At 41.4% G+C, this 72,089-nt stretch overlaps 3 non-coding genes across 3 annotated transcripts; all 3 read left to right on the plus strand.

The window, feature by feature from the left end:
* Nucleotides 1–28,687: 28,687 nt before the first annotated feature.
* On the plus strand, nt 28,688–28,761 carry TRNAS-ACU (transfer RNA serine (anticodon ACU)). The gene has a single exon. It is a non-coding gene; the product is annotated as a tRNA-Ser (tRNA).
* Nucleotides 28,762–29,852: 1,091 nt separating this feature from the next.
* TRNAS-ACU (transfer RNA serine (anticodon ACU)) lies at nt 29,853–29,926 on the plus strand. The gene has a single exon. It is a non-coding gene; the product is annotated as a tRNA-Ser (tRNA).
* Nucleotides 29,927–31,023: 1,097 nt separating this feature from the next.
* TRNAS-ACU (transfer RNA serine (anticodon ACU)) lies at nt 31,024–31,097 on the plus strand. Its single transcript has one exon. It is a non-coding gene; the product is annotated as a tRNA-Ser (tRNA).
* The last annotated feature ends 40,992 nt before the right edge of the window (nt 31,098–72,089 follow it).

Genomic DNA, 72,089 nt, shown 5'->3' on the forward strand with positions numbered 1-72,089 from the left:
TTTTCCATTGCGCAGCTCTTTGCAAAAGAGAGATATTGGCAAGGAAAAGCTGTCTTGTACCTTTGCATTTTTCTCCCAAACGAAGGACACTAGAAAGAAAATTTTAAAGCCTCCTGTTAGGCCATCATCTACACGGCATAGCCCTGAATTTTCCAATGCGCAGCTCTTTGCAAAAGAGAGATATTGGCAAGGAAAAGCTGTCTTGTACCTTTGCATTTTTCTCCCAAACGAAGGACACTAGAAAGAAAATTTTAAAGCCTCCTGTTAGGCCATCATCTACACGGCATAGCCCTGAATTTTCCAATACGCAGCTCTTTGCAAAAGAGAGATATTGGCAAGGAAAAGCTGTCTTGTACCTTTGCATTTTTCTCCCAAACGAAGGACACTAGAAAGAAAATTTTAAAGCCTCCTGTTAGGCCATCATCTACACGGCATAGCCCTGAATTTTCCAATGCGCAGCTCTTTGCAAAAGAGAGATATTGGCAAGGAAAAGCTGTCTTGTACCTTTGCATTTTTCTCGCAAACGAAGGACACTAGAAAGAAAATTTTAAAGCCTCCTGTTAGGCCATCATCTACACGGCATAGCCCTGAATTTTCCAATGCGCAGCTCTTTGCAAAAGAGAGATATTGGCAAGGAAAAGCTGTCTTGTACCTTTGCATTTTTCTCCCAAACGAAGGACACTAGAAAGAAAATTTTAAAGCCTCCTGTTAGGCCATCATCTACACGGCATAGCCCTGAATTTTCCAATGCGCAGCTCTTTGCAAAAGAGAGATATTGGCAAGGAAAAGCTGTCTTGTACCTTTGCAATTTTCTCGCAAACGAAGGACACTAGAAAGAAAATTTTAAAGCCTCCTTTTAGGCCATCATCTACACGGCATAGCCCTGAATTTTCCAATGCGCAGCTCTTTGCAAAAGAGAGATATTGGCAAGGAAAAGCTGTCTTGTACCTTTGCATTTTTCTCCCAAACGAAGGACACTAGAAAGAAAATTTTAAAGCCTCCTGTTAGGCCATCATCTACACGGCATAGCCCTGAATTTTCCAATGCGCAGCTCTTTGCAAAAGAGAGATATTGGCAAGGAAAAGCTGTCTTGTACCTTTGCATTTTTCTCGCAAAAGAAGGACACTAGAAAGAAAATTTTAAAGCCTCCTGTTAGGCCATCATCTACACGGCATAGCTCTGAATTTTCCAATGCGCAGCTCTTTGCAAAAGAGAGATATTGGCAAGGAAAAGCTGTCTTGTACCTTTGCATTTTTCTCCCAAACGAAGGACACTAGAAAGAAAATTTTAAAGCCTCCTGTTAGGCCATCATCTACACGGCATAGCCCTGAATTTTCCAATGCGCAGCTCTTTGCAAAAGAGAGATATTGGCAAGGAAAAGCTGTCTTGTACATTTGCATTTTTCTCCCAAACGAAGGACACTAGAAAGAAAATTTTAAAGCCTCCTGTTAGGCCATCATCTACACGGCATAGCCCTGCATTTTCCAATGCGCAGCTCTTTGCAAAAGAGAGATATTGGCAAGGAAAAGCTGTCTTGTACCTTTGCATTTTTCTCCCAAACGAAGGACACTAGAAAGAAAATTTTAAAGCCTCCTGTTAGGCCATCATCTACACGGCATAGCCCTGAATTTTCCAATGCGCAGCTCTTTGCAAAAGAGAGATATTGGCAAGGAAAAGCTGTCTTGTACCTTTGCATTTTTCTCCCAAACGAAGGACACTAGAAAGAAAATTTTAAAGCCTCCTGTTAGGCCATCATCTACACGGCATAGCCCTGAATTTTGCAATGCGCAGCTCTTTGCAAAAGAGAGATATTGGCAAGGAAAAGCTGTCTTGTACCTTTGCATTTTTCTCCCAAACGAAGGACACTAGAAAGAAAATTTTAAAGCCTCCTGTTAGGCCATCATCTACACGGCATAGCCCTGAATTTTCCAATGCGCAGCTCTTTGCAAAAGAGAGATATTGGCAAGGAAAAGCTGTCTTGTACCTTTGCATTTTTCTCCCAAACGAAGGACACTAGAAAGAAAATTTTAAAGCCTCCTGTTAGGCCATCATCTACACGGTATAGCCCTGAATTTTCCAATGCGCAGCTCTTTGCAAAAGAGAGATATTGGCAAGGAAAAGCTGTCTTGTACCTTTGCATTTTTCTCCCAAACGAAGGACACTAGAAAGAAAATTTTAAAGCCTCCTGTTAGGCCATCATCTACACGGCATAGCCCTGAATTTTCCAATGCGCAGCTCTTTGCAAAAGAGAGATATTGGCAAGGAAAAGCTGTCTTGTACCTTTGCATTTTTCTCGCAAACAAAGGACACTAGAAAGAAAATTTTAAAGCCTCCTGTTAGGCCATCATCTACACGGCATAGCCCTGAATTTTCCAATGCGCAGCTCTTTGCAAAAGAGAGATATTGGCAAGGAAAAGCTGTCTTGTACCTTTGCATTTTTCTCTCAAACGAAGGACACTAGAAAGAAAATTTTAAAGCCTCCTGTTAGGCCATCATCTACACGGCATAGCCCTGAATTTTCCAATGCGCAGCTCTTTGCAAAAGAGAGATATTGGCAAGGAAAAGCTGTCTTGTACCTTTGCATTTTTCTCGCAAACAAAGGACACTAGAAAGAAAATTTTAAAGCCTCCTGTTAGGCCATCATCTACACGGCATAGCCCTGAATTTTGCAATGCGCAGCTCTTTGCAAAAGAGAGATATTGGCAAGGAAAAGCTGTCTTGTACCTTTGCATTTTTCTCTCAAACGAAGGACACTAGAAAGAAAATTTTAAAGCCTCCTGTTAGGCCATCATCTACACGGCATAGCCCTGAATTTTCCAATGCGCAGCTCTTTGCAAAAGAGAGATATTGGCAAGGAAAAGCTGTCTTGTACCTTTGCATTTTTCTCGCAAACAAAGGACACTAGAAAGAAAATTTTAAAGCCTCCTGTTAGGCCATCATCTACACGGCATAGCCCTGAATTTTCCAATGCGCAGCTCTTTGCAAAAGAGAGATATTGGCAAGGAAAAGCTGTCTTGTACCTTTGCATTTTTCTCTCAAACGAAGGACACTAGAAAGAAAATTTTAAAGCCTCCTGTTAGGCCATCATCTACACGGCATAGCCCTGAATTTTCCAATGCGCAGCTCTTTGCAAAAGAGAGATATTGGCAAGGAAAAGCTGTCTTGTACCTTTGCATTTTTCTCCCAAACGAAGGACACTAGAAAGAAAATTTTAAAGCCTCCTGTTAGGCCATCATCTACACGGCATAGCCCTGAATTTTCCAATACGCAGCTCTTTGCAAAAGAGAGATATTGGCAAGGAAAAGCTGTCTTGTACCTTTGCATTTTTCTCCCAAACGAAGGACACTAGAAAGAAAATTTTAAAGCCTCCTGTTAGGCCATCATCTACACGGCATAGCCCTGAATTTTCCAATGCGCAGCTCTTTGCAAAAGAGAGATATTGGCAAGGAAAAGCTGTCTTGTACCTTTGCATTTTTCTCGCAAACGAAGGACACTAGAAAGAAAATTTTAAAGCCTCCTGTTAGGCCATCATCTACACGGCATAGCCCTGAATTTTCCAATGCGCAGCTCTTTGCAAAAGAGAGATATTGGCAAGGAAAAGCTGTCTTGTACCTTTGCATTTTTCTCCCAAACGAAGGACACTAGAAAGAAAATTTTAAAGCCTCCTGTTAGGCCATCATCTACACGGCATAGCCCTGAATTTTCCAATGCGCAGCTCTTTGCAAAAGAGAGATATTGGCAAGGAAAAGCTGTCTTGTACCTTTGCAATTTTCTCGCAAACGAAGGACACTAGAAAGAAAATTTTAAAGCCTCCTTTTAGGCCATCATCTACACGGCATAGCCCTGAATTTTCCAATGCGCAGCTCTTTGCAAAAGAGAGATATTGGCAAGGAAAAGCTGTCTTGTACCTTTGCATTTTTCTCCCAAACGAAGGACACTAGAAAGAAAATTTTAAAGCCTCCTGTTAGGCCATCATCTACACGGCATAGCCCTGAATTTTCCAATGCGCAGCTCTTTGCAAAAGAGAGATATTGGCAAGGAAAAGCTGTCTTGTACCTTTGCATTTTTCTCGCAAACGAAGGACACTAGAAAGAAAATTTTAAAGCCTCCTGTTAGGCCATCATCTACACGGCATAGCTCTGAATTTTCCAATGCGCAGCTCTTTGCAAAAGAGAGATATTGGCAAGGAAAAGCTGTCTTGTACCTTTGCATTTTTCTCCCAAACGAAGGACACTAGAAAGAAAATTTTAAAGCCTCCTGTTAGGCCATCATCTACACGGCATAGCCCTGAATTTTCCAATGCGCAGCTCTTTGCAAAAGAGAGATATTGGCAAGGAAAAGCTGTCTTGTACATTTGCATTTTTCTCCCAAACGAAGGACACTAGAAAGAAAATTTTAAAGCCTCCTGTTAGGCCATCATCTACACGGCATAGCCCTGCATTTTCCAATGCGCAGCTCTTTGCAAAAGAGAGATATTGGCAAGGAAAAGCTGTCTTGTACCTTTGCATTTTTCTCCCAAACGAAGGACACTAGAAAGAAAATTTTAAAGCCTCCTGTTAGGCCATCATCTACACGGCATAGCCCTGAATTTTCCAATGCGCAGCTCTTTGCAAAAGAGAGATATTGGCAAGGAAAAGCTGTCTTGTACCTTTGCATTTTTCTCCCAAACGAAGGACACTAGAAAGAAAATTTTAAAGCCTCCTGTTAGGCCATCATCTACACGGCATAGCCCTGAATTTTGCAATGCGCAGCTCTTTGCAAAAGAGAGATATTGGCAAGGAAAAGCTGTCTTGTACCTTTGCATTTTTCTCCCAAACGAAGGACACTAGAAAGAAAATTTTAAAGCCTCCTGTTAGGCCATCATCTACACGGCATAGCCCTGAATTTTCCAATGCGCAGCTCTTTGCAAAAGAGAGATATTGGCAAGGAAAAGCTGTCTTGTACCTTTGCATTTTTCTCCCAAACGAAGGACACTAGAAAGAAAATTTTAAAGCCTCCTGTTAGGCCATCATCTACACGGTATAGCCCTGAATTTTCCAATGCGCAGCTCTTTGCAAAAGAGAGATATTGGCAAGGAAAAGCTGTCTTGTACCTTTGCATTTTTCTCCCAAACGAAGGACACTAGAAAGAAAATTTTAAAGCCTCCTGTTAGGCCATCATCTACACGGCATAGCCCTGAATTTTCCAATGCGCAGCTCTTTGCAAAAGAGAGATATTGGCAAGGAAAAGCTGTCTTGTACCTTTGCATTTTTCTCGCAAACAAAGGACACTAGAAAGAAAATTTTAAAGCCTCCTGTTAGGCCATCATCTACACGGCATAGCCCTGAATTTTCCAATGCGCAGCTCTTTGCAAAAGAGAGATATTGGCAAGGAAAAGCTGTCTTGTACCTTTGCATTTTTCTCTCAAACGAAGGACACTAGAAAGAAAATTTTAAAGCCTCCTGTTAGGCCATCATCTACACGGCATAGCCCTGAATTTTCCAATGCGCAGCTCTTTGCAAAAGAGAGATATTGGCAAGGAAAAGCTGTCTTGTACCTTTGCATTTTTCTCGCAAACAAAGGACACTAGAAAGAAAATTTTAAAGCCTCCTGTTAGGCCATCATCTACACGGCGTAGCCCTGAATTTTGCAATGCGCAGCTCTTTGCAAAAGAGAGATATTGGCAAGGAAAAGCTGTCTTGTACCTTTGCATTTTTCTCTCAAACGAAGGACACTAGAAAGAAAATTTTAAAGCCTCCTGTTAGGCCATCATCTACACGGCATAGCCCTGAATTTTCCAATGCGCAGCTCTTTGCAAAAGAGAGATATTGGCAAGGAAAAGCTGTCTTGTACCTTTGCATTTTTCTCGCAAACAAAGGACACTAGAAAGAAAATTTTAAAGCCTCCTGTTAGGCCATCATCTACACGGCATAGCCCTGAATTTTCCAATGCGCAGCTCTTTGCAAAAGAGAGATATTGGCAAGGAAAAGCTGTCTTGTACCTTTGCATTTTTCTCTCAAACGAAGGACACTAGAAAGAAAATTTTAAAGCCTCCTGTTAGGCCATCATCTACACGGCATAGCCCTGAATTTTCCAATGCGCAGCTCTTTGCAAAAGAGAGATATTGGCAAGGAAAAGCTGTCTTGTACCTTTGCATTTTTCTCCCAAACGAAGGACACTAGAAAGAAAATTTTAAAGCCTCCTGTTAGGCCATCATCTACACGGCATAGCCCTGAATTTTGCAATGCGCAGCTCTTTGCAAAAGAGAGATATTGGCAAGGAAAAGCTGTCTTGTACCTTTGCATTTTTCTCTCAAACGAAGGACACTAGAAAGAAAATTTTAAAGCCTCCTGTTAGGCCATCATCTACACGGCATAGCCCTGAATTTTCCAATGCGCAGCTCTTTGCAAAAGAGAGATATTGGCAAGGAAAAGCTGTCTTGTACCTTTGCATTTTTCTCCCAAACGAAGGACACTAGAAAGAAAATTTTAAAGCCTCCTGTTAGGCCATCATCTACACGGCATAGCCCTGAATTTTCCAATGCGCAGCTCTTTGCAAAAGAGAGATATTGGCAAGGAAAAGCTGTCTTGTACCTTTGCATTTTTCTCCCAAACGAAGGACACTAGAAAGAAAATTTTAAAGCCTCCTGTTAGGCCATCATCTACACGGCATAGCCCTGAATTTTGCAATGCGCAGCTCTTTGCAAAAGAGAGATATTGGCAAGGAAAAGCTGTCTTGTACCTTTGCATTTTTCTCCCAAACGAAGGACACTAGAAAGAAAATTTTAAAGCCTCCTGTTAGGCCATCATCTACACGGCATAGCCCTGAATTTTCCAATGCGCAGCTCTTTGCAAAAGAGAGATATTGGCAAGGAAAAGCTGTCTTGTACCTTTGCATTTTTCTCCCAAACGAAGGACACTAGAAAGAAAATTTTAAAGCCTCCTGTTAGGCCATCATCTACACGGTATAGCCCTGAATTTTCCAATGCGCAGCTCTTTGCAAAAGAGAGATATTGGCAAGGAAAAGCTGTCTTGTACCTTTGCATTTTTCTCCCAAACGAAGGACACTAGAAAGAAAATTTTAAAGCCTCCTGTTAGGCCATCATCTACACGGCATAGCCCTGAATTTTCCAATGCGCAGCTCTTTGCAAAAGAGAGATATTGGCAAGGAAAAGCTGTCTTGTACCTTTGCATTTTTCTCCCAAACGAAGGACACTAGAAAGAAAATTTTAAAGCCTCCTGTTAAGCCATCATCTACACGGCATAGCCCTGAATTTTCCAATGCGCAGCTCTTTGCAAAAGAGAGATATTGGCAAGGAAAAGCTGTCTTGTACCATTGGATTTTTCTTCCAAACGAAGGACACTAGAATGAAAATTTTAAAGCCTCCTGTTAGTGCTATATCTACACGGTATAGCCCTGAATTTTCCAATGCGTAGCTCTTTGCAAAAGAGAGATATTGGCAAGGAAAAGCTGTCTTGTACCTTTGCATTTTTCTCGCAAACGAAGGACACTAGAAAGAAAATTTTAAAGCCTCCTGTTAGGCCATCATCTACACGGCATAGCCCTGAATTTTCCAATGCGCAGCTCTTTGCAAAAGAGAGATATTGGCAAGGAAAAGCTGTCTTGTACCTTTGCATTTTTCTCCCAAACGAAGGACACTAGAAAGAAAATTTTAAAGCCTCCTGTTAGGCCATCATCTACACGGCATAGCCCTGAATTTTCCAATGCTCAGCTCTTTGCAAAAGAGAGATATTGGCAAGGAAAAGCTGTCTTGTACCTTTGCATTTTTCTCCCAAACGAAGGACACTAGAAAGAAAATTTTATAGCCTCCTGTTAGGCCATCATCTACACGGCATAGCCCTGAATTTTCCAATGCGCAGCTCTTTGCAAAAGAGAGATATTGGCAAGAAAAAGCTGTCTTGTACCTTTGCATTTTTCTCGCAAACGAAGGACACTAGAAAGAAAATTTTAAAGCCTCCTGTTAGGCCACCATCTACACGGCATAGCCCTGAATTTTCCATTGCGCAGCTCTTTGCAAAAGAGAGATATTGGCAAGGAAAAGCTGTCTTGTACCTTTGCATTTTTCTCCCAAACGAAGGACACTAGAAAGAAAATTTTAAAGCCTCCTGTTAGGCCATCATCTACACGGCATAGCCCTGAATTTTCCAATGCGCAGCTCTTTGCAAAAGAGAGATATTGGCAAGGAAAAGCTGTCTTGTACCTTTGCATTTTTCTCCCAAACGAAGGACACTAGAAAGAAAATTTTAAAGCCTCCTGTTAGGCCATCATCTACACGGCATAGCCCTGAATTTTCCAATACGCAGCTCTTTGCAAAAGAGAGATATTGGCAAGGAAAAGCTGTCTTGTAGCTTTGCATTTTTCTCCCAAACGAAGGACACTAGAAAGAAAATTTTAAAGCCTCCTGTTAGGCCATCATCTACACGGCATAGCCCTGAATTTTCCAATGCGCAGCTCTTTGCAAAAGAGAGATATTGGCAAGGAAAAGCTGTCTTGTACCTTTGCATTTTTCTCCCAAACGAAGGACACTAGAAAGAAAATTTTAAAGCCTCCTGTTAGGCCATCATCTACACGGCATAGCCCTGAATTTTCCAATGCGCAGCTCTTTGCAAAAGAGAGATATTGGCAAGGAAAAGCTGTCTTGTACCTTTGCATTTTTCTCCCAAACGAAGGACACTAGAAAGAAAATTTTAAAGCCTCCTGTTAGGCCATCATCTACACGGCATAGCCCTGAATTTTCCAATGCGCAGCTCTTTGCAAAAGAGAGATATTGGCAAGGAAAAGCTGTCTTGTACCTTTGCAATTTTCTCGCAAACGAAGGACACTAGAAAGAAAATTTTAAAGCCTCCTTTTAGGCCATCATCTACACGGCATAGCCCTGAATTTTCCAATGCGCAGCTCTTTGCAAAAGAGAGATATTGGCAAGGAAAAGCTGTCTTGTACCTTTGCATTTTTCTCCCAAACGAAGGACACTAGAAAGAAAATTTTAAAGCCTCCTGTTAGGCCATCATCTACACGGCATAGCCCTGAATTTTCCAATGCGCAGCTCTTTGCAAAAGAGAGATATTGGCAAGGAAAAGCTGTCTTGTACCTTTGCATTTTTCTCTCAAACGAAGGACACTAGAAAGAAAATTTTAAAGCCTCCTGTTAGGCCATCATCTACACGGCATAGCCCTGAATTTTCCAATGCGCAGCTCTTTGCAAAAGAGAGATATTGGCAAGGAAAAGCTGTCTTGTACCTTTGCATTTTTCTCCCAAACGAAGGACACTAGAAAGAAAATTTTAAAGCCTCCTGTTAGGCCATCATCTACACGGCATAGCCCTGAATTTTCCAATGCGCAGCTCTTTGCAAAAGAGAGATATTGGCAAGGAAAAGCTGTCTTGTACCTTTGCATTTTTCTCCCAAACGAAGGACACTAGAAAGAAAATTTTAAAGCCTCCTGTTAGGCCATCATCTACACGGCATAGCCCTGAATTTTCCAATGCGCAGCTCTTTGCAAAAGAGAGATATTGGCAAGGAAAAGCTGTCTTGTACCTTTGCATTTTTCTCCCAAACGAAGGACACTAGAAAGAAAATTTTAAAGCCTCCTGTTAGGCCATCATCTACACGGCATAGCCCTGAATTTTGCAATGCGCAGCTCTTTGCAAATGAGAGATATTGGCAAGGAAAAGCTGTCTTGTACCTTTGCATTTTTCTCCCAAACGAAGGACACTAGAAAGAAAATTTTAAAGCCTCCTGTTAGGCCATCATCTACACGGCATAGCCCTGAATTTTCCAATGCGCAGCTCTTTGCAAAAGAGAGATATTGGCAAGGAAAAGCTGTCTTGTACCTTTGCATTTTTCTCCCAAACGAAGGACACTAGAAAGAAAATTTTAAAGCCTCCTGTTAGGCCATCATCTACACGGCATAGCCCTGAATTTTCCAATGCGCAGCTCTTTGCAAAAGAGAGATATTGGCAAGGAAAAGCTGTCTTGTACCATTGGATTTTTCTTCCAAACGAAGGACACTAGAATGAAAATTTTAAAGCCTCCTGTTAGTGCTATATCTACACGGTATAGCCCTGAATTTTCCAATGCGTAGCTCTTTGCAAAAGAGAGATATTGGCAAGGAAAAGCTGTCTTGTACCTTTGCATTTTTCTCGCAAACGAAGGACACTAGAAAGAAAATTTTAAAGCCTCCTGTTAGGCCATCATCTACACGGCATAGCCCTGAATTTTCCAATGCGCAGCTCTTTGCAAAAGAGAGATATTGGCAAGGAAAAGCTGTCTTGTACCTTTGCATTTTTCTCCCAAACGAAGGACACTAGAAAGAAAATTTTAAAGCCTCCTGTTAGGCCATCATCTACACGGCATAGCCCTGAATTTTCCAATGCGCAGCTCTTTGCAAAAGAGAGATATTGGCAAGGAAAAGCTGTCTTGTACCTTTGCATTTTTCTCCCAAACGAAGGACACTAGAAAGAAAATTTTAAAGCCTCCTGTTAGGCCATCATCTACACGGCATAGCCCTGAATTTTCCAATGCGCAGCTCTTTGCAAAAGAGAGATATTGGCAAGGAAAAGCTGTCTTGTACCTTTGCATTTTTCTCCCAAACGAAGGACACTAGAAAGAAAATTTTAAAGCCTCCTGTTAGGCCATCATCTACACGGCATAGCCCTGAATTTTCCAATGCGCAGCTCTTTGCAAAAGAGAGATATTGGCAAGGAAAAGCTGTCTTGTACCTTTGCATTTTTCTCCCAAACGAAGGACACTAGAAAGAAAATTTTAAAGCCTCCTGTTAGGCCATCATCTACACGGCATAGCCCTGAATTTTGCAATGCGCAGCTCTTTGCAAAAGAGAGATATTGGCAAGGAAAAGCTGACTTGTACCTTTGCATTTTTCTCCCAAACGAAGGACACTAGAAAGAAAATTTTAAAGCCTCCTGTTAGGCCATCATCTACACGGCATAGCCCTGAATTTTCCAATGCGCAGCTCTTTGCAAAAGAGAGATATTGGCAAGGAAAAGCTGTCTTGTACCATTGGATTTTTCTCCCAAACGAAGGACACTAGAATGAAAATTTTAAAGCCTCCTGTTAGTGCTATATCTACACGGTATAGCCCTGAATTTTCCAATGCGTAGCTCTTTGCAAAAGAGAGATATTGGCAAGGAAAAGCTGTCTTGTACCTTTGCATTTTTCTCGCAAACGAAGGACACTAGAAAGAAAATTTTAAAGCCTCCTGTTAGGCCATCATCTACACGGCATAGCCCTGAATTTTCCAATGCGCAGCTCTTTGCAAAAGAGAGATATTGGCAAGGAAAACCTGTCTTGTACCTTTGCATTTTTCTCCCAAACGAAGGACACTAGAAAGAAAATTTTAAAGCCTCCTGTTAGGCCATCATCTACACGGCATAGCCCTGAATTTTCCAATGCGCAGCTCTTTGCAAAAGAGAGATATTGGCAAGGAAAAGCTGTCTTGTACCTTTGCATTTTTCTCCCAAACGAAGGACACTAGAAAGAAAATTTTAAAGCCTCCTGTTAGGCCATCATCTACACGGCATAGCCCTGAATTTTCCAATGCGCAGCTCTTTGCAAAAGAGAGATATTGGCAAGGAAAAGCTGTCTTGTACCTTTGCATTTTTCTCCCAAACGAAGGACACTAGAAAGAAAATTTTAAAGCCTCCTGTTAGGCCATCATCTACACGGCATAGCCCTGAATTTTCCAATGTGCAGCTCTTTGCAAAAGAGAGATATTGGCACGGAAAAGCTGTCTTGTACCATTGGATTTTTCTCCCAAACGAAGGACACTAGAATGAAAATTTTAAAGCCTCCTGTTAGTGCTATATCTACACGGTATAGCCCTGAATTTTCCAAAGCGTAGCTCTTTGCAAAAGAGAGATATTGGCAAGGAAAAGCTGTCTTGTACCTTTGCATTTTTCTCGCAAACGAAGGACACTAGAAAGAAAATTTTAAAGCCTCCTGTTAGGCCATCATCTACACGGCATAGCCCTGAATTTTCCAATGCGCAGCTCTTTGCAAAAGAGAGATATTGGCAAGGAAAAGCTGTCTTGTACCTTTGCATTTTTCTCCCAAACGAAGGACACTAGAAAGAAAATTTTAAAGCCTCCTGTTAGGCCATCATCTACACGGCATAGCCCTGAATTTTCCAATGCGCAGCTCTTTGCAAAAGAGAGATATTGGCAAGGAAAAGCTGTCTTGTACCTTTGCATTTTTCTCCCAAACGAAGGACACTAGAAAGAAAATTTTAAAGCCTCCTGTTAGGCCATCATCTACACGGCATAGCCCTGAATTTTCCAATGCGCAGCTCTTTGCAAAAGAGAGATATTGGCAAGGAAAAGCTGTCTTGTACCATTGGATTTTTCTCCCAAACGAAGGACACTAGAATGAAAATTTTAAAGCCTCCTGTTAGTGCTATATCTACACGGTATAGCCCTGAATTTTCCAATGCGTAGCTCTTTGCAAAAGAGAGATATTGGCAAGGAAAAGCTGTCTTGTACCTTTGCATTTTTCTCGCAAACGAAGGACACTAGAAAGAAAATTTTAAAGCCTCCTGTTAGGCCATCATCTACACGGCATAGCCCTGAATTTTCCAATGCGCAGCTCTTTGCAAAAGAGAGATATTGGCAAGGAAAAGCTGTCTTGTACCTTTGCATTTTTCTCCCAAACGAAGGACACTAGAAAGAAAATTTTAAAGCCTCCTGTTAGGCCATCATCTACACGGCATAGCCCTGAATTTTCCAATGCGCAGCTCTTTGCAAAAGAGAGATATTGGCAAGGAAAAGCTGTCTTGTACCTTTGCATTTTTCTCCCAAACGAAGGACACTAGAAAGAAAATTTTAAAGCCTCCTGTTAGGCCATCATCTACACGGCATAGCCCTGAATTTTCCAATGCGCAGCTCTTTGCAAAAGAGAGATATTGGCAAGGAAAAGCTGTCTTGTACCTTTGCATTTTTCTCCCAAACGAAGGACACTAGAAAGAAAATTTTAAAGCCTCCTGTTAGGCCATCATCTACACGGCATAGCCCTGAATTTTCCAATGCGCAGCTCTTTGCAAAAGAGAGATATTGGCAAGGAAAACCTGTCTTGTACCTTTGCATTTTTCTCCCAAACGAAGGACACTAGAAAGAAAATTTTAAAGCCTCCTGTTAGGCCATCATCTACACGGCATAGCCCTGAATTTTCCAATGCGCAGCTCTTTGCAAAAGAGAGATATTGGCAAGGAAAAGCTGTCTTGTACCTTTGCATTTTTCTCGCAAACGAAGGACACTAGAAAGAAAATTTTAAAGCCTCCTGTTAGGCCATCATCTACACGGCATAGCCCTGAATTTTCCAATGCGCAGCTCTTTGCAAAAGAGAGATATTGGCAAGGAAAAGCTGTCTTGTACCTTTGCATTTTTCTCCCAAACGAAGGACACTAGAAAGAAAATTTTAAAGCCTCCTGTTAGGCCATCATCTACACGGCATAGCCCTGAATTTTCCAATGCGCAGCTCTTTGCAAAAGAGAGATATTGGCAAGGAAAAGCTGTCTTGTACCTTTGCATTTTTCTCCCAAACGAAGGACACTAGAAAGAAAATTTTAAAGCCTCCTGTTAGGCCATCATCTACACGGCATAGCCCTGAATTTTCCAATGCGCAGCTCTTTGCAAAAGAGAGATATTGGCAAGGAAAACCTGTCTTGTACCTTTGCATTTTTCTCCCAAACGAAGGACACTAGAAAGAAAATTTTAAAGCCTCCTGTTAGGCCATCATCTACACGGCATAGCCCTGAATTTTCCAATGCGCAGCTCTTTGCAAAAGAGAGATATTGGCAAGGAAAAGCTGTCTTGTACCTTTGCATTTTTCTCGCAAACGAAGGACACTAGAAAGAAAATTTTAAAGCCTCCTGTTAGGCCATCATCTACACGGCATAGCCCTGAATTTTCCAATGCGCAGCTCTTTGCAAAAGAGAGATATTGGCAAGGAAAAGCTGTCTTGTACCTTTGCATTTTTCTCCCAAACGAAGGACACTAGAAAGAAAATTTTAAAGCCTCCTGTTAGGCCATCATCTACACGGCATAGCCCTGAATTTTCCAATGCGCAGCTCTTTGCAAAAGAGAGATATTGGCAAGGAAAAGCTGTCTTGTACCATTGGATTTTTCTCCCAAACGAAGGACACTAGAATGAAAATTTTAAAGCCTCCTGTTAGTGCTATATATACTAGAGATGAGCGCCTGAAATTTTTCGGGTTTTGTGTTTTGGTTTTGGGTTCGGTTCCGCGGCCGTGTTTTGGGTTCGACCGCGTTTTGGCAAAACCTCACCGAATTTTTTTTGTCGGATTCGGGTGTGTTTTGGATTCGGGTGTTTTTTTCAAAAAACCCTAAAAAACAGCTTAAATCATAGAATTTGGGGGTCATTTTGATCCCATATTATTATTAACCTCAAAGACCATAATTTCCACTCATTTTCAGTCTATTCTGAATACCTCACACCTCACAATATTATTTTTAGTCCTAAAATTTGCACCGAGGTCGCTGGATGACTAAGCTAAGCGACCCTAGTGGCCGACACAAACACCTGGCCCTTCTAGGAGTGGCACTGCAGTGTCACGCAGGATGGCCCTTCCAAAAAACACTCCCCAAACAGCACATGACGCAAAGAAAAAAAGAGGTGCAATGAGGTAGCTGTGTGACTAAGCTCAGCGACCCAAGTGCCCGACACAAACACCTGGCCCATCTAGGAGTGGCACTGCAGTGTCACGCAGGATGTCCCTTCCATAAAACCCTCCCCAAACAGCACATGACGCAAAGAAAAAAAGAGGCGCAATGAGGTAGCTGTGTGAGTAAGATTAGCGACCCTAGTGGCCGACACAAACACCGGGCCCATCTAGGAGTGGCACTGCAGTGTCACGCAGGATGTCCCTTCCAAAAAACCCTCCCCAAACAGCACATGACGCAAAGAAAAATAAAAGAAAAAAGAGGTGCAAGATGGAATTGTCCTTGGGCCCTCCCACCCACCCTTATGTTGTATAAACAGGACATGCACACTTTAACCAACCCATCATTTCAGTGACAGGGTCTGCCACACGACTGTGACTGATATGACGGGTTGGTTTGGACCCCCACCAAAAAAGAAGCAATTAATCTCTCCTTGCACAAACTGGCTCTACAGAGGCAAGATGTCCACCTCATCATCATCCTCCGATATATCACCGTGTACATCCCCCTCCTCACAGATTATCAATTCGTCCCCACTGGAATCCACCATCTCAGCTCCCTGTGTACTTTGTGGAGGCAATTGCTGCTGGTCAATGTCTCCGCGGAGGAATTGATTATAATTCATTTTAATGAACATCATCTTCTCCACATTTTCTGGATGTAACCTCGTACGCCGATTGCTGACAAGGTGAGCGGCGGCACTAAACACTCTTTCGGAGTACACACTTGTGGGAGGGCAACTTAGGTAGAATAAAGCCAGTTTGTGCAAGGGCCTCCAAATTGCCTCTTTTTCCTGCCAGTATAAGTACGGACTGTGTGACGTGCCTACTTGGATGCGGTCACTCATATAATCCTCCACCATTCTTTCAATGTTGAGAGAATCATATGCAGTGACAGTAGACGACATGTCCGTAATCGTTGTCAGGTCCTTCAGTCCGGACCAGATGTCAGCATCAGCAGTCGCTCCAGACTGCCCTGCATCACCGCCAGCGGGTGGGCTCGGAATTCTGAGCCTTTTCCTCGCACCCCCAGTTGCGGGAGAATGTGAAGGAGGAGATGTTGACAGGTCGCGTTCCGCTTGACTTGACAATTTTGTCACCAGCAGGTCTTTGCACCCCAGCAGACTTGTGTCTGCCGGAAAGAGAGAGCCAAGGTAGGTTTTAAATCTAGGATCGAGCACGGTGGCCAAAATGTAGTGCTCTGATTTCAACAGATTGACCACCCGTGAATCCTTGTTAAGCGAATTAAGGGCTGCATCCACAAGTCCCACATGCCTAGCGGAATCGCTCCCTTTTAGCTCCTTCTTCAATGTCTCCAGCTTCTTCTGCAAAAGCCTGATGAGGGGAATGACCTGACTCAGGCTGGCAGTGTCTGAACTGACTTCACGTGTGGCAAGTTCAAAGGGCATCAGAACCTTGCACAACGTTGAAATCATTCTCCACTGCACTTGAGACAGGTGCATTCCACCTCCTATATCGTGCTCAATTGTATAGGCTTGAATGGCCTTTTGCTGCTCCTCCAACCTCTGAAGCATATAGAGGGTTGAATTCCACCTCGTTACCACTTCTTGCTTCAGATGATGGCAGGGCAGGTTCAGTAGTTTTTGGTGGTGCTCCAGTCTTCTGTACGTGGTGCCTGTACGCCGAAAGTGTCCCGCAATTTTTCTGGCCACCGACAGCATCTCTTGCACGCCCCTGTCGTTTTTTAAAAAATTCTGCACCACCAAATTCAAGGTATGTGCAAAACATGGGACGTGCTGGAATTTGCCCATATTTAATGCACACACAATATTGCTGGCGTTGTCCGATGCCACAAATCCACAGGAGAGTCCAATTGGGGTAAGCCATTCTGCGATGATCTTCCTCAGTTGCCGTAAGAGGTTTTCAGCTGTGTGCGTATTCTGGAAAGCGGTGATACAAAGCGTAGCCTGCCTAGGAAAGAGTTGGCATTTGCGAGATGCTGCTACTGGTGCCGCCGCTGCTGTTCTTGCGGCGGGAGTCCATACACCTACCCAGTGGGCTGTCACAGTCATATAGTCCTGACCCTGCCCTGCTCCACTTGTCCACATGTCCGTGGTTAAGTGGACATTGGGTACAACTGCATTTTTTAGGACACAGGTGAGTCTTTTTCTGACGTCCGTGTACATTCTCGGTATCGCCTGCCTACAGAAGTGGAACCTAGATGGTATTTGGTAACGGGGGCACACTGCCTCAATAAATTGTCTAGTTCCCTGTGAACTAACGGCGGATACCGGACGCACGTCTAACACCAACATAGTTGTCAAGGACTCAGTTATCCGCTTTGCAACAGGATGACTGCTGTGATATTTCATCTTCCTCGCAAAGGACTGTTGGACAGTCAATTGCTTACTGGAAGTAGTACAAGTGGGCTTACGACTTCCCCTCTGGGATGACCATCGACTCCCAGCAGCAACAACAGCAGCGCCAGCAGCAGTAGGCGTTACACGCAAGGATGCATCGGAGGAATCCCAGGCAGGAGAGGACTCGTCAGAATTGCCAGTGACATGGCCTGCAGGACTATTGGCATTCCTGGGGAAGGAGGAAATTGACACTGAGGGAGTTGGTGGGGTGGTTTGTGTGAGCTTGGTTACAAGAGGAAGGGATTTACTGGTCAGTGGACTGCTTCCGCTGTCGGCCCAAGTTTTTGAACTTGTCACTGACTTATTATGAATGCGCTGCAGGTGACGTATAAGGGAGGATGTTCCGAGGTGGTTAACGTCCTTACCCCTACTTATTACAGCTTGACAAAGGGAACACACGGCTTGACACCTGTTGTCCGCATTTCTGGTGAAATACTTCCACACCGAAGAGCTGATTTTTTTGGTATTTTCACCAGGCATGTCAACGGCCCTATTCCTCCCACGGACAACAGGTGTCTCCCCGGGTGCCTGACTTAAACAAACCACCTCACCATCAGAATCCTCCTGGTCAATTTCCTCCCCAGCGCCAGCAACACCCATATCCTCCTCATCCTGGTGTACTTCAACACTGACATCTTCAATCTGACTATCAGGAACTGGACTGCGGGTGCTCCTTCCAGCACTTGCAGGGGGCGTGCAAATGGTGGAAGGCGCATGCTCTTCACGTCCAGTGTTGGGAAGGTCAGGCATCGCAACCGACACAATTGGACTCTCCTTGTGGATTTGGGATTTCGAAGAACGCACAGTTCTTTGCGGTGCTACTGCTTTTGCCAGCTTGAGTCTTTTCATTTTTCTAGCGAGAGGCTGAGTGCCTCCATCCTCATGTGAAGCTGAACCACTAGCCATGAACATAGGCCAGGGCCTCAGCCGTTCCTTGCCACTCCGTGTGGTAAATGGCATATTGGCAAGTTTACGCTTCTCCTCCGACAATTTTATTTTAGGTTTTGGAGTCCTTTTTTTACTGATATTTGGTGTTTTGGATTTGACATGCTCTGTACTATGACATTGGGCATCGGCCTTGGCAGACGACGTTGCTGGCATTTCATCGTCTCGGCCATGACTAGTGGCAGCAGCTTCAGCACGAGGTGGAAGTGGATCTTGATCTTTCCCTAATTTTGGAACCTCAACATTTTTGTTCTCCATATTTTAATAGGCACAACTAAAAGGCACCTCAGGTAAACAATGGAGATGGATGGATACTAGTATACAATTATGGATGGACTGCCGAGTGCCGACACAGAGGTAGCTACAGCCGTGGACTACCGTACTGTACTGTGTCTGCTGCTAATATAGACTGGTTGATAAAGAGATGTAGTAGTAGTATGTATGTATAAAGAAGAAAGAAAAAAAAACCACGGGTAGGTGGTATACAATTATGGACGGACTGCCGAGTGCGAACACAGAGGTAGCTACAGCCGTGGACTACCGTACTGTACTGTGTCTGCTGCTAATATAGACTGGTTGATAAAGAGATGTAGTAGTAGTATGTATGTATAAAGAAGAAAGAAAAAAAAACCACGGGTAGGTGGTATACAATTATGGACGGACTGCCCAGTGCCGACACAGAGGTAGCTACAGCCGTGGACTACCGTACTGTACTGTGTCTGCTGCTAATATAGACTGGTTGATAAAGAGATGTAGTAGTAGTATGTATGTATAAAGAAGAAAGAAAAAAAAACCACGGGTAGGTGGTATACAATTATGGACGGACTGCCGAGTGCCGACACAGAGGTAGCTACAGCCGTGGACTACCGTACTGTACTGTGTCTGCTGCTAATATAGACTGGTTGATAAAGAGATGTAGTAGTAGTATGTATGTATAAAGAAGAAAGAAAAAAAAACCATGGGTAGGTGGTATACAATTATGGACGGACTGCCCAGTGCCGACACAGAGGTAGCTACAGCCGTGGACTACCGTACTGTACTGTGTCTGCTGCTAATATAGACTGGTTGATAAAGAGATGTAGTAGTAGTATGTATGTATAAAGAAGAAAGAAAAAAAAAACACGGGTAGGTGGTATACAATTATGGACGGACTGCCGAGTGCCGACACAGAGGTAGCTACAGCCGTGGACTACCGTACTGTACTGTGTCTGCTGCTAATATAGACTGGTTGATAAAGAAATGTAGTAGTAGTATGTATGTATAAAGAAGAAAGAAAAAAAAACCACGGGTAGGTGGTATACAATTATGGACGGACTGCCCAGTGCCGACACAGAGGTAGCTACAGCCGTGGACTACCGTACTGTACTGTGTCTGCTGCTAATATAGACTGGTTGATAAAGAGATGTAGTAGTAGTATGTATGTATAAAGAAGAAAGAAAAAAAAACCATGGGTAGGTGGTATACAATTATGGACGGACTGCCCAGTGCCGACACAGAGGTAGCTACAGCCGTGGACTACCGTACTGTACTGTGTCTGCTGCTAATATAGACTGGTTGATAAAGAGATGTAGTAGTAGTAGTATGTATGTATAATATAAAGAAGAAAGAAAAAAAAACCACGGGTAGGTGGTATACAATTATGGACGGACTGCCCAGTGCCGACACTGAGGTAGCTACAGCCGTGGACTACCGTACTGTACTGTGTCTGCTGCTAATATAGACTGGTTGATAAAGAGATGTAGTAGTAGTATGTATGTATAAAGAAGAAAGAAAAAAAAACCACGGGTAGGTGGTATACAATTATGGACGGACTGCCCAGTGCCGACACAGAGGTAGCTACAGCCGTGGACTACCGTACTGTACTGTGTCTGCTGCTAATATAGACTGGTTGATAAAGAGATGTAGTAGTAGTATGTATGTATAAAGAAGAAAGAAAAAAAAACCACGGGTAGGTGGTATACAATTATGGACGGACTGCCGAGTGCCGACACAGAGGTAGCTACAGCCGTGAACTACCGTACTGTGTCTGCTGCGACTGGATGATAAATAATTATATAAAAAATATATATATATCACTACTGCAGCCGGACAGGTATATATTATATAATGACGGACCTGCTGGACACTGTCTGTCAGCAGAATGAGTTTTTTATAGAATAAAAAAAAAAACACCACACAAGTGAAGTCACACGACGAGTGTTTAACTTTTTCAGGCAATCACAATATAGTATTCTATACTACTAACTATACTGGTGGTCAGTGTGGTCAGGTGGTCACTGGTCAGTCACACTGGCAGTGGCACTCCTGCAGCAAAAGTGTGCACTGTTTAATTTTAATAATAATATGTACTCCTGGCTCCTGCTATAACCTATAACTGGCACTGCAGTGCTCCCCAGTCTCCCCCACAATTATAAGATGTGTGAGCTGAGCACAGTCAGATACGAGTGTTTAACTTTTTCAGGCAATCACAATATAGTATACTATACTACTAACTATACTGGTGGTCAGTGTGGTCAGGTCACTGGTCAGTCACACTGGCAGTGGCACTCCTGCAGCAAAAGTGTGCACTGTTTAATTTTAATAATAATATGTACTCCTGGCTCCTGCTATAACCTATAACTGGCACTGCAGTGCTCCCCAGTCTCCCCCACAATTATAAGATGTGTGAGCTGAGCACAGTCAGATATATACATAGATGATGCAGCACACTGGGCTGAGCAGTGCACACAGATATGGTATGTGACTGAGTCACTGTGTATCGTTTTTTTCAGGCAGAGAACGGATATATTAAATAAAACTGCACTGTCTGGTGTTCACTGTGGTCAGTCACTAGAAAACTCTGCACTCTCTACAGTTCTACAGTACTCCTAAGCTCCAGTAAATCAGGTCAATCTCTCTCTCTCTTCTAATCTAAATGGAGAGGACGCCAGCCACGTCCTCTCCCTATCAATCTCAATGCACGTGTGAAAATGGCGGCGACGCGCGGCTCCTTATATAGAATCCGAGTCTCGCGAGAATCCGACAGCGTCATGATGACGTTCGGGCGCGCTCGGGTTAACCGAGCAAGGCGGGAAGATCCGAGTCGCTCGGACCCGTGAAAAAAAACATGAAGTTCGTGCGGGTTCGGATTCAGAGAAACCGAACCCGCTCATCTCTAATATCTACACGGTATAGCCCTGAATTTTCCAATGCGTAGCTCTTTGCAAAAGAGAGATATTGGCAAGGAAAAGCTGTCTTGTACCTTTGCATTTTTCTCGCAAACGAAGGACACTAGAAAGAAAATTTTAAAGCCTCCTGTTAGGCCATCATTTACACGGCATAGCCCTGAATTTTCCAATGCGCAGCTCTTTGCAAAAGAGAGATATTGGCAAGGAAAAGCTGTCTTGTACCTTTGCATTTTTCTCCCAAACGAAGGACACTAGAAAGAAAATTTTAAAGCCTCCTGTTAGGCCATCATCTACATTGCTGTACTCTGCTGCACATGTAAGTGCAAGAGATCCTGAAGCACTCACTCATCATGGGAAAGTACCAATGTGTTTCTTCGTTGGTTGATGGAAGAAACATTTTACAAAAACTCTCCAGATTATTGACTTTTTAAAGTTTTTCTAGGAAACGTTTTAGATGAATGCTTATTAGCCTTTGTCAGTATGGACTTTTGCAAAGTGTCTCTGTGGCGCAATCAGTTAGTGTGCACGGCTATTAACCAAAAGGTTGGTGGTTCAATCCCACCCAGGGACGTAATTGACCTTGTTATCAGATTTTGGTGATCTTTAAGTAGACAAGTCAAAATTTCAAACGCCCTGTTCTGGTGTAGGGTACCTGGCCTTCTCTGATGTAATCAGAGTTAGATTTGATTCAGTGATTTTATAAAAACAGCTAGGAAGCACAATTTAGCAGTGGGTTGCAGAGAAAAAGAAATATGCTGGCAAAAAAAATCCAATTGAGTGATTAAACAGCTCTTAATTTGCTGGCTTTATTTTTATGCTAACAAATTTGTTCTCTGAAAAGTGTCCACAAAGCCAAGTCTCTGATTAACACCTTTGTAAGGATGGTTTTTCACCTATTATAAAATTAAACTTGCTTCATTGGAAAGGCAGCAAGATGCATCCTCATTTCAATGTCTACTGAAATAATACAGGTTGACACCAGGAAACATTAACGCCACTGCATCCTTGCTGCTTTCTCATGTGGAAGTCTGTTTAATGTGAAAACAAGGTGATATCTAATTAGCACACAGGTAAGGAATTAAGAAAATCTTTATTTAAGGGTGAAAATGTTTCTCACAAAATCGTTGCCCCAATGCATCATTGAAATTCAAGCTGGAAAGATGATTTTAATATATCACTTGTACATTTTGTATTGCTCTTCTGGTGACAATGTAGTTTGTTTTTGTCAATTACCATTTTAATAATAGGGTAAAGAAAATTAAGTGGATTTTTAAAAGAAAACAATACTTTCAATATACTATTAAAACAAATTAAAATGGTAAAAGTTATTGTACTTTAATGAAAAATAAAAGAGCAAAAATATCAATCCCAGTTTTGGATTACTTTAATTAACAAAAAAAATGCATATAGCAGAGGATAGTTTTAATCTGCCTACCTCTGGGTTATGGGCCCAGCATGCTTCCATTGCAGTACTCTGCTGCACATGTAAGTGCAAGAGATCCTGAAGCACTCACTCATCATGGGAAAGTACCAATGTGTTTCTTCGTTGGTGGATGGAAGAAACATCTTACAAAAACTCTCCAGATTATTGACTTTTTAAAGTTTTTCTAGGAAACGTTTTAGATGAATGCTTATTAGCCTTGGTCAGTATGTACTTTTGCAAAGTGTCTCTGTGGCGCAATCAGTTAGTGTGTACGGCTATAAACCAAAAGGTTGGTGGTTCAATCCCACCCAGGGACGTAATTGACCTTGTTATCAGATTTTGGTGATCTTTAAGTAGACAAGTCAAAATTTCAAACCCCCTCTTATGGTGTAGGGTACCTGGCCTTCTCTGATGTAATCAGAGTTAGATTTGATTCAGTGATTTTATAAAAACAGCTAGGAAGCACAATTTAGCAGTGAGTTGCAGAGAAAAAGAAATATGCTGGCAAAAAAATCCAATTGAGTGATTAAACAGCTCTTAATTTTCTGGCTTTATTTTTATGCTAACAAATTTGTTCTCTGAAAAGTGTCGACAAAGCCAAGTCTCTGATTAACACCTTTGTAGGGATGGTTTTTCACCTATTACTAAATTAAACTTGCTTCATTGGAAAGGCAGCAAGATGCATCCTCATTTCAATGTCTACTGAAATAATACGGGTTGATACCAGGAAACATTAATGCCACTGCATCCTTGCTGATTTCTCATGTGGAAGTCTGTTTAATGTGAAAACAAGGTGATATCTAATTAGCACACAGGTAAGGAATTAAGAAAATCTTTATTTAAGGGTGAAGATGTTTCTCACAAAATCGTTGCCCCAATGCATCATTGAAATTCAAGCTGGAAAGATGATTTTAATATATCACTTGTACATTTTGTATTGCTCTTCTGGTGACAATGTAGTTTGTTTTTGTCAATTACCATTTTAATAATAGGGTAAAGAAAATTAAGTGGCTTTTTAAAAGAAAACAATACTTTCAATATACTATTAAAACAAATTAAAATGGTAAAAGTTATTGTACTTTAATGAAAAATAAAAGAGCAAAAATATCAATCCCAGTTTTGGATTACTTTAATTAACAAAAAAAAATGCATATAGCAGAGGATAGTTTTAATCTGCCTACCTCTGGGTTATGGGCCCAGCATGCTTCCATTGCAGTACTCTGCTGCACATGTAAGTGCAAGAGATCCTGAAGCACTCACTCATCATGGGAAAGTACCAATGTGTTTCTTCGTTGGTGGATGGAAGAAACATCTTACAAAAACTCTCCAGATTACTGACTTTTTAAAGTTTTTCTAGGAAACGTTTTAGATGAATGCTTATTAGCCTTTGTCAGTATCCACTTTTGCAAAGTGTCTCTGTGGTGCAATCAGTTATTGTGTTTGGCTACTAACCGAAAGGTTGGTGGTTCAATCCCACCCAGGGATGTAAGTGACCTTGTGATCAGGTTTTGGTGATCTTTAAGTGGACAAGTCAAAATTTCAAACCCCCTCTTATGATGTAGGGTACCTGGCCTTCTCTGATGTAATCAGAGTTAGATTTGATTAAGTGATTTTATAAAAAACAGCTAGGAAGCACAATTTAGCAGTGGGTTGCAGAGAAAAAAAATATGCTGGCAGAAAAATCCAATTGAGTGATTAAACAGCTCTTCATTTTCTGGCTTTATTTTTATGCTAACAAATTTGTTCTCTGAAAAGTGTCCACAAAGCCAAGTCTCTGATGAACACCTATGTAAGGATGTTTTTTCACCTATTACTAAATTAAACTTGCTTCATTGGAAAGGCAGCAAGATGCATCCTCATTTCAATTTCTACTGAAATAATACAGGTTGACACCTGGAAACATTAACGCCACTGCATCCTTGCTGCTTTCTCAAGTAGAAGTCTGTTTAATGTGAAAACAAGGTGATATCTAATTAGCACACAGGTAAGGAATTCAGAAAATCTTTATTTAAGGGTGAAGATGTTTCTCACAAAATCGTTGCCCCAATGCATCATTGAAATTCAAGCTGGAAAGATGATTTTAATATATCACTTGTACATTTTGTATTGCTCTTCTGGTGACAATGTAGTTTGTTTTTGTCAATTACCATTTTAATAATAGGGTAAAGAAAATTAAGTGGATTTTTGAAAGAAAACAATACTGTCAATATACTATTAAAACAAATTAAAATGGTAAAAGTTATTGTACTTTAAGTAAACATAAAATAGCTAACATATCAATCCCAGTTTTGGATTACTTTAATTAACAAAAAAAATGCATATAGCAGAGGATAGTTTCAATCTGCCTACCTCTGGGTAATGGGCCCAGCATGCTTCCATTGCAGTACTCTGCTGCACATGTAAGTGCAAGAGATCCTGAAGCACTCACTCATCATGGGAAAGTACCAATGTGTTTCTTCGTTGGTTGATTTAAGAAAATTCTTACAAAAACTCTCCAGATTATTGACTTTTTAAAGTTTTTCTAGGAAACGTTCTAGATGAATGCTTATTAGCCTTTGTCAGGATGTACTTTTTGCAAAGTGTCTCTGTGGCGCAATCGGTTAGTGTGTCTGGCTACTAACCAAAAAGTTGGTGGTTCAATCCCACGCAGGGACATAATTGACCTTGTGATCAGGTTTTGGTGATCTTTAAGTAGACAAGTCAAAATTTCAAACCCCATTTTATGGTGTAGGGTACCTGGCCTTCTCTGATGTAATCAGAGTTAGATTTGATTCAGTGATTTTATAAAAAAACAGCTAGGAAGCACAATTTAGCAATGGGTTGCAGAGAAAAAAAATATGCTGGCAGAAAAATCCAATTGAGTGATTAAACAGCTCTTCATTTTCTGCCTTTATTTTTATGCTAACAAATTTGTTCTCTAAAAGTGTCCACAAAGCCAAGTCTCTGATTAACACCTTTGTAGGGATGGTTTTTCACCTATAACTAAATTAAACTTGCTTCATTGGAAAGGCAGCAAGATGCATCCTCATTTCAATGTCTACTGAAATAATACAGGTTGACACCAGGAAACATAAAACGCCACTGCATCCTTGCTGCTTTCTCATGTAGAAGTCTGTTTAATGTGAAAACAAGGTGATATCTAATTAGCACACAGGTAAGGAATTAAGAAAATCTTTATTTAAGGGTGAAGATGTTTCTCACAAAATCGTTGCCCCAATGCATCATTGAAATTCAAGCTGGAAAGATGATTTTAATATATCACTTGTACATTTTGTATTGCTCTTCTGGTGACAATGTAGTTTGTTTTTGTCAATTACCCTTTTAATAATAGGGTAAAGAAAATTAAGTGGATTTTTTAAAGAAAACTATACTGTCAATACACTATTAAAACAAATTAAAATGGTAAAAGTTATTGTACTTTAAGTAAAAATAAAAGAGCTAAAATATCAATCCCAGTTTTGGATTACTTTAATAAAAAAAAATGCATATAGCAGAGGATAGTTTTAATCTGCCTACCTCTGGGTTATGGGCCCAGCATGCTTCCATTGCAGTACTCTGCTGCACATGTAAGTGCAAGAGATCCTGAAGCACTCACTCATCATGGGAAAGTACCAATGTGTTTCTTCGTTGGTTGATCTAAGAAACATCTTACAAAAACTCTCCAGATTATTGACTTTTTAAAGTTTTTCTAGGAAACGTTCTAGATGAATGCTTATTAGCCTTTGTCAGTATCCACTTTTGCAAAGTGTCTCTGTGGTGCAATCAGTTAGTGTGTTTGGCTACTAACCAAAAGGTTGGTGGTTTAATCCCACCCAGGGACATAATTGACCTTGTTATCAGATTTTGGTGATCTTTAAGTAGACAAGTCAAAATTTCAAACCCCCTCTTATGGTGTAGAGTACCTGGCCTTCTCTGATGTAATCAGAGTTAGATTTGATTCAGTGATTTTATAAAAACAGCTAGGAAGCACAATTTAGCAGTGAGTTGCAGAGAAAAAGAAATATGCTGGCAAAAAAATCCAATTGAGTGATTAAACAGCTCTTAATTTTCTGGCTTTATTTTTATGCTAACAAATTTGTTCTCTGAAAAGTGTCGACAAAGCCAAGTCTCTGATTAACACCTTTGTAGGGATGGTTTTTCACCTATTACTAAATTAAACTTGCTTCATTGGAAAGGCAGCAAGATGCATCCTCATTTCAATGTCTACTGAAATAATACGGGTTGATACCAGGAAACATTAATGCCACTGCATCCTTGCTGATTTCTCATGTGGAAGTCTGTTTAATGTGAAAACAAGGTGATATCTAATTAGCACACAGGTAAGGAATTAAGAAAATCTTTATTTAAGGGTGAAGATGTTTCTCACAAAATCGTTGCCCCAATGCATCATTGAAATTCAAGCTGGAAAGATGATTTTAATATATCACTTGTACATTTTGTATTGCTCTTCTGGTGACAATGTAGTTTGTTTTTGTCAATTACCATTTTAATAATAGGGTAAAGAAAATTAAGTGGCTTTTTAAAAGAAAACAATACTTTCAATATACTATTAAAACAAATTAAAATGGTAAAAGTTATTGTACTTTAATGAAAAATAAAAGAGCAAAAATATCAATCCCAGTATTGGATTACTTTAATTAACAAAAAAAATGCATATAGCAGAGGATAGTTTTAATCTGCCTACCTCTGGGTTATGGGCCCAGCATGCTTCCATTGCAGTACTCTGCTGCACATGTAAGTGCAAGAGATCCTGAAGCACTCACTCATCATGGGAAAGTACCAATGTGTTTCTTCGTTGGTGGATGGAAGAAACATCTTACAAAAACTCTCCAGATTACTGACTTTTTAAAGTTTTTCTAGGAAACGTTTTAGATGAATGCTTATTAGCCTTTGTCAGTATCCACTTTTGCAAAGTGTCTCTGTGGTGCAATCAGTTAGTGTGTTTGGCTACTAACCAAAAGGTTGGTGGTTCAATCCCACCCAGGGATGTAAGTGACCTTGTGACCAGGTTTTGGTGATCTTTAAGTGGACAAGTCAAAATTTCAAACCCCCTGTTATGATGTAGGGTACCTGGCCTTCTCTGATGTAATCAGAGTTAGATTTGATTAAGTGATTTTATAAAAAACAGCTAGGAAGCACAATTTAGCAGTCGGTTGTAGAGAAAAAAAATATGCTGGCAGAAAAATCCAATTGAGTGATTAAACAGCTCTTCATTTTCTGGCTTTATTTTTATGCTAACAAATTTGTTCTCTGAAAAGTGTCCACAAAGCCAAGTCTCTGATGAACACCTATGTAAGGATGGTTTTTCACCTATTACTAAATTAAACTTGCTTCATTGGAAAGGCAGCAAGATGCATCCTCATTTCAATGTCTACTGAAATAATACAGGTTGACACCAGGAAACATTAACGCCAATGCATCCTTGCTGCTTTCTCATGTGGAAGTCTGTTTAATGTGAAAACAAGGTGATATCTAATTAGCACACAGGTAAGGAATTAAGAAAATCTTTATTTAAGGGTGAAGATGTTTCTCACAAAATCGTTGCCCCAATGCATCATTGAAATTCAAGCTGGAAAGATGATTTTAATATATCACTTGTACATTTTGTATTGCTCTTCTGGTGACAATGTAGTTTGTTTTTGTCAATTACCATTTTAATAATAGGGTAAAGAAAATTAAGTGGATTTTTGAAAGAAAACAATACTGTCAATATACTATTAAAACAAATTAAAATGGTAAAAGTTATTGTACTTTAAGTAAACATAAAATAGCTAACATATCAATCCCAGTTTTGGATTACTTTAATTAACAAAAAAAATGCATATAGCAGAGGATAGTTTCAATCTGCCTACCTCTGGGTAATGGGCCCAGCATGCTTCCATTGCAGTACTCTGCTGCATATGTAAGTGCAAGAGATCCTGAAGCACTCACTCATCATGGGAAAGTACCAATGTGTTTCTTCGTTGGTTGATTTAAGAAAATTCTTACAAAAACTCTCCAGATTATTGACTTTTTAAAGTTTTTCTAGGAAACGTTCTAGATGAATGCTTATTAGCCTTTGTCAGTATGTAATTTTTGCAAAGTGTCTCTGTGGCGCAATCGGTTAGTGTGTCTGGCTACTAACCAAAAGGTTGGTGGTTCAATCCCACCCAGGGACATAATTGACCTTGTGATCAGGTTTTGGTGATCTTTAAGTAGACAAGTCAAAATTTCAAACCCCATTTTATGGTGTAGGGTACCTGGCCTTCTCTGATGTAATCAGAGTTAGATTTGATTCAGTGATTTTATAAAAAACAGCTAGGAAGCACAATTTAGCAATGGATTGCAGAGAAAAAAAATATGCTGGCAGAAAAATCCAATTGAGTGATTAAACAGCTCTTCATTTTCTGCCTTTATTTTTATGCTAACAAATTTGTTCTCTAAAAGTGTCCACAAAGCCAAGTCTCTGATTAACACCTTTGTAGGGATGGTTTTTCACCTATAACTAAATTAAACTTGCTTCATTGGAAAGGCAGCAAGATGCATCCTCATTTCAATGTCTACTGAAATAATACAGGTTGACACCAGGAAACATTAACGCCACTGCATCCTTGCTGCTTTCTCATGTAGAAGTCTGTTTAATGTGAAAACAAGGTGATATCTAATTAGCACACAGGTAAGGAATTAAGAAAATCTTTATTTAAGGGTGAAGATGTTTCTCACAAAATCGTTGCCCCAATGCATCATTGAAATTCAAGCTGGAAAGATGATTTTAATATATCACTTGTACATTTTGTATTGCTCTTCTGGTGACAATGTAGTTTGTTTTTGTCAATTACCCTTTTAATAATAGGGTAAAGAAAATTAAGTGGATTTTTTTAAGAAAACTATACTGTCAATACACTATTAAAACAAATTAAAATGGTAAAAGTTATTGTACTTTAAGTAAAAATAAAAGAGCTAAAATATCAATCCCAGTTTTGGATTACTTTAATAAAAAAAAAATGCATATAGCAGAGGATAGTTTTAATCTGCCTACCTCTGGGTTATGGGCCCAGCATGCTTCCATTGCAGTACTCTGCTGCACATGTAAGTGCAAGAGATCCTGAAGCACTCACTCATCATGGGAAAGTACCAATGTGTTTCTTCGTTGGTTGATCTAAGAAACATCTTACAAAAACTCTCCAGATTATTGACTTTTTAAAGTTTTTCTAGGAAACGTTCTAGATGAATGCTTATTAGCCTTTGTCAGTATCCACTTTTGCAAAGTGTCTCTGTGGTGCAATCAGTTAGTGTGTTTGGCTACTAACCAAAAGGTTGGTGGTTCAATCCCACCCAGGGACATAATTGACCTTGTGATCAGGTTTTGGTGATCTTTAAGTAGACAAGTCAAAATTTCAAACCCCCTTTTATGTTGTAGGGTACCTGGCCTTCTCTGATGTAATCAGAGTTAGATTTGATTCAGTGATTTTATAAAAAACAGCTAGGAAGCACAATTTAGCAGTGGGTTGCAGAGAAAAAGAAATATGCTGGCAAAAAAAATCCAATTGAGTGATTAAACAGCTCTTAATTTTATGGCTTTATTTTTATGCTAACAAATTTGTTCTCTGAAAAGTGTCCACAAAGCCAAGTCTCTGATTAACACCTTTGTATGGATGGTTTTTAACCTATTACTAAATTAAACTTGCTTCATTGGAAAGGCAGCAAGATGCATCCTCATTTCAATGTCTACTGAAATAATACAGGTTGACACCAGGAAACATTAACGCCACTGCATCCTTGCTGCTTTCTCATGTGGAAGTCTGTTTAATGTGAAAACAAGGTGATATCTAATTAGCACACAGGTAAGGAATTAAGAAAATCTTTATTTAAGGGTGAAAATGTTTCTCACAAAATCGTTGCCCCAATGCATCATTGAAATTCAAGCTGGAAAGATGATTTTAATATATCACTTGTACATTTTGTATTGCTCTTCTGGTGACAATGTAGTTTGTTTTTGTCAATTACCATTTTAATAATAGGGTAAAGAAAATTAAGTGGATTTTTGAAAGAAAACTATACTGTCAATATACTATTAAAACAAATTAAAATGGTAAAAGTTATTGTACTTTAAGTAAAAATAAAAGAGCAAAAATATCAATCCCAGTTTTGATTACTTAAATTAACAAAAAAAAATGCATATAGCAAAGGATAGTTTCAATCTGCCTACCTCTGGGTTATGGGCCCAGCATGCTTCCATTGCAGTACTCTGCTGCACATGTAAGTGCAAGAGATCCTGAAGCACTCACTCATCATGGGAAAGTACCAATGTGTTTCTTCGTTGGTTGATGGGAGAAACATCTTACAAAAACTCTCCAGATTATTGACTTTTTAAAGTTTTTCTAGGAAACGTTCTAGATGTATGCTTATTAGCCTTTGTCAGGATGTACTTTTTACAAAGTGTCTCTGTGGCGCAATCGGTTAGTGTGTCTGGCTACTAACCAAAAGGTTGGTGGTTCAATCCCACCCAGGGACGTAATTGACCTTGTTATCAGATTTTGGTGATCTTTAAGTAGACAAGTCAAAATTTCAAACCCCCTGTTATGGTGTAGGGTACCTGGCCTTCTCTGATGTAATCAGAGTTAGATTTGATTCAGTGATTTTATAAAAACAGATAGGAAGCACAATTTAGCAGTGGGTTGCAGAGAAAAAGAAATATGCTGGCAAAAAAAATCCAATTGAGTGATTAAACAGCTCTTCATTTTCTGGCTTTATTTTTATGCTAGCAAATTTGTTCTCTGAAAAGTGTCCACAAAGCCAAGTCTCTGATTAACACCTTTGTAGGGATCGTTTTTCACCTATTACTAAATTAAACTTGCTTCATTGGAAAGGCAGCAAGATGCATCCTCATTTCAATTTCTACTGAAATAATACAGGTTGACACCAGGAAACATTAACGCCACTGCATTCTTGCTGCTTTCTCATGTGGAAGTCTGTTTAATGTGAAAACAAGGTGATATCTAATTAGCACACAGGTAAGGAATTAAGAAAATCTTTATTTAAGGGTGAAGATGTTTCTCACAAAATCGTTGCCCCAATGCATCATTGAAATTCAAGCTGGAAAGATGATTTTAATATATCACTTGTACATTTTGTATTGCTCTTCTGGTGACAATGTAGTTTGTTTTTGTCAATTACCCTTTTAATAATAGGGTAAAGAAAATTAAGTGGATTTTTTAAAGAAAACTATACTGTCAATATACTATTCAAACAAATTAAAATGGTAAAAGTTATTGTACTTCGAGTAAAAATAAAAGAGCAAAAATATCAATCCCAGTTTTGATTACTTAAATTAACAAAAAAAATGCATATAGCAAAGGATAGTTTCAATCTGCCTACCTCTGGGTTATGGGCCCAGCATGCTTCCATTGCAGTACTCTGCTGCACATGTAAGTGCAAGAGATCCTGAAGCACTCACTCATCATGGGAAAGTACCAATGTGTTTCTTCATTGGTTGATGGAAGAAACATCTTACAAAAACTCTCCAGATTATTGACTCTTTAAAGATTTTCTAGGATACGTTCTAGATGTATGCTTATTAGACTTTGTCAGTATGGACTTTTTGCAAAGTGTCTCTGTGGCGCAATCGGTTAGTATGTCCGGCTACTATCAAAAAGGTTGGTGGTTCAATCCCAACCAGGGACATAATTGACCTTGTTATCAGATTTTGGTGATCTTTAAGTAGACAAGTCAAAATTTCAAACCCCCTGTTATGGTGTAGGGTACCTGGCCTTCTCTGATGTAATCAGAGTTAGATTTGATTCAGTGATTTTATAAAAACAGCTAGGAAGCACAATTTAGCAGTGGGTTGCAGAGAAAAAGAAATATGCTGGCAAAAAAAATCCAATTGAGTGATTAAACAGCTCTTCATTTTCTAGCTTTATTTTTATGCTAACAAATTTGTTCTTTGAAAAGTGTCCACAAAGCCAAGTCTCTGATTAACACCTTTGTAGGGATGGTTTTTCACCTATTACTAAATTAAACTTGCTTCATTGGAAAGGCAGCAAGATGCATCCTCATTTCAATGTCTACTGAAATAATACAGGTTGACACCAGGAAACATTAACGCCACTGTATCCTTGCTGCTTTCTCATGTGGAAGTCTGTTTAATGTGAAAACAAGGTGATATCTAATTAGCACACAGGTAAGGAATTAAGAAAATCTTTATTTAAGGGTGAAGATGTTTCTCACAAAATCGTTGCCCCAATGCATCATTGAAATTCAAGCTGGAAAGATGATTTTAATATATCACTTGTACATTTTGTATTGCTCTTCTGGTGACAATGTAGTTTGTTTTTGTCAATTACCATTTTAATAATAGGGTAAAGAAAATTAAGTGGATTTTTGAAAGAAAACAATACTGTCAATATACTATTAAAACAAATTAAAATGGTAAAAGTTATTGTACTTTAAGTAAAAATAAAAGAGCCAAAATATCAATCCCAGTTTTGGATTACTTTAACAAAAAAAAATGCATATAGCAGAGGATAGTTTCAATCTGCCTACCGTTGGGTTATGGGCCCAGCATGCTTCCATTGCTGTACTCTGCTGCACATGTAAGTGCAAGAGATCCTGAAGCACTCACTCATCATGGGAAAGTACCAATGTGTTTCTTCGTTGGTTGATGGAAGAAACATCTTACAAAAACTCTCCAGATTATTGACTTTTTAAAGTTTTTCTAGGAAACGTTTTAGATGAATGCTTATTAGCCTTTGTCAGTATGGACTTTTGCAAAGTGTCTCTGTGGCGCAATCAGTTAGTGTGCATGGCTATTAACCAAAAGGTTGGTGGTTCAATCCCACCCAGGGACGTATTTGACCTTGTTATCAGATTTTGGTGATCTTTAAGTAGACAAGTCAAAATTTCAAACCCCCTGTTCTGGTGTAGGGTACGTGGCCTTCTCTGATGGAGTTAGATTTGATTCAGTGATTTTAGAAAAACAGCTAGGAAGCACAATTTAGCAGTGGGTTGCAGAGAAAAAGAAATATGCTGGCAAAAAAAATCCAATTGAGTGATTAAACAGCTCTTAATTTTCTGGCTTTATTTTTATGCTAACAAATTTGTTCTCTGAAAAGTGTCCACAAAGCCAAGTCTCTGATTAACACCTTTGTAAGGATGGTTTTTAACCTATTACTAAATTAAACTTGCTTCATTGGAAAGGCAGCAAGATGCATCCTCATTTCAATGTCTACTGAAATAATACAGGTTGACACCAGGAAACATTAACGCCACTGCATCCTTGCTGCTTTCTCATGTGGAAGTCTGTTTAATGTGAAAACAAGGTGATATCTAATTAGCACACAGGTAAGGAATTAAGAAAATCTTTATTTAAGGGTGAAAATGTTTCTCACAAAATCGTTGCCCCAATGCATCATTGAAATTCAAGCTGGAAAGATGATTTTAATATATCACTTGTACATTTTGTATTGCTCTTCTGGTGACAATGTAGTTTGTTTTTGTCAATTACCATTTTAATAATAGGGTAAAAAAAATTAAGTGGATTTTTGAAAGAAAACAATACTGTCAATATACTATTAAAACAAATTAAAATGGTAAAAGTTATTGTACTGTAAGTAAAAATAAAAGAGCCAACATATCAATCCCAGTTTTGGATTACTTTAATTAAAAAAAAAATGCATATAGCAGAGGATAGTTTCAATCTGCCTACCTCTGGGTTATGTGCCCAGCATGCTTCCATTGCTATACTCTGCTGCACATGTAAGTGCAATAGATCCTGAAGCACTCACTCATCCTGGGAAAGTACCAATGTGTTTCTTCGTTGGTTGATGGAAGAAACATCTTACAAAAACTCTCCAGATTATTGACTTTTTAAAGTTTTTCTAGGAAACGTTTTAGATGAATGCTTATTAGCCTTTGTCAGTATGTACTTTTGCAAAGTGTCTCTGTGGCGCGATCAGTTAGTGTGTATGGCTATTAACCAAAAGGTTGGTGGTTCAATCCCACCCAGGGACGTAATTGACCTTGTTATCAGATTTTGGTGATCTTTAAGTAGACAAGTCAAAATTTCAAACCCCCTCTTATGGTGTAGGGTACCTGGCCTTCTCTGATGTAATCAGAGTTAGATTTGATTCAGTGATTTTATAAAAACAGCTAGGAAGCACAATTTAGCAGTGGGTTGCAGAGAAAAAGAAATATGCTGGCAAAAAAATCCAATTGAGTGATTAAACAGCTCTTCATTTTCTGGCTTTATTTTTATGCTAACAAATTTGTTCTCTGAAAAGTGTCCACAAAGCCAAGTCTCTGATTAACACCTTTGTAAGGATGGTTTTTCACCTATTACTAAATTAAACTTGCTTCATTGGAAAGGCAGCAAGATGCATCCTCATTTCAATGTCTACTGAAATAATACAGGTTGACACCAGGAAACATTAACGCCACTGCATCCTTGCTGCTTTCTCATGTGGAAGTCTGTTTAATGTGAAAACAAGGTGATATCTAATTAGCACACAGGTAAGGAATTAAGAAAATCTTTATTTAAGGGTGAAAATGTTTCTCACAAAATCGTTGCCCCAATGCATCATTGAAATTCAAGCTGGAAAGATGATTTTAATATATCACTTGTACATTTTGTATTGCTCTTCTGGTGACAATGTAGTTTGTTTTTGTCAATTACCATTTTAATAATAGGGTAAAGAAAATTAAGTGGATTTTTAAAAGAAAACAATACTTTCAATATACTATTAAAACAAATTAAAATAGTAAAAGTTATTGTACTTTAATGAAAAATAAAAGAGCAAAAATATCAATCCCAGTTTTGATTACTTAAATTAACAAAAAAAATGCATATAGCAAAGGATAGTTTCAATCTGCCTACCTCTGGGTTATGGGCCCAGCATGCTTCCATTGCAGTACTCTGCTGCACATGTAAGTGCAAGAGATCCTGAAGCACTCACTCATCATGGGAAAGTACCAATGTGTTTCTTCGTTGGTGGATGGAAGAAACATCTTACAAAAACTCTCCAGATTATTGACTTTTTAAAGTTTTTCTAGGAAACGTTTTAGATGAATGCTTATTAGCCTTTGTCAGTATGTACTTTTAAAAAGTGTCTCTGTGGTGCAATCAGTTAGTGTGTACGGCTATAAACCAAAAGGTTGTTGGTTCAATCCCACCCAGGGACGTAATTGACCTTGTTATCAGATTTTGGTGATCTTTAAGTAGACAAGTCAAAATTTCAAACCCCCTCTTATGGTGTAGGGTACCTGGCCTTCTCTGATGTAATCAGAGTTAGATTTGATTCAGTGATTTTATAAAACAGCTAGGAAGCACAATTTAGCAGTGGGTTGCAGAGAAAAAGAAATATGCTGGCAAAAAAATCCAATTGAGTGATTAAACAGCTCTTAATTTTCTGGCTTTATTTTTATGCTAACAAATTTGTTCTTTGAAAAGTGTCCACAAAGCCAAGTCTCTGATTAACACCTTTGTAGGGATGGTTTTTCACCTATTACTAAATTAAATTTGCTTCATTGGAAAGGCAGCAAGATGCATCCTCATTTCAATGTCTACTGAAATAATACGGGTTGACACAAGGAAACATTAACGCCACTGCATCCTTGCTGCTTTCTCATGTGGAAGTCTGTTTAATGTGAAAACAAGGTGATATCTAATTAGCACACAGGTAAGGAATTAAGAAAATCTTTATTTAAGGGTGAAGATGTTTCTCACAAAATCGTTGCCCCAATGCATCATTGAAATTCAAGCTGGAAAGATGATTTTAATATATCACTTGTACATTTTGTATTGCTCTTCTGGTGACAATGTAGTTTGTTTTTGTCAATTACCCTTTTAATAATAGGGTAAAGAAAATTAAGTGGATTTTTTAAAGAAAACTATACTGTCAATATACTATTAAAACAAATTAAAATGGTAAAAGTTATTGTACTTTAAGTAAAAATAAAAGAGCAAAAATATCAATCCCAGTTTTGATTTCTTAAATTAACAAAAAAAAATGCATATAGCAAAGGATAGTTTCAATCTGCCTACCTCTGGGTTATGGGCCCAGCATGCTTCCATTGCAGTACTCTGCTGCACATGTAAGTGCAAGAGATCCTGAAGCACTCAGTCATCATGGGAAAGTACCAATGTGTTTCTTCGTTGGTTGATGGAAGAAACATCTTACAAAAACTCTCCAGATTATTGACTTTTTAAAGTTTTTCTAGGAAACGTTTTAGATGAATGCTTATTAGCCTTTGTCAGTATGGACTTTTGCAAAGTGTCTCTGTGGCGCAATCAGTTAGTGTGCACGGCTATTAACCAAAAGGTTGGTGGTTCAATCCCACCCAGGGATGTATTTGACCTTGTTATCAGATTTTGGTGATCTTTAAGTAGACAAGTCAAAATTTCAAACCCCCTCTTATGGTGTAGGGTACCTGGCCTTCTCTGATGTAATCAGAGTTAGATTTGATTCAGTGATTTTATAAAAACAGCTAGGAAGCACAATTTAGCAGTGGGTTGCAGAGAAAAAGAAATATGCTGGCAAAAAAATCCAATTGAGTGATTAAACAGCTCTTCATTTTCTGGCTTTATTTTTATGCTAACAAATTTGTTCTCTGAAAAGTGTCCACAAAGCCAAGTCTCTGATTAACACCTTTGTAAGGATGGTTTTTCACCTATTACTAAATTAAACTTGCTTCATTGGAAAGGCAGCAAGATGCATCCTCATTTCAATGTCTACTGAAATAATACAGGTTGACACCAGGAAACATTAACGCCACTGCATCCTTGCTGCTTTCTCATGTGGAAGTCTGTTTAATGTGAAAACAAGGTGATATCTAATTTGCACACAGGTAAGGAATTAAGAAAATCTTTATTTAAGGGTGAAAATGTTTCTCACAAAATCGTTGCCCCAATGCATCATTGAAATTCAAGCTGGAAAGATGATTTTAATATATCACTTGTACATTTTGTATTGCTCTTCTGATGACAATGTAGTTTGTTTTTGTCAATTAACATTTTAATAATAGGGTAAAGAAAATTAAGTGGATTTTTTAAAGAAAACTATACTGTCAATATACTATTAAAACAAATTAAAATGGTAAAAGTTATTGTACTTTAAGTAAAAATAAAAGAGCAAAAATATCAATCCCAGTTTTGATTACTTAAATTAACAAAAAAATATGCATATAGCAAAGGATAGTTTCATTCTGCCTACCTCTGGGTTATGGGCCCAGCATGCTTCCATTGCAGTACTCTGCTGCACATGTAAGTGCAAGAGATCCTGAAGCACTCAGTCATCATGGGAAAGTACCAATGTGTTTCTTCGTTGGTTGATGGAAGAAACATCTTACAAAAACTCTCCAGATTATTGACTTTTTAAAGTTTTTCTAGGAAACGTTTTAGATGAATGCTTATTAGCCTTTGTCAGTATGAACTTTTGCAAAGTGTCTCTGTGGCGCAATCAGTTAGTGTATATGGCTATTAACCAAAAGGTTGGTGGTTCAATCCCACCCAGGGACGTAATTGACCTTGTTATCAGATTTTGGTGATCTTTAAGTAGACAAGTCAAAATTTCAAACCCCCTCTTATGGTGTAGGGTACCTGGCCTTCTCTGATGTAATCAGAGTTAGATTTGATTCAGTGATTTTATAAAAACAGCTAGGAAGCACAATTTAGCAGTGGGTTGCAGAGAAAAAGAAATATGCTGGCAAAAAAATCCAATTGAGTGATTAAACAGCTCTTCATTTTCTGGCTTTATTTTTATGCTAACAAATTTGTTCTCTGAAAAGTGTCCACAAAGCCAAGTCTCTGATTAACACCTTTGTATGGATGGTTTTTCACCTATTACTAAATTAAACTTGCTTCATTGGAAAGGCAGCAAGATGCATCCTCATTTCAATGTCTACTGAAATAATACAGGTTGACACCAGGAAACATTAACGCCACTGCATCCTTGCTGCTTTCTCATGTGGAAGTCTGTTTAATGTGAAAACAAGGTGATATCTAATTAGCACACAGGTAAGGAATTAAGAAAATCTTTATTTAAGGGTGAAAATGTTTCTCACAAAATCGTTGCCCCAATGCATCATTGAAATTCAAGCTGGAAAGATGATTTTAATATATCACTTGTACATTTTGTATTGCTCTTCTTGTGACAATGTAGTTTGTTTTTGTCAATTACCATTTTAATAATAGGGTAAAGAAAATTAAGTGGATTTTTAAAAGAAAACAATACTTTCAATATACTATTAAAACAAATTAAAATGGTAAAAGTTATTGTACTTTAATGAAAAATAAAAGAGCAAAAATATCAATCCCAGTTTTGGATTACTTTAATTAACAAAAAAAATGCATATAGCAGAGGATAGTTTTAATCTGCCTACCTCTGGGTTATGGGCCCAGCATGCTTCCATTGCAGTACTCTGCTGCACATGTAAGTGCAAGAGATCCTGAAGCACTCAGTCATCATGGGAAAGTACCAATGTGTTTCTTCGTTGGTGGATGGAAGAAACATCTTACAAAAACTCTCCAGATTATTGACTTTTTAAAGTTTTTCTAGGAAACGTTTTAGATGAATGCTTATTAGCCTTTGTCAGTATGTACTTTTGCAAAGTGTCTCTGTGGCGCAATCAGTTAATGTGTACGGCTATAAACCAAAAGGTTGGTGGTTCAATCCCACCCAGGGACGTAATTGACCTTGTTATCAGATTTTGGTGATCTTTAAGTAGACAAGTCAAAATTTCAAACCCCCTCTTATGGTGTAGGGTACCTGGCCTTCTCTGATGTAATCAGAGTTAGATTTGATTCAGTGATTTTATAAAAACAGCTAGGAAGCACAATTTAGCAGTGGGTTGCAGAGAAAAAGAAATATGCTGGCAAAAAAATCCAATTGAGTGATTAAACAGCTCTTCATTTTCTGGCTTTATTTTTATGCTAACAAATTTGTTCTCTGAAAAGTGTCCACAAAGCCAAGTCTCTGATTAACACCTTTGTAAGGATGGTTTTTCACCTATTACTAAATTAAACTTGCTTCATTGGAAAGGCAGCAAGATGCATCCTCATTTCAATGTCTACTGAAATAATACAGGTTGACACCAGGAAACATTAACGCCACTGCATCCTTGCTGCTTTCTCATGTGGAAGTCTGTTTAATGTGAAAACAAGGTGATATCTAATTAGCACACAGGTAAGGAATTAAGAAAATCTTTATTTAAGGGTGAAAATGTTTCTCACAAAATCGTTGCCCCAATGCATCATTGAAATTCAAGCTGGAAAGATGATTTTAATATATCACTTGTACATTTTGTATTGCTCTTCTGGTGACAATGTAGTTTGTTTTTGTCAATTACCATTTTAATAATAGGGTAAAGAAAATTAAGTGGATTTTTAAAAGAAAACAATACTTTCAATATACTATTAAAACAAATTAAAATGGTAAAAGTTATTGTACTTTAATGAAAAATAAAAGATCAAAAATATCAATCCCAGTTTTGGATTACTTTAATTAACAAAAAAAATGCATATAGCAGAGGATAGTTTTAATCTGCCTACCTCTGATTTATGGGCCCAGCATGCTTCCATTGCAGTACTCTGCTGCACATGTAAGTGCAAGAGATCCTGAAGCACTCACTCATCATGGGAAAGTACCAATGTGTTTCTTCGTTGGTGGATGGAAGAAACATCTTACAAAAACTCTCCAGATTATTGACTTTTTAAAGTTTTTCTAGGAAACGTTTTAGATGAATGCTTATTAGCCTTTGTCAGTATGTACTTTTGCAAAGTGTCTCTGAGGTGCAATCAGTTAGTGTGTACGGCTATAAACTAAAAGGTTGGTGGTTCAATCCCACCCAGGGACGTAATTGACCTTGTTATCAGATTTTGGTGATCTTTAAGTAGACAAGTCAAAATTTCAAACCCCCTCTTATGGTGTAGGGTACCTTGCTTTCTCTGATGTAATCAGAGTTAGATTTGATTCAGTGATTTTATAAAAACAGCTAGGAAGCACAATTTAGCAGTGGGTTGCAGAGAAAAAGAAATATGCTGGCAAAAAAATCCAATTGAGTAATTAAACAGCTCTTAATTTTCTGGCTTTATTTTTATGCTAACAAATTTGTTCTTTGAAAAGTGTCCACAAAGCCAAGTCTCTGATTAACACCTTTGTAGGGATGGTTTTTCACCTATTACTAAATTAAATTTGCTTCATTGGAAAGGCAGCAAGATGCATCCTCATTTCAATGTCTACTGAAATAATACGGGTTGACACAAGGAAACATTAACGCCACTGCATCCTTGCTGCTTTCTCATGTAGAAGTCTGTTTAATGTGAAAACAAGGTGATATCTAATTAGCACACAGGTAAGGAATTAAGAAAATCTTTATTTAAGGGTGAAGATGTTTCTCACAAAATCGTTGCCCCAATGCATCATTGAAATTCAAGCTGGAAAGATGATTTTAATATATCACTTGTACATTTTGTATTGCTCTTCTGGTGACAATGTAGTTTGTTTTTGTCAATTACCATTTTAATAATAGGGTAAAGAAAATTAAGTGGATTTTTGAAAGAAAACAATACCGTCAATATACTATTAAAACAAATTAAAATGGTAAAAGTTATTGTACTTTAATGAAAAATAAAAGAGCAAAAATATCAATCCCAGTTTTGGATTACTTTAATTAACAAAAAAAATGCATATAGCAGAGGATAGTTTTAATCTGCCTACCTCTGGGTTATGGGCCCAGCATGCTTCCATTGCAGTACTCTGCTGCACATGTAAGTGCAAGAGATCCTGAAGCACTCACTCATCATGGGAAAGTACCAATGTGTTTCTTCGTTGGTGGATGGAAGAAACATCTTACAAAAACTCTCCAGATTATTGACTTTTTAAAGTTTTTCTAGGAAACGTTTTAGATGAATGCTTATTAGCCTTTGTCAGTATGTACTTTTGCAAAGTGTCTCTGTGGCGCAATCAGTTAGTGTGTACGGCTATAAACCAAAAGGTTGGTGGTTCAATCCCACCCAGGGACGTAATTGACCTTGTTATCAGATTTTGGTGATCTTTAAGTAGACAAGTCAAAATTTCAAACCCCCTCTTATGGTGTAGGGTACCTTGCCTTTTCTGATGTAATCAGAGTTAGATTTGATTCAGTGATTTAATAAAAACAGCTAGGAAGCACAATTTAGCAGTGGGTTGCAGAGAAAAAGAAATATGCTGGCAAAAAAAATCCAATTGAGTGATTAAACAGCTCTTCATTTTCTGGCTTTATTTTTATGCTAACAAATTTGTTCTCTGAAAAGTGTCCACAAAGCCAAGTCTCTGATTAACACCTTTGTAGGGATGGTTTTTAACCTATTACTAAATTAAATTTGCTTCATTGGAAAGGCAGCAAGATGCATCCTCATTTCAATGTCTACTGAAATAATACGGGTTGACACAAGGAAACATTAACGCCACTGCATCCTTGCTGCTTTCTCATGTGGAAGTCTGTTTAATGTGAAAACAAGGTGATATCTAATTAGCACACAGGTAAGGAATTAAGAAAATCTTTATTTAAGGGTGAAGATGTTTCTCACAAAATCGTTGCCCCAATGCATCATTGAAAGTCAAGCTGGAAAGATGATTTTAATATATCACTTGTACATTTTGTATTGCTCTTCTGGTGACAATGTAGTTTGTTTTTGTCAATTACCCTTTTAATAATAGGGTAAAGAAAATTAAGTGGATTTTTTAAAGAAAACTATACTGTCAATATACTATTAAAACAAATTAAAATGGTAAAAGTTATTGTACTTTAAGTAAAAATAAAAGAGCAAAAATATCAATCCCAGTTTTGATTACTTAAATTAACAAAAAAATATGCATATAGCAAAGGATAGTTTCATTCTGCCTACCTCTGGGTTATGGGCCCAGCATGCTTCCATTGCAGTACTCTGCTGCACATGTAAGTGCAAGAGATCCTGAAGCACTCAGTCATCATGGGAAAGTACCAATGTGTTTCTTCGTTGGTTGATGGAAGAAACATCTTACAAAAACTCTCCAGATTATTGACTTTTTAAAGTTTTTCTAGGAAACGTTTTAGATGAATGCTTATTAGCCTTTGTCAGTATGTCCTTTTGCAAAGTGTCTCTGTGGCGCAATCAGTTAGTGTATATGGCTATTAACCAAAAGGTTGGTGGTTCAATCCCACCCAGGGACGTAATTGACCTTGTTATCAGATTTTGGTGATCTTTAAGTAGACAAGTCAAAATTTCAAACCCCCTCTTATGGTGTAGGGTACCTGGCCTTCTCTGATGTAATCAGAGTTAGATTTGATTCAGTGATTTTATAAAAACAGCTAGGAAGCACAATTTAGCAGTGGGTTGCAGAGAAAAAGAAATATGCTGGCAAAAAAAATCCAATTGAGTGATTAAACAGCTCTTAATTTTCTGGCTTTATTTTTATGCTAACAAATTTGTTCTTTGAAAAGTGTCCACAAAGCCAAGTCTCTGATTAACACCTTTGTAAGGATGGTTTTTCACCTATTACTAAATTAAATTTGCTTCATTGGAAAGGCAGCAAGATGCATCCTCATTTCAATGTCTACTGAAATAATACGGGTTGACACAAGGAAACATTAACGCCACTGCATCCTTGCTGCTTTCTCATGTGGAAGTCTGTTTAATGTGAAAACAAGGTGATATCTAATTAGCACACAGGTAAGGAATTAAGAAAATCTATATTTAAGGGTGAAGATGTTTCTCACAAAATCGTTGCCCCAATGCATCATTGAAAGTCAAGCTGGAAAGATGATTTTAATATATCACTTGTACATTTTGTATTGCTCTTCTGGTGACAATGTAGTTTGTTTTTGTCAATTACCCTTTTAATAATAGGGTAAAGAAAATTAAGTGGATTTTTTAAAGAAAACTATACTGTCAATATACTATTAAAACAAATTAAAATGGTAAAAGTTATTGTACTTTAAGTAAAAATAAAAGAGCAAAAATATCAATCCCAGTTTTGATTACTTAAATTAACAAAAAAATATGCATATAGCAAAGGATAGTTTCATTCTGCCTACCTCTGGGTTATGGGCCCAGCATGCTTCCATTGCAGTACTCTGCTGCACATGTAAGTGCAAGAGATCCTGAAGCACTCAGTCATCATGGGAAAGTACCAATGTGTTTCTTCGTTGGTTGATGGAAGAAACATCTTACAAAAACTCTCCAGATTATTGACTTTTTAAAGTTTTTCTAGGAAACGTTTTAGATGAATGCTTATTAGCCTTTGTCAGTATGTACTTTTGCAAAGTGTCTCTGTGGCGCAATCAGTTAGTGTATATGGCTATTAACCAAAAGGTTGGTGGTTCAATCCCACCCAGGGACGTAATTGACCTTGTTATCAGATTTTGGTGATCTTTAAGTAGACAAGTCAAAATTTCAAACCCCCTCTTATGGTGTAGGGTACCTGGCCTTCTCTGATGTAATCAGAGTTAGATTTGATTCAGTGATTTTATAAAAACAGCTAGGAAGCACAATTTAGCAGTGGGTTGCAGAGAAAAAGAAATATGCTGGCAAAAAAATCCAATTGAGTGATTAAACAGCTCTTCATTTTCTGGCTTTAATTTTATGCTAACAAATTTGTTCTCTGAAAAGTGTCCACAAAGCCAAGTCTCTGATTAACACCTTTGTAAGGATGGTTTTTCACCTATTACTAAATTAAACTTGCTTCATTGGAAAGGCAGCAAGATGCATCCTCATTTCAATGTCTACTGAAATAATACAGGTTGACACCAGGAAACATTAACGCCACTGCATCCTTGCTGCTTTCTCATGTGGAAGTCTGTTTAATGTGAAAACAAGGTGATATCTAATTAGCACACAGGTAAGGAATTAAGAAAATCTCTATTTAAGGGTGAAAATGTTTCTCACAAAATCGTTGCCCCAATGCATCATTGAAATTCAAGCTGGAAAGATGATTTTAATATATCACTTGTACATTTTGTATTGCTCTTCTGATGACAATGTAGTTTGTTTTTGTCAATTACCATTTTAATAATAGGGTAAAGAAAATTAAGTGGATTTTTAAAAGAAAACAATACTTTCAATATACTATTAAAACAAATTAAAATGGTAAAAGTTATTGTACTTTAATGTACACAGGATCTCACCCTCGCCGTCCGTCCCAGAGCCGCGCCGCCGTCCCCCTCGCAGAGCCGGAAGATAGAAGCCGGGTGAGAATGAGAAGAAAAGAAAGACTTCAGCGGCGGCAGAAGATTTCATGATCTTCACTGAAGTAACGCACAGCACTGCAGCTGTGCGCCATTGCTCCCATACACCTCATATACTCTGGTCACTGTAAGGGTGCAGGGCGCAGGGGGGGCGCCCTGGGCAGCAATATAAACCTCTTTTTGCCAAAAATATAACACATATACAGCTGGGCACTGTATATATGTATGAGCCCCCGCCAATTTTACAGTTTAAGCGGGACAGAAGCCCGCCGCCGAGGGGGCGGGGCTTCTCCCTCAGTACTCACCAGCGCCATTTTTTCTCCACAGTACCGCTGAGGAAGCTCCCCAGACTCTCCCCTGCTGAAACCACGGTAGACAAGAGGGTTGAAAAGAGGGGGGGGGCACATAATTCGGCGCAAATTACATACAGCAGCACCACTGAGCAAACATTAAGTTACTGTGTTATTCCTGGGTTATATAGCGCTGGGGTGTGTGCTCATGTGCTGGCATACTCTCTCTCTCTGTCTCTCCAAAGGGCCTTGTGGGGAAACTGTCTTCAGAAAAAGCATTCCCTGTGTGTGTGGTGTGTCGGTACACGTGTGTCGACATGTCTGAGGAAGAAGGCTATATTAGATAGGAGCGGGAGCAAATTAATGTGGTGTCTCCGCCGACAGCTGATTGGATGGATATGTGGAATGTTTTAAATGCTAGTGTAAACTAGTGATGAGCGGGTTCGGTTTCTCGGAATCCGAACCCGCCGAACTTCAGCTTTTTTTACACGGGGCCGAGCAGGCTCGGATCCTCCCGCCTTGCTCGGTTAACCCGAGCGCGCCCGAACGTCATCATCCCGCTGTCGGATTCTCGCGAGCCTCGGATTCTATCGCGAGACTCGGATTCTATATAAGGAGCCGCACGTCGCCGCCATTTTCTCACGTGCATTGAGATTGATAGGGAGAGGACGTGGCTGGCGTCCTCTCCGTTTATAGAGAAGAGAGTAGAGAGTTAGAGACACTATTTAGTATTTACTAATTTTGGGGAGCATATTAGGACTGGAGTACTACTACTTGCTGATAGTGTGACCAGTGACCATTGACCACCAGTTTAATTAATCCGTTCTCTGCCTGAAAAAAAACGATACACAGTGTGACACAGTCACATACCATATCTGTGCTCAGCCTCAGTGTGCTGCATCATCATATGTAATACAGGTTGAGTATCCCTTATCCAAAATGCTTGGGACCAGAGGTATTTTGGATATCGGATTTTTCCGTATTTTGGAATAATTAGATACCATAATGAGATATCATGGTGATGGGACCTAAATCTAAGCACAGAATGCATTTATGTATCATATACACCTTATACAAACAGCCTGAAGGTAATTTTAGCCAATATTTTTTATAACTTTGTGCATTAAACAAAGTGTGTGTACATATACACAATTCATTTATGTTTCATATACACCTTATATACACAGCCTGAAGGTCATTTAATACAATATTATTAATAACTTTGTGTATTAAACAAAGTTTGTGTACATTGAGCCATCAAAAAACAAAGATTTCACTATCTCAGTCTCACTCAAAAAAGTCCGTATTTCGGAATATTCCGTATTTCGGAATATATGGATATGGGATACTCAACCTGTACTGTATATCTGACTGTGCTGAGTGCTCACTGCTCACACAGCTTAATTGTGGGGGAGACTGGGGAGCAGTTAGAGCAGGAGTACATAAATAATATATTTTAAGTACAGTGCACACTTTTGCTGCCAGAGTGCCACACTGCCAGTGTGACTGACCAGTGACCACACTGACCACCAGTATATTGTGATTGCCTGCTTAGGACGGAGTACTACTTGCTGATAGTGTGACCAGTGACCAGTGACCACCACCAGTTTAATTAATCCGTTCTCTGCCTGAAAAAAAACGATACACAGTGTGACACAGTCACATACCATATCTGTGCTCAGCCCAGTGTGCTGCATCATATGTAATACTGTATATCATTATCTGACTGTGCTGAGTGCTCACTGCTCACACAGCTTAATTGTGGGGGAGACTGGCGAGAAGTTATAGCAGGAGTACATATTTTAAGTACAGTGCACACTTTTGCTGCCAGAGTGCCACTGCCAGTGTGACTGACCAGTGACCACTGACCACCAGTATATTGTGATTGTCTGCTGACCACCAGTATATTGTGATTGTCTGCCTGAAAAAGTTAAACACTCGTCGTGTGGTGTTTTTATAAACGCATTCTGCAGACAGTGTCCAGCAGGTCCGTCATTACATAATATATACCTGTCCGGCTGCAGTACTAGTGTGATATATATATATATATATATATTAATTTTATCTCATTATCATCCAGTCTATATTAGCAGCAGACACAGTACGGTAGTCCACGGCTGTAGCTACCTCTGTGTCGGCAGTCGCTCGTCCATCCATAATTGTATACCACCTACCCGTGGTTTTTTTTTTCTATCTTCTTGATACTAGTAGCTTACTTTAGGAGTCTGCAGTGCTGACAGACAGTGTCCAGCAGGTCCGTCATTACATAATATATACCTGTCCGGCTGCAGTACTAGTGTGATATATATATATATATATATATATTTTAATTTTATCTCATTATCATCCAGTCTATATTAGCAGCAGACACAGTACGGTAGTCCACGGCTGTAGCTACCTCTGTGTCGGCAGTCGCTCGTCCATCCATAATTGTATACCACCTACCCGTGGTTTTTTTTTTTCCTATCTTCTTGATACTAGTAGCTTACTTTAGGAGTCTGCAGTGCTGACAGACAGTGTCCAGCAGGTCCGTCATTACATAATATATACCTGTCCGGCTGCAGTACTAGTCTGATATATATATATATTTTAATTTTATCTCATTATCATCCAGTCTATATTAGCAGCAGACACAGTACGGTAGTCCACGGCTGTAGCTACCTCTGTGTCGGCAGTCGCTCGTCATCCATAAGTATACTAGTATCCATCCATCTCCATTGTTTACCTGAGGTGCCTTTTAGTTGTGCCTATTAAAATATGGAGAACAAAAATGTTGAGGTTCCAAAAATAGGGAAAGATCAAGATCGACTTCCACCTCGTGCTGAAGCTGCTGCCACTAGTCATGGCCGAGACGATGAAATTCCATCGACGTCGTCTGCCAAGGCCGATGCCCAATGTCATAGTACAGAGCATGTAAAATCCAAAACACCAAATATCAGTAAAAAAAGGACTCAAAAATCTAAAATAAAATTGTCGGAGGAGAAGCGTAAACTTGCCAATATGCCATTTACCACACGGAGTGGCAAGGAACGGCTGAGGCCCTGGCCTATGTTCATGGCTAGTGGTTCAGCTTCACATGAGGATGGAAGCACTCAGCCTCTCGCTAGAAAAATTAAAAGACTCAAGCTGGCAAAAGCACAGCAAAGAACTGTGCGTTCTTCGAAATCCCAAATCCACAAGGAGAGTCCAATTGTGTCGGTTGCGATGCCTGACCTTCCCAACACTGGACGTGAAGAGCATGTGCCTTCCACCATTTGCACGCCCCCTGCAAGTGCTGGAAGGAGCACCCGCAGTCCAGTTCCTGATAGTCAGATTGAAGATGTCAGTGTTGAAGTACACCAGGATGAGGAGGATATGGGTGTTGCTGGCGCTGGGGAGGAAATTGACAAGGAGGATTCTGATGGTGAGGTGGTTTGTTTAAGTCAGGCACCAGGGGAGACACCTGTTGTCCGTGGGAGGAATATGGCCATTGACATGCCTGGTGAAAATACCCAAAAAATCAGCTCTTCGGTGTGGAAGTATTTCAACAGAAATGCGGACAACATTTGTCATGCCGTGTGTTGCCTTTGTCAAGCTGTAATAAGTAGGGGTAAGGACGTTAACCACCTCGGAACATCCTCCCTTATACGTCACCTGCAGCGCATTCATAATAAGTCAGTGACAAGTTCAAAAACTTTGGGCGACAGCGGAAGCAGTCCACTGACCAGTAAATCCCTTCCTCTTGTAACCAAGCTCACGCAAACCACCCCACCAACTCCCTCAGTGTCAATTTCCTCCTTCCCCAGGAATGCCAATAGTCCTGCAGGCCATGTCACTGGCAATTCTGACGAGTCCTCTCCTGCCTGGGATTCCTCCGATGCATCCTTGCGTGTAACGCCTACTGCTGCTGGCGCTGCTGTTGTTGCTGCTGGGAGTCGATGGTCATCCCAGAGGGGAAGTCGTAAGACCACTTTTACTACTTCCACCAAGCAATTGACTGTCCAACAGTCCTTTGCGAGGAAGATGAAATATCACAGCAGTCATCCTGCTGCAAAGCGGATAACTGAGGCCTTGGCATCCTGGGTGGTGAGAAACGTGGTTCCGGTATCCATCATTACTGCAGAGCCAACTAGAGACTTGTTGGAGGTACTGTGTCCCCGGTACCAAATACCATCTAGAGTTATTGATGCGTCTTCATCCGTTGAGAGGGAACATAGGGCAAGAAGGTTGACTTACCTGCGGGAGCTGCCGAGATCAAATTAACTAGGCCGTCGCCAAACAAGGCTTCACCTTCATAGGGAAGAGACTCCCTTTCTTCTTGGAGTCAGCATCAGCATTCCCTTGGTGAATCCACAATGCCCTCCTATCCGAGACTGCCATGAAATTGGCCCGTGAACTCAAGAGTCCTATATCCCTTGCAGTCGTAAGTATGCTGCAGTGTCAACAGGCCAACTAAACCCTCCCCCCTCCTTTTACCCCATCACTTTGTCCAGTCCTTGTGGTCCATACTGTATTGCCATTATTATGCATGTTGCTGTGCTGGCCCTTTTCTGAATGTCCCTGCCACCGCCACCGAAGAGCTGGATAGCCCAGTATGAAAACCACCTGCCGGCCTCACTGACTGTCCGAGTCAAAGGCTCCATTTTTTTTTTAAAGATCCCTCTGCCAAGTTAAGGGGGGCTTAAGGGGGCCCCAGAGATATCAGTGTACTGGGGCCCAAGATTTCTGTTGCTGGCCCTGACCCTCAGGGGCGTATCTACCCCTTGGCCAGGATGTCACTTGCCAGGAGCACCATCCAGGTTTCAGTTGGGGGATTAGAGTTCATACAGTAATTAAATGTTTTCATATTGATAACTACATCTCCCAAGCATATACAGTGTGCTGGGGATGCTAACAAGCTTTATTTAAAAGTTTAAAAAACATTGCTTTTATAATTGCAATGGTTAAAAAGGGAGAGCTATAAATCAATTTATCAGTGAATGATCGCAGTTTGAGCCGTTACATTTTACTGAACCACCTATCCCTCCACACTCACTACCTGTCCTCAGGATACATTTACCATCCTGGCAGACGGTATACCGGCGGTCATTTGACCGATGTTGGAATCCTGACACCACTTGGGAGACTGGTGCCGGCACACAGACAGCCAACATCCCGAAGGTGAGTATTGGAGGGAGGGTTAGGAGTCGGACCAGGGGAGGTGGTGTAAGGGAAGGCACTAGGAGGGGGGGGGGGGTAGCCCTAGCTGCCACCCCCTGAGGGTTAGCCCTATCCGCCACCCCCCCAGAGGGTTAGTATTAGGATTGGGGATCATGTGACCTCTGGAATCCCGAGCGCCGGATGCCATACCCAACCCCCTTTACTTTTTCAGGCATTTCTATCTCTCCTCTCTCTATGGTGTTCCAATTGCCCACTTTCCCTTGTGCTTTACTCTCTCTCTCTCTCTCTCTCTCTCCTTTGTTTAGAGCATCAGTTTCTGTAGTCCACTTATACCCTTATTTTTTCCAGTGTTTCACTAACTCTCTGATGTAATGAGGATGTATGGTCTAGAGGGATCAGTAATGCATAGTACTGTATAGAGGCGTCAGGGATGTAGCGTAGGGAATAGAGGCGTCAGGGATGTAGCGTAGGGAATAGAGGCGTCAGGGATGTAGCGTAGGGAATAGAGGCGTCAGGGATGTGGCGTAGGGAATAGAGGCGTCAGGGATGTGGCGTAGGGAATAGAGGCGTCATGGATGTGGCGTAGGGAATAGAGGCGTCATGGATGTGGCGTAGGGAATAGAGGCGTCATGGATGTGGCGTAGGAAATAGAGGCGTCAGGGATGTGGCGTAGGAAATAGAGGCGTCAGGGATGTGGCGTAGGAAATAGAGGCGTCAGGGATGTGGAGTAGGGAATAGAGGCGTCAGGGATGTGGCGTAGGGAATAGAGGCGTCAGGGATGTGGCGTAGGGAATAGAGGCATCAGGGATGTGGCGTAGGGAATAGAGGTGTCAGGGATGTAGCGTAGGGAATATAGGCATCAGGGATGTACTAGCAGGTATATAGAGGTCAGTGTACTGTAAAGAGTGGTCAGTAATGCAGTGATGGTTATAGAAAGGTCAGTGATGTAGTGTAGGGTATAGAGGGGTCAGTTATGTAGTGTGGGGTAAAGAGGGGTCAGTAAAGATACTAAGCTGAAGTACTTAGAACACTTCTTGAATTAAGACACAACCTGCAAGAAAAAGTATGCAATATGGGTGAAAAGGCAAATGTCAGAGGTCTGATACAAGTGACCAGCTCCATACCTTGCACCACATAGCGTTATGTTAAACTGGGATATGTTCTTTTTTGGTGTGTGTGTGTGTGTGTGTGTGTGTGTGTGGGGGTGTGTGTGTGTGTGTGTGTGTGTGTGTGGGGGGGGGTGTGTGGGTGCCAAAGGCTGCATGCCTTATTGCTCCTCCCCCATCCGGCTCCCAAGCACCTCTGCTGCCCAGTGATCCAGGAGCCTGCTGCTAGGAAGAAGTGGCCGAGCTTCAGCAAGCGAGTCTGGAAACTGGCGGAGGAAGTCATGATAACCAGATAATGGGGAGTGGAGAGCCAGTTCCAAGGTAATACTTTATACAGCTGGTTGAGATCCTGGTCGGTGGATATGGATTCCAAGAAAACCCTGGAGGTGCTTCCTTTCAAGGGAGACACTCTCTTTGGAGAAGACCTCAATAAGATTGTAGCTGATCTGGCTACTGCTAAAACAACTTGCCTACCTAGTATGACTCCTACCACGCAGAAGGCTAAAAGTACTTTTCCTTGGCCCTTTCATCCTCCAGGTAAAGCGTACCCATGGTCAGGCATACCCAAAGCAAGCTCATGCTTCCAGACCTGCCAAGCCCAGACTGAAGCAAGCCTGGGCTGCCCGTCAGCCTGCTTCCAAAACGGACAAGCCTGCCGCATGACGGGGCGGGCCTCCCTCGGGGGGATCCCAGGGTGGGGGGCCCGACTTCTAGGTTTGGCATAGAAAGGTATAATTCTAAGATAGAGAATTCTATTTGGAGCTCACCTTGTACTTTGTGAAGAAATAATCAGCATTGTGGCTGAGCAGATACATGTAGTGTGTGGCTGCAAACTGCATGGATCTGCTGCGTTGCAATGCTGGTACTTTTTTTTTTCAAAGTACCAATAGCTTCATATAATGTTAACACATTTTATGCAGGATCAAATAGCTCAATGGGTAGGGTGTTTGATTAGAATTCAACAGGTTATAGGTTTGAAACCTGGGTATTGTAGTTTGAGATGTGTTATTTAATAAAGCATGTTATTCTGACTGCCGGCATCCTATCACCTGGGATATCATACTAAATAAATGGAGTTGATCAATTTATTTTTTTTTTTTTATTAAACTAGGGACAATTTCCAGATACTTTTATTTATAACTGAGATTGCCCCCTGGAACTTCACATCAGTTGACAACTATGCATGAGTGGGCAGTGCTTGCCCTGGATCTGCCCACCCATTTGTGTGCCATCATAAAAGAAAGCATAACTGACAGTTATCCTGGGCGTACACTACACAATTATCTGTCAGGCTATCTATCCAGTCTGGATGGATGGAATAAAAATCTGGTAATGTATAGGAGCAAATGTCGATTAACCATTTGCTCCCAAACGCTAGAAAAGTGGTCAAAAATGGTCATTACACAAATTGGTTAAACCCAAAATTTAACCAATTTGTTTAGGGGACCATTTTTGTCCATTTTCTAGTGTTTGAGAGTAAATCGTTGATGGTCATTTGCTCACATAGATAACCGGATTTCTATTCCAATCAGCCAGTGTTGGAGAGATGGTCTGCCAGATTACATAATGCATACCAGAGCCATAACTAGACTTTTTAGTGCCCTGTGACAAAGAATTATATGCCCCCCCCCCCCCCCCCACACTATTTTTGCAATATGGACAAAAGGCGCATGCCTCGTGGGGAAGGGGCATAACAAGATTGGTCTCGGAGAAAGCACATGAGATATGAAGATATATCTAGTATACTTGACACTCAATGGTTTGTGGTATTGCCGGGGGGCCCTCCTTAAATGCATATACAGTCACACATGGCTTGCTTGTGCAAATGGCATATCAGCAGTCAGCACTAACTGGTGACATGCCATTTGTACAAGTAAGCCATGTGTGACTAATATATAAACACACTTTATTAAATAACACCTCAAACTACCATACCCAGGATTCAAACCTATAACCTGTTGAATTCTAATCAAACACCCTACCCATTGAGCTACTTGATCCTGCATAAAAATTGTGAACATTATATGAAGCTATTGGTAATTTGCAAAAAAATATTATTAGCATTGCAACTCAGCAGATCAATGCAGTGTGCAGCCACACACTCCATATATCTGCTCAGCCACAATGCTGATTATTTCTTCACAAAGTACAAGGTGAGCTCCAAATAGAATTCTCTAGCTTAGATTATACCTTTCTATGCAAGGGTAAATAGCTCAATTGTTTGACTGCAATGCCACAGGAAATGGTTTGGATCCAAGACAGTGTGACTGAATAATAAAGAAACCTTAAGATGAGTTCATGAATGTTGTATAAGTATTAGTGAGAGAAGGGGTCAGGAGCATGCTAGGCTGCAAAAAATAAGGTAGGCTGCAAGTGAAAGTAATGATCTCCTATATATTTTCCCAGATCTGTCACTCTGTGTGGCTAACTCTGGGGGAAGTCACAGCAATGGGCGGAGACGGCATCTGCAGGACGATACACCAGTGCCAGCAGCAGACCGTAACAAAGTGACAGATTAGGGAGAATATATAGGAGGTAGGGAGGTGGCCATGGTACATGGCTGACCAAGGGACACTAGCTCATGTACCCCTTTACCACTGAGGCTAGCCACCAAGGATGGACCTGTCACCAGTGCACATGCAATAACCTCTTCTGCTGCCCTCTTTGCAACTCAGATTGCCCAGTGCTCCCCTTCGCTAACAGTCCACAAAGTTTCCCCATTTCACGATCTGCCTCCTCACCGCCACTTTCATCTCTACAGCACACGCGCATATCATACAAGATCCCATCATGCGTACGTAGGTCTGAAATGCCAGAGGGAGGTTGGGGGGAGATTGGCATGCGCCAGCAACACCACACAGCTCACTGTGACCACAGTGGAGAGGCGCTGCAACAGGACAATACACCAACCTCGGAGCAAGGAACTGCGTCGGTCAGGAGGAGAACTATTTCAATAGCATAAAAAGGTTAGTGCGTCCCACCCTATGGACACCAGACTCATCAAGTCACTGTTGCCAGAGTCTCATACAATGACTCTGAACATCTAAGCACACTATTTGACTGTCCACACCCTGCTGTGCCTATTACCCATCTCCTCCACCACCCTCAACACTGACCCACACATCATTCACCCACAAAGATACAATAAAGGTAGTTTGGATAAATTAGCTAAATGAAATGGATTTAACCAATTTATCTAAATGACCATTTTTGGATGTTTTCCAGTGTTTGTGAGCAAATGGTCAATTGTCATTTGCTGCCACATATTAGCATAATTTTGTTTCAACTAGAAAAAAAAAATTGGACAGATAATCTAAGTGTGGATCCAGTTTAAAGGTCCGTATTCACGGCCCAATTTTGGGGAGAGATGTGTGCTGAGCGAACTGCTCAGCACACATCTCTCCCCCCGCTCAGCACAGCGTGATGTGTGCTGAGCGTACGGGGGTGGGGGTGGGGGGGGGCGCTCATTTCACCCACTGTGTAGGGCATTCTGTGTGTATCCAGCTTAACAGGTGTGAGCATCATACAACTACTGACTTGCGAGTAACTATACAGCAGCTCCATACCTTGTGACTTGAAGAAACACCAGTTAACCCCGGGAATGCTGCAGTCAAAGCAACAATTCCTCTTCTTACATTCCGCTGCACTTATTGTGGGGTAGCCGCAATCCCTTCTGCTGTACGGTTCCACATTACATTGTTTCTTGTCACTTCCTGTTGATGCAGTAAGGAAACATCCAGGAATTACAGCAGCTTAGTTTTTTTTTTTTTTTTAACTGGTGCAATTTAGCTAAAACAGCTAACAGGAAATTTCCACTTAAATGGTATTTTCTAATCTTATCTGACCATGACTAAGAATAAAGGATACACAAGATAAACTCTTATAGCTATGGACCTTATCCATGTTTAAGCTCCATCAAATCTGTAATCAATAGCACTACATGCTCCCACTCTACCACTGTACTGTATACTCTACCTGTGTTTTTAAGGTAAAAACACCATTTAACCCCAGTGACACTTGAATTAAAGCAGCAGCCTCTATAATAGCATTCTTTAGCATTAATCACAGGAAATCTGCAATCTTCACGCTCTTTGATAGCCATGCTACATTGCTGTTTACTTGGATGGAGCAGAGAGCACAACATCAGGACATAGGAAATATTACAATGCATGATAAGAAAGGTGTGAGCTCTACAGCAAGGCCTCTAACCCTTTGCCAGTGCAAAATACATAGGGCTTAACTCAGATCTGATCACAGCAGCAAATTTATTAGCTAAAACCATGTACACTGCAGGGGGGGGGGTGTATAATATGTGCAGAGAGAGTTAGATTTTGGTGCGGTGTGTTCAAACTGAAATCTAAATTGCAGTGTAAAATCAAAATAGCCAGTATTTACCCTGCACACAAACAATATAACCCACCTAAATCTCTCTGCAAATGTTATATCTGCCCCCCCCCCCCCATCCCTGCAGTGCACATGGTTTTGCCCACTAGCTAACAAATTTGCTGCATCTGGGAATTACAGCATCTTAATATTTCTTTTTACAGAAGGTTCAGCAAATTAAATTATTTAGTGAAATACTGTAATCATAACAGTTACAGGGATATTGTAGGTAGATTTATTGTCAGTGGATAAATGTAAAAATTAAACCCTTAGGCATAGTTCCCAAATGCTGTCATTGCAATCCAGATTTTAAGGATATCATGCTTGAGCACAGGTGACTTAATTAGAACTTCGGTCAATGTGAATTAACCATTGGACTCAACCATGGTTATCCTTAAAACCCAGGGGTCTATTTAAGATCGATCTTAATCGATGTTGGGCTTCCAGGTTGAAAAAAAAACACACATTTACTAACATTTTAAAATTTATATAAAAAATCATCTGTTCGTAAATGCAGTGCACATGGTTTTGCCCAACTGCTAACAAAAATCCTGCTGCGATCAACTCAGAATTACCCCCCATGGCCCTCATTCCGAGTTGTTCGCTCGCAAGCTGCTTTTAGCAGCATTGCACACGCTAAGCCGCCGCCTACTGGGAGTGAATCTTAGCATCTTAAAATTGCGAACGAAAGATTTGCAATATTGCGATAAGACATCTCTGTGCAGTTTCTGAGTAGCTCGAGACTTACTCTGCCAGTGCGATCAGTTCAGTGCTTGTCGTTCCTGGTTTGACGTCACAAACACACCCAGCGTTCGCCCAGACACTCCTCCGTTTCTCCAGCCATTACCGCGTTTTTCCCAGAAACGGTAGCATTTTTTCCCACACGCCCCTAAAACGGTCTGTTTCCGCCCAGAAACACCCACTTCCTGTCAATCACATTACGATCACCAGAACGATGAAAAAACCGTGAGTAATATTCCTAACTGCATAGCAAATTTACTTGGCGCAGTCCCAGTGCGAACATTGCGCATGCGCATTAAGCTGAAAATCGCTGCGATGCGAAGAAAATTACCGAGCGAACAACTCGGAATGACCACCTATGTGCACTGCAGGGAAGGCAGATTTAACATGTGCAGAGAGAGTTAGATTTGGGTGTGGTCTGTTCAATCTGCAATCTAATTTGCAGTGTAAAAATAAAGCAGTCAGTATTTACCCTGCACAGAAACAAAATAACTCACCCAAATCTAACTCTTTCTGCACATGTTATATCTGCCTCCCCTGCAGTACACATGGTTTTGCCCAACTGCTAACAAAATTCCTGCTGCGATCAACTTGGAATTACCCCCATCGAATTACCCCCATTTTCACACTGCTCGTGTATATAAGACATAGGGCCTAATTCAGTTTGGATCGTAATACGCGTTCCAACCGCAAAAACTATGAAGAGGATGGGGGCATATACGCAGGGTCCATCCTGTGCGTGTGCCTACATTTTCTCCGGGTGCCCCGCAGAAAATGCGAATGCCTCTGCCTGTCAATCAGTAGAGGGCGTACCTTCGCAGGTATATCGCGATCATGAGCCATGTCTCCCATTTTTGTCATTATAGGTGATCTGTGAGCTGCTGGCCATGCCCCAGCCCCTCTGTCTCCCGTGAATAGACATTGAGGCTTATTCAGACCAGATCGCTTCAATTTATTTTCACCCAGCGGGCAATCAGGTCTGCACATGCGTATGCGCCACAATGCGTAAGTGCGACGGTCCGGAGATCACAAGAAGATTGACAAGAAGAGGGTGTTTGTGTGGGTGGCAACTGAATGTTTCTAGGGAGTGTCCGGAAAAACCCTGGAGGGACCGGGCGTTTTGTGGGAGGATTTGTGACGTCACCTCAATGGCTGAGTAAGTGCTGAGCTGTGCAGCTCTTGTGCACATGTGATCACACACCTGCACAGCAAATTTTCCCTTCCGCTGTAGGCGGCAACTACCTGATTACAGGGATGCAAAAAACACACCCTAGCGATCAGGTCTGAATTACCCACAATGTGCATATTTGCAGAGCAACAAGCTACAGGGAGCCATCCCCCCCCCCCCCCGTTCCCCATGACTATGGGACACTGCGGCCCCCACAGGGGGGGGGGGGTTGTTTGGGTTAGCTGGACATTCCCAAAAAAAGTGACTGTCCTGCAAAAATTGGTATAGTTGGGAGGTATGTTCAAATACATTTATTGTTTTGCATGCAGGGTAAATACTGGCTTCTTTGACATTTAGCCACAAATGCTGCACAGCTGAATTACAGTATTACACTGCAATTAACAGTTATGCTAGGACATTCCCCCTCCCAAATCTACCTCTCTCTGCATGTTACATCTGTCCCACAGTGGCGTGCGGTGAGGTCAGTGGCTAGTGAGGCACTACAGCCATAATTTCCGCCGAATCCTGCCGATGACCCTTAGCCAATGCCCGCTACTGCCTCTGAGCCGATACCCGCTGCCACCGCCAATGGCTTACAAACTCTCCCACAATCAACTGACCCAGCCCTCCACCACTAATTTCTATCTCAGTCCGATGCCGCCAATGCCCGCTGCCTGCCTGCTCATTGTTCTTGTTATATATTATACATTTTTAAAGAGAAAAAAAATGAGTGTTTGGGACTGGGAAGGGTGAGGGAGGAGGACATGAATGCAATTTTGTTGTCCAGGGCTTCCATTAACTTAAAGGAGAAGGGTCTGAATGGGTTAAAAAAAATGCGTGAGGTCCCCCCTCCTTAGTATAACCAGCCTCGGGCTCTTTGAGCCGGTCCTGGTTATTTAAATACTGGGGGGAAAATTGGACAGGGGTTCCCCGTATTTAGACAACCAGCACCGGGCTCTTAGAACGGTCCAGGTTCCAAAAATACGTGGGACAAAAGATGTAGGGGTCCCCCATATTTTTAAAACCAGCACCGGGCTCCACTAGCCAGAGAGATAATGCCACAGCCGGGGGACACATTTATGTAGGTCCCTGCGGCCCTGGCATTACCCCTCCAACTAGTCACCCCTGGCCGGGGTTCCCTGGAGGAGTGGGGACCCCTTAAATCAAGAGGTTCCTCCCCTCGAGGCACCCAAGGGCCAGAGGTAAAGCCCGAGGCTGTCCCCAGCACCCCTGGGTGGTGGGTGCCGGGCTGATAGCCATGTGTGTAAAAAAATAATATTGTTTTTTGTTGTTGTGGAACTACAAGGCCCAGCAAGCCTCCCCCGCTTGCTGGTACTTGGAGAACCTCAAGTACCAGCAGGCGGGGAAATAACGGGCTTGCTGGTACCTGTAGTTCTACAACAACAAAAAATACCCAAATAAAAACACAAACACACACAGCGTGACAGTAAAATTATTGAGACAGGCTGTAGCATGTGGGTGCATGTAACCCTATAAAAGTGATGGATTGGGTGACTATTACAATACCCACTGTTGCTGTCTGAAAAATTATGGATTTATAGATTGCTCTGCCGAGACATGTTTTTTTTCTAAAATGCACCACAGGTATGGATGGATAGTATACTTGACGACACAGAGGTAGGTAGAGCAGTGGCCTACTGTACCGTACTGCTATATATTATATTATTTATTATTATTATTATCCTTTATTTATATGGCGCCACAAGGGTTCCGCAGTGCCCAATTACAGAGTACATAAACAAATAATCAAACAGGAAAACAGCAACTTACAGTTGACGACAATATAGGACAAGTACAGGGTAAATAAACATAGCTACATCAGCAGATGACACTGGAATAAGTATCAGGTGGCAGAAGACTGCTGGATTTGGTGCAGCTGAAGATTATTAAAGTAAGAAAAGAGTAAGCACATGAGGGAAGAGGGCCCTGCTCGTGAGAGCTTACATTCTAAAAGGGAGGGGTAGACAGACAGGGGTGAGACAGATGGGGTACATAGAGAGCGTGGAACAGAGGTTTAGGATGAGATTTGTCTGGGTTTGGTGAAGAAGTGGGTTTTGAGAGCCCGTTTGAAGTTTTGTAGAGAGGTGGAGAGTCTGAGGGGGAGAGGTAGGGAATTCCAGAGAAGTGGTGCAGCACGTGAAAAATCTTGGAGGTAGGAGTGGGAGGAAGTAATCCGTAGGCAGGAGTCGGTGTGCATTAGCAGAGCGAAGAGGACGGGTGGGAGTGTAAAGCGAGATAAGATCAGAGATGTAGATGGGAGAGGAGTGGGTGAGGGCTTTGTAAGCAAGTGTGAGAAGCTTGAAATGGATTCTGAAAGGGAAGGGGAGCCAGTGAAGGACTAGTAAGAGAGGAGAGGTGGACGTAGTGCGTTTGGTGAGGAAAATGAGCCGGGAAGCAGCATTGAGGATAGATTGGAGTGGAGAGAGGTATTTGTCAGGAATGCCAGTCAGGAAGAGATTACAGCAGTCCAGTCTGGAGATGACCAGTGAGTGGATAAGAGTCTTAGTAGCATCCTGGGTCAGAAAGGGTCTGATCCTGGAAATATTTTTTAGATGAAAACGGCAGGTTTGTGAGAGGTGCTGAATGTGTGGTTTGAAGGAGAGGGAGGAGTCAAGGATTACTCCAAGACAGCGCACTTGGGGGGTAGAGGAGATAGTAGTGCCATCAATAGATAATGAGATTGTAGGAGGTGAGGTTATGCGGGAGGGAGGGAAGATGATCAGCTCGGTCTTAGACATGTTAAGTTTAAGAAAGAGCTGGGACATCCAGGAAGAGATAGCAGAGAGACAGTTGGAGATACGAGTGAGGAGAGTAGGGGAGAGGTCTGGAGAGGAAAGATAGATTTGAGTGTCATCAGCATAGAGATGATATTGGAAACCAAAAGAACTAATGAGCTTACTTAGTGAGGACGTATAGAGAGAGAAGAGAAGAGGACCAAGGACAGAACCTTGGGGTACCCCTACAGTTAGTGGAAGTGAGGGGGAGGTGGAGTCATGAGAGGAGACAGAGAATGAACGGTCAGAAAGGTAGGACGACAACCAAGAGAGGGCTGTGTTACGCAGACCAATGGAGTGAAGGATTTGCAGTAGGAGAGGATGGTCCACAGTGTCAAAAGCAGCAGAGAGATCAAGTAGAATAAGTAGAGAGTAGTGTCCCTTAGATTTAGCAGCATGGAGGTCATTGCATACTTTTGTAAGGGCAGTTTCAGTGGAGTGGAGAGGACGGAAGCAAGACTGGAATGGGTCAAGCAGTGAGTGTGAGGAAAGAAAGGAAGTAAGGCGGTTGTAGACAATACGCTCAAGGAGTTTGGAGGCAAAAGGGAGGAGAGAGATGGGTCGGTAGTTGGAGAGAGTGTTTGGATCAAGGGTAGGTTTTTTAAGAATAGGAGAGATGAGAGCGTGCTTGAAGGCAGAGGGGACAGTGCCTGATGAGAGGGAGAGATTGAGAAGGTGGGAAAGATGGGAAAAAGCAGAAGAAGAGAGGTGGCAAAGGAGGCAGGAGGGGATTGGGTCAAGTGGGGAGGTGGTGAGGGGACAGGAACGAATGAGGGCCATGACTTCCTCTCCAGATGCATGGGAGAAAGATGACAGAGTTGGTGCGAGGGATGGGGAGGGTTCGTAAGGGTTGCGAGAAGGCTGGTTACTGATAGTCTGGTGTGATGTGATGTCCTGACGTATGGAGTCAATTTTGGATGTGAAGTAAGTGGCAAAGTCAAGAGCAGAGAGTGAGGAAGGGAGATGAGGTGGAGGTGGGCTGTCCTTGGAGACAGGGTTATCCGTTGATGCATCTGAAGATGCGATCCGGACCATTTTTCCAGCAGATCCCACTGAAAAGTTCTTGCGTGAAATCTGCCGAATGGAATCGCTTCGTAAGAAGCCACCATTTTTCCCAGGACCCTTGTGCAATGATGCACTGACACTTTTCCTGGTTTTAGGAGGTTCCTGACTAGCTCGGATAACTCCCTGGCTTTCTCCTCCGGGAGAAACACCTTTTTCTGGACTGTGTCCAGAATCATCCCTAGGAACAGCAGACGTGTCGTCGGAGACAGCTGCGATTTTGGAATATTTAGAATCCACCCGTGCTGTCGTAGAACTACTTGAGATAGTGCTACTCCGACCTCCAACTGTTCTCTGGACCTTGCCCTTATCAGGAGATCGTCCAAGTAAGGGATAATTAAGACGCCTTTTCTTTGAAGAAGAATCATCATTTCGGCCATTACCTTGGTAAAGACCCGGGGTGCCGTGGACAATCCAAACGGCAGCGTCTGAAACTGATAGTGACAGTTTTGTACCACGAACCTGAGGTACCCTTGGTGAGAAGGGCAAATTGGGACATGGAGGTAAGCATCCTTGATGTCCAGGGACACCATATAGTCCCCTTCTTCCTGGTTCGCTATCACTGCTCTGAGTGACTCCATCTTGATTTGAACCTTTGTATGTAAGCGTTCAAATATTTCAGATTTAGAATAGGTCTCACCGAGCCGTCTGGCTTCAGTACCACAATATAGTGTGGAATAATACCCCTTTCCTTGTTGTAGGAGGGGTACTTTGATTATCACCTGCTGGGAATACAGCTTGTGAATTGTTTCCAATACTGCCTCCCTGTCGGAGGGAGACGTTGGTAAAGCAAACTTCAGGAACCTGCGAGGGGGAGACGTCTCGAATTTCCAATCTGTACCCCTGGGATACTACTTGTAGGATCCAGGGGTCCACTTGCGAGTGAGCCCACTGCGTGTTGAAACTCTTGAGACGACCCCCCACCGCACCTGTTTGTACGGCCCCAGCGTCATGCTGAGGACTTGGCAGAAGCGGTGGAAGGCTTCTGTTCCTGGGAATGGGCTGCCTGCTGCAGTCTTCTTCCCTTACCTCTATCCCTGGGTAGATATGACTGGCCTTTTGCCCGCTTGCCCTTATGGGGATGAAAGGACTGAGGCTGAAAAGACTATGTCTTTTTTTGCTGAGATGTGACTTGGGGTAAAAAAGGTGGATTTTCCAGCTGTTGCCGTGGCCACCAGGTCCGATGGACCGACCCCAAATAACTCCTCCCCTTTATACGGCAATACTTCCATGTGCCGTTTGGAATCTGCATCACCTGACCACTGTCGTGTCCATAAACATCTTCTGGCAGATATGGACATCGCACTTACTCTTGATGCCAGAGTGCAATTATCCCTCTGTGCATCTCGCATATATAGAAATGCATCCTTTAAATGCTCTATAGTCAATAAAATACTGTCCCTGTCAAGGGTATCAATATTTCCAGTCAGGGAATCCGACCAAGCCACCCCAGCGCTGCCCATCCAGGCTGAGGCGATCGCTGGTCGCAGTATAACACCAGTATGTGTGTATATACTTTTTAGGATATTTTCCAGCCTCCTATCAGTTGGCTCCTTGAGGGCGGCCGTATCTGGAGACGGTAACGCCACTTGTTTTGATAAGCGTGTGAGCGCCTTATCCACCCTAAGGGGTGTTTCCCAACGCGCCATAACTTCTGGCGGGAAAGGGTATACCGCCAATAATTTTCTATCGGGGGAAACCCACGCATCATCACACACTTCATTTAATTTATCTGATTCAGGAAAAACCACATGTAGTTTTTTCACACTCCACATAATACCCTTTTTTGTGGTACTTGTAGTATCAGAAATATGTAACATCTCCTTCATTGCCCTTAACAAGTAACGTGTGGCCCTAAAGGAAAATACGTTTGTTTCTTCACCGTCGACACTGGAGTCAGTGTCTGTGTCTGTGTCGACCGACTGAGGTAAAAGGACGTTTTAACGCCCCTGACGGTGTTTGAGACGCCTGGACAGGTACTAATTGGTTTGCCGGCCGTCTCATGTCGTCAACCGACCTTGCAGCGTGTTGACATTATCACGTAATTCCTTAAATAAGCCATCCATTCCGGTGTCGACTCCCTAGAGAGTGACATCACCATTACAGGCAATTGCTCCGCCTCCTCACCAACATCGTCCTCATACATGTCGACACACACGTACCGACACACAGCACACACACAGGGAATGCTCTGATAGAGGACAGGACCCCACTAGCCCTTTGGGGAGACAGAGGGAGAGTTTGCCAGCACACACCAAAAACGCTATAATTAATACAGGGACAACCTTTATATAAGTGTTTTTCCCTTATAGCATTTTAATATATATAGTCATATCGCCAAATAAGTGCCCCCCCTCTCTGTTTTAACCCTGTTTCTGTAGTGCAGTGCAGGGGAGAGCCTGGGAGCCTTCCCACCAGCATTTCTGTGAGGGAAAATGGCGCTGTGTGCTGAGGAGAATAGGCCCCGCCCCCTTTTCGGTGGGCTTCTTCTCCCGTTTTTCTGAGACCTGGCAGGGGTTAAATACATCCATATAGCCCCCAGGGGCTATATGTGATGTATTTTTAGCCAGAATAAGGTACTATCATTGCTGCCCAGGGCGCCCCCCCCAGCGCCCTGCACCCTCAGTGACCGCTGCTATGAAGTGTGCTGACAACAATGGCGCACAGCTGCAGTGCTGTGCGCTACCTTATGAAGACTGAAAAGTCTTCTGCCGCCGGTTTCTGGACCTCTTCACTTTTCGGCATCTGCAAGGGGGTCGGCGGCGCGGCTCCGGGACGAACCCCAGGGTGATACCTGTGTTCCGACTCCCTCTGGAGCTAATGGTGTCCAGTAGCCTAAGAAGCCAATCCATCCTGCATGCAGGTGAGTTCACTTCTCTCCCCTAAGTCCCTCGATGCAGTGAGCCTGTTGCCAGCAGGACTCACTGAAAATAAAAAAAACCTAACAAAACTTTTACTCTAAGCAGCTCTTTAGGAGAGCCACCTAGATTGCACCCTTCTCGGCCGGGCACAAAAATCTAACTGAGGCTTGGAGGAGGGTCATAGGGGGAGGAGCCAGTGCACACCACCTGATCCTAAAGCTTTTACTTTTGTGCCCTGTCTCCTGCGGAGCCGCTATTCCCCATGGTCCTGACGGAGTCCCCAGCATCCACTTAGGACGTCAGAGAAAATAGGGAAAGATCAAGATCCACTTCCACCTAGTGCTGAAGCTGCTGCCACTAGTCAAGGCAGAGACAATTCAATGCCATCAACATTATGTAATGATTATACGATACATTATATATCATATCATTGTATGGTTGTAAAATACAACTTAAAAACTTTAATGAATAAATACATAAAGTAGCTTTTATGTAACCTTTTTAAACCTATTAGCAAAGACCGAATCTCATCGTGTGTGTATAGGCCTTTAGTTCAACAACAGCATGGGACCAGTTAGTGTGTTTTGACCACTGCACAGCACCTGGTGTTATATAGTAAGCACCACTATGGCATAGTATACAGCATTATGGGCCTGATATGAGTGTGACCAGCGGTGATGTGGAATGCAGTAGGAGGTGCTGTTTAGTAAGCACCACTTCTATATTCACCATGCAGTATATTGTGTGAATATAGAAGTGTTGGCTGTGTTATGTATTAGAGTAATTATTGCAGCTCCCAGCTAAAATTGCAACAATGTAATTTCGTGACAAGCTGCAGAGATTAACCCTTTCTGTGGCTGCTGCACAACCTCTATTCATATCGCTGAATTCAATTAGGGAGATGTTCTCACCCCGCGAGCAAGCGCAGGTATATGCCACACTTATGGTAACATTGGATTTGCAGATATTTTCTTGCAGGGGTGTTTCTAAACAATTTGGCTTCAAATGCGTGCCCCCCGCCACCATTGGCATTAAAAATTGTGCCCCTCCCCCATATATATATATATATAAAAAACTATATTTGCGTGAGCGCTCCGGACGGGATGGGGGGGCGTGACCTCGCAAAAATGGGTATGGTCTCCATAAAATGGGCGTAGCCTTGCAGGCAAAGACTACCTTACACCCCAGTTCTTGACCCTGCACCAACAGACCTCGGCCACCACAGGGAAAAAAGTACAGTAATTTCCACCATGTTAAGCCCCACACATTAATGCCCTTTGGAACATATTATGTCACTCACCACAATATCTGTGATACACTATGCCCTACAGTAAAGCTTCTAATTACTTTTACAAAAACTGCTCAATGCCAAGAGTTTCACGTGCTGGGTGTCATGCTCATTGCCAGGGGTTTCACTCTCTGGGTGTCATGCTCATTGCCAGGGGGAACGCAGTAGGAGGTGTTATATAGTAAGCACCACTATGGCATAGTATATAGCATTATATATATTGTGAGCACTGGTGATGTTGAGTGCAGTAGAGCTGCTGCTGGGTAATTACAATTGACTACAACCACCAATATATTCTGCTGCACTATATATATGCAAAGCTAATTCTGCTGGGTAATTACAACTGACTACAACCACCAATTTATTCTGCTGCACTATATCTATATTTGCAAAGCTAATTCTGCTGGGTAATTACAATTGACTACAACCACCAATATATTCTGCTGCACTATATCTATATATGCAAAGCTAATTCTGCTGAGTAATTACAATTGACTACAACCACCAATATATTCTGCTGCACTATATCTATATATGCAAAGCTAATTCTGCTGGGTAATGCAAATTGAAACATTATTGCATAGTATGTGATTTTGAAGTACTTTTTTAAAGTTTTGAATGATATAGACCCAGTTTAATCTTTGTGGAATGCCTGGTTGTTGTTTTTAAGGTAATTTATTGCCTGGCATTTGAGGGGGTGGGGTGTGGTTACAGATTTCAATTATTGGTTTCACTTGTAATAGTCTTCTACTTAAGTCCAATGGTGTAGGCTGTGCAAAGCCGTTTGGCTGTGCATTTATTGATCTAAGCGTGCATTTTTATCAAAGCGTGATAAAATTGACACATAACAGCAGCGTTCAATCAGCGTTAATTTATCTTCAGCTGATATTGATTGTGAATTGACGTTTCTTCTCTTCTTGTCACCTACAGGTAATTACAATTGACTACAACCACCAATATATTCTGCTGCACTATATCTATATATGCAAAGCTAATTCTGCTGGGTTATGCAAATTGAAACATTATTGCATAGTATGTGATTTTGAAGTACTTTTTTAAAGTTTTGAATGATATAGACCCAGTTTAATCTTTGTGGAATGCCTGGTTGTTGTTTTTACGGTAATTTATTGCCTGGCATTTGAGGGGGTGGGGTGTGGTTACAGATTTCAATTATTGGTTTCACTTGTGATAGTCTTCTACTTAAGTCCAATGGTGTAGGCTGTGCAAAGCCATTTGGCTGTGCATTTATTGATCTAAGCGTGCATTTTTATCAAAGCGTGATAAAATTGACACATAACAGCAGTGTTCAATCAGCGTTCAATCGAAGTGAAAAAGAAGGAAAACAGAAGCACACCAATCTAACAAAACAAAGAAAACTGAAGAACTAATAACAAATGTGAGTCACTTACTCCTCAGATCACTCACCTCCTGATTGTTGCATCTGATTACATAGCACAGAACTACCTTACTTGGACATTTCATAAACCATCCATTTCACCTACAAATGCCTGTATCTGTATTATTGTAATTTTGTTTTTTAAGCACAGCTGCACCAATGCAATTTTACCTGCAAACACTTAAAACTAGAGATGAGCGGGTTCGGTTTCTCTGAAACCGAACCCGCACGAACTTCATGTTTTTTTCACGGGTCCGAGCAGACTCGGATCCTCCCGCCTTGCTCGGTTAACCCGAGCGCGCCCGAACGTCATCATGACGCTGTCGGATTCTCGCGAGACTCGGATTCTATATAAGGAGCCGCGCGTCGCCGCCATTTTCACACGTGCATTGAGATTGATAGGGAGAGGACGTGGCTGGCGTCCTCTCCATTAGAAATTAGATTAGAAGAGAGAGAGAGATTGTGCAGAGTCAGACAGAGTTTACCACAGTGACCAGTGCAGTTGTTGTTAGTTAACTTTTATTTATTTTAATATAATATATCCGTTCTCTGCTATATCCGTTCTCTGCCTGAAAAAAAACGATACACAGCAGCAGCCAGTCACACAGTGTGACTCAGTCTGTGTGCACTCAGCTCAGCCCAGTGTGCTGCACATCAATGTATAAAAGGCAAAGCTTATAATAATTGTGGGGGAGACTGGGGAGCACTGCAGGTTGTTATAGCAGGAGCCCCCAGGAGTACATAATATTATATTAATTTAAAATTAAACAGTGCACACTTTTGCTGCAGGAGTGCCACTGCCAGTGTGACTAGTGGTGACCAGTGCCTGACCACCAGTATAGTAGTATATTGTTGTATGTATTGTATACTATCTCTTTATCAACCAGTCTATATTAGCAGCAGACACAGTACAGTGCGGTAGTTCACGGCTGTGGCTACCTCTGTGTCGGCAGTCGGAACTCGGCAGGCAGTCCGTCCATCCATAATTGTATTACAATATATACCACCTAACCGTGGTATTTTTTTTTCTTTCTTTATACCGTCGTCATAGTGTCATACTAGTTGTTACGAGTATACTACTATCTCTTTATCAACCAGTGTACAGTGCGGTAGTTCACGGCTGTGGCTACCTCTGTGTCGGCAGTCGGCAGGCAGTCCGTCCATCCATAATTGTATTATTATTATAATATATACCACCTAACCGTGGTTTTTTTTTCATTCTTTATACCGTCGTCATAGTGTCATACTAGTTGTTACGAGTATACTACTATCTCTTTATCAACCAGTGTACAGTGCGGTAGTTCACGGCTGTGGCTACCTCTGTGTCGGCAGTCGGCAGGCAGTCCGTCCATCCATAATTGTATTATTATTATAATATATACCACCTAACCGTGGTTTTTTTTTCATTCTTTATACCGTCGTCATAGTGTCATACTAGTTGTTACGAGTATACTACTATCTCTTTATCAACCAGTGTACAGTGCGGTAGTTCACGGCTGTGGCTACCTCTGTGTCGGCAGTCGGCAGGCAGTCCGTCCATCCATAATTGTATTATTATTATAATATATACCACCTAACCGTGTTTTTTTTTTCATTCTTTATACCGTCGTCATAGTGTCATACTAGTTGTTACGAGTATACTACTATCTCTTTATCAACCAGTGTACAGTGCGGTAGTTCACGGCTGTGGCTACCTCTGTGTCGGCAGTCGGCAGGCAGTCCGTCCATCCATAATTGTATTATTATTATAATATATACCACCTAACCGTGGTTTTTTTTTCATTCTTTATACCGTCGTCATAGTGTCATACTAGTTGTTACGAGTATACTACTATCTCTTTATCAACCAGTGTACAGTGCGGTAGTTCACGGCTGTGGCTACCTCTGTGTCGGCAGTCGGCAGGCAGTCCGTCCATCCATAATTGTATTATTATTATAATATATACCACCTAACCGTGGTTTTTTTTTCATTCTTTATACCGTCGTCATAGTGTCATACTAGTTGTTACGAGTATACTACTATCTCTTTATCAACCAGTGTACAGTGCGGTAGTTCACGGCTGTGGATACCTCTGTGTCGGCAGTCGGCAGGCAGTCCGTCCATCCATAATTGTATTATTATTATAATATATACCACCTAACCGTGGTTTTTTTTTCATTCTTTATACCGTCATCATAGTGTCATACTAGTTGTTACGAGTATACTACTATCTCTTTATCAACCAGTGTACAGTGCGGTAGTTCACGGCTGTGGCTACCTCTGTGTCGGCAGTCGGCAGGCAGTCCGTCCATCCATAATTGTATTATTATTATAATATATACCACCTAACTGTGGTATTTTTTTTTCTTTCTTTATACCGTCGTCATAGTGTCATACTAGTTGTTACGAGTATACTACTATCTCTTTATCAACCAGTGTACAGTGCGGTAGTTCACGGCTGTGGCTACCTCTGTGTCGGCAGTCGGCAGGCAGTCCGTCCATCCATAATTGTATTATTATTATAATATATACCACCTAACCGTGGTTTTTTTTTTTCATTCTTTATACCGTCATAGTGTCATACTAGTTGTTACGAGTATACTACTATCTCTTTATCAACCAGTGTACAGTGCGGTAGTTCACGGCTGTGGCTACCTCTGTGTCGGCAGTCGGCAGGCAGTCCGTCCATCCATAATTGTATTATTATTATAATATATACCACCTAACCGTGGTTTTTTTTTCATTCTTTATACCGTCGTCATAGTGTCATACTAGTTGTTACGAGTATACTACTATCTCTTTATCAACCAGTGTACAGTGCGGTAGTTCACGGCTGTGGCTACCTCTGTGTCGGCAGTCGGCAGGCAGTCCGTCCATCCATAATTGTATTATTATTATAATATATACCACCTAACCGTGGTTTTTTTATACCACCTAACCGTGGCAGTCCGTCCATAATTGTATACTAGTATCCAATCCATCCATCTCCATTGTTTACCTGAGGTGCCTTTTAGTTCTGCCTATAAAATATGGAGAACAAAAAAGTTGAGGTTCCAAAATTAGGGAAAGATCAAGATCCACTTCCACCTCGTGCTGAAGCTGCTGCCACTAGTCATGGCCGAGACGATGAAATGCCAGCAACGTCGTCTGCCAAGGCCGATGCCCAATGTCATAGTACAGAGCATGTCAAATCCAAAACACCAAATATCAGAAAAAAAAGGACTCCAAAACCTAAAATAAAATTGTCGGAGGAGAAGCGTAAACTTGCCAATATGCCATTTACCACACGGAGTGGCAAGGAACGGCTGAGGCCCTGGCCTATGTTCATGGCTAGTGGTTCAGCTTCACATGAGGATGGAAGCACTCAGCCTCTCGCTAGAAAACTGAAAAGACTCAAGCTGGCAAAAGCACCGCAAAGAACTGTGCGTTCTTTGAAATCCCAAATCCACAAGGAGAGTCCAATTGTGTCGTTTGCGATGCCTGACCTTCCCAACACTGGACGTGAAGAGCATGCGCCTTCCACTATTTGCATGCCCCCTGCAAGTGCTGGAAGGAGCACCCGCAGTCCAGTTCCTGATAGTCAGATTGAAGATGTCAGTGTTGAAGTACACCAGGATGAGGAGGATATGGGTGTTGCTGGCGCTGGGGAGGAAATTGACCAGGAGGATTCTGATGGTGAGGTGGTTTGTTTAAGTCAGGCACCCGGGGAGACACCTGTTGTCCGTGGGAGGAATATGGCCGTTGACATGCCAGGTGAAAATACCAAAAAAATCAGCTCTTCGGTGTGGAGGTATTTCACCAGAAATGCGGACAACAGGTGTCAAGCCGTGTGTTCCCTTTGTCAAGCTGTAATAAGTAGGGGTAAGGACGTTAACCACCTCGGAACATCCTCCCTTATACGTCACCTGCAGCGCATTCATAATAAGTCAGTGACAAGTTCAAAAACTTTGGGTGACAGCGGAAGCAGTCCACTGACCAGTAAATCCCTTCCTCTTGTAACCAAGCTCACGCAAACCACCCCACCAACTCCCTCAGTGTCAATTTCCTCCTTCCCCAGGAATGCCAATAGTCCTGCAGGCCATGTCACTGGCAAGTCTGACGAGTCCTCTCCTGCCTGGGATTCCTCCGATGCATCCTTGCGTGTAACGCCTACTGCTGCTGGCGCTGCTGTTGTTGCCGCTGGGAGTCGATGGTCATCCCAGAGGGGAAGTCTTAAGCCCACTTGTACTACTTCCAGTAAGCAATTGACTGTTCAACAGTCCTTTGCGAGGAAGATGAAATATCACAGCAGTCATCCTACTGCAAAGCGGATAACTGAGTCCTTGACAACTATGTTGGTGTTAGACGTGCGTCCGGTATCCGCCGTTAGTTCACAGGGAACTAGACAATTTATTGAGGCAGTGTGCCCCCGTTACCAAATACCATCTAGGTTCCACTTCTCTAGGCAGGCGATACCGAGAATGTACACGGACGTCAGAAAAAGACTCACCAGTGTCCTAAAAAATGCAGTTGTACCCAATGTCCACTTAACCACGGACATGTGGACAAGTGGAGCAGGGCAGGGTCAGGACTATATGACTGTGACAGCCCACTGGGTAGATGTATGGACTCCCGCTGCAAGAACAGCAGCGGCGGCACCAGTAGCAGCATCTCGCAAACGCCAACTCTTTCCTAGGCAGGCTACGCTTTGTATCACCGCTTTCCAGAATACGCACACAGCTGAAAACCTCTTACGGCAACTGAGGAAGATCATCGCGGAATGGCTTACCCCAATTGGACTCTCCTGTGGATTTGTGGCATCGGACAACGCCAGCAATATTGTGTGTGCATTAAATATGGGCAAATTCCAGCACGTCCCATGTTTTGCACATACCTTGAATTTGGTGGTGCAGAATTTTTTAAAAAACGACAGGGGCGTGCAAGAGATGCTGTCGGTGGCCAGAAAAATTGCGGGACACTTTCGGCGTACAGGCACCACGTACAGAAGACTGGAGCACCACCAAAAACTACTGAACCTGCCCTGCCATCATCTGAAGCAAGAAGTGGTAACGAGGTGGAATTCAACCCTCTATATGCTTCAGAGGTTGGAGGAGCAGCA

This window comes from Pseudophryne corroboree, unplaced genomic scaffold (genome assembly GCF_028390025.1).
Source record: "Pseudophryne corroboree isolate aPseCor3 unplaced genomic scaffold, aPseCor3.hap2 scaffold_918, whole genome shotgun sequence".
Lineage (NCBI taxonomy): Eukaryota > Metazoa > Chordata > Amphibia > Anura > Myobatrachidae > Pseudophryne > Pseudophryne corroboree.